This window comes from Carassius gibelio, chromosome B23 (assembly GCF_023724105.1).
Source record: "Carassius gibelio isolate Cgi1373 ecotype wild population from Czech Republic chromosome B23, carGib1.2-hapl.c, whole genome shotgun sequence".
Classification (NCBI taxonomy): domain Eukaryota; kingdom Metazoa; phylum Chordata; class Actinopteri; order Cypriniformes; family Cyprinidae; genus Carassius; species Carassius gibelio.
In genome coordinates, this window is record NC_068418.1 from 23,507,882 (window position 1) to 23,579,970 (window position 72,089).

The 72,089-nt window shown below is 35.8% G+C and overlaps 2 protein-coding genes and 2 long non-coding RNA genes across 5 annotated transcripts in view; 2 read left to right on the forward strand and 2 right to left on the reverse strand.

Annotated features, from left to right (window-relative positions):
- Positions 1 to 11,479: 11,479 nt before the first annotated feature.
- Positions 11,480 to 12,063, forward strand: LOC128011239 (uncharacterized). The gene is made up of 3 exons (XR_008182510.1): positions 11,480 to 11,650; positions 11,744 to 11,837; positions 11,919 to 12,063. It is a non-coding gene; the product is annotated as an uncharacterized LOC128011239 (long non-coding RNA).
- Positions 12,064 to 18,885: 6,822 nt separating this feature from the next.
- LOC128011787 (nuclear factor of activated T-cells, cytoplasmic 2-like) lies at positions 18,886 to 55,859 on the reverse strand. 2 transcript variants are annotated; one of them, XM_052594506.1, is made up of 10 exons: positions 55,383 to 55,859; positions 49,272 to 50,193; positions 47,904 to 48,072; positions 40,049 to 40,251; positions 39,780 to 39,952; positions 37,711 to 37,851; positions 30,233 to 30,288; positions 29,980 to 30,112; positions 28,373 to 29,101; positions 18,886 to 20,892 (listed from the first exon to the last, which is right to left on the reverse strand). In XM_052594506.1, the coding sequence occupies exons 1-10, from the start codon at positions 55,438 to 55,440 to the stop codon at positions 20,837 to 20,839; spliced, it is 2,640 nt and encodes an 879-aa protein (XP_052450466.1). In that variant the 5' UTR covers positions 55,441 to 55,859; the 3' UTR covers positions 18,886 to 20,836. The 2 variants fall into 2 exon arrangements, with proteins under 2 accessions (XP_052450466.1, XP_052450465.1); XM_052594505.1 differs by lacking the exon at positions 55,383 to 55,859 and adding an exon at positions 52,977 to 53,430.
- Positions 55,860 to 60,772: 4,913 nt separating this feature from the next.
- LOC128011481 (uncharacterized) overlaps positions 60,773 to 72,089 on the forward strand; it is an 11,667-nt gene continuing 350 nt past the window's right edge. Inside the window, exons 1-2 of the long non-coding RNA XR_008182569.1 lie at positions 60,773 to 62,077; positions 71,419 to 72,089. The exon at positions 71,419 to 72,089 is cut by the window's right edge and continues 350 nt beyond it. This is a non-coding gene — a long non-coding RNA (uncharacterized LOC128011481). The remainder of the gene's footprint in view (positions 62,078 to 71,418) is intronic.
- LOC128011479 (probable phospholipid-transporting ATPase IIA) overlaps positions 62,589 to 72,089 on the reverse strand; it is a 52,355-nt gene continuing 42,854 nt past the window's right edge. The window contains exons 27-29 of the mRNA XM_052593939.1: positions 68,832 to 69,035; positions 64,362 to 64,554; positions 62,589 to 63,178 (exon numbers count right to left, since the gene is read on the reverse strand). Of these exons, the coding sequence (XP_052449899.1) occupies positions 64,418 to 64,554; positions 68,832 to 69,035 (341 nt within the window). The 3' untranslated portion in view covers positions 62,589 to 63,178; positions 64,362 to 64,417. The remainder of the gene's footprint in view (positions 63,179 to 64,361; positions 64,555 to 68,831; positions 69,036 to 72,089) is intronic.

The following is a 72,089-nucleotide window of genomic DNA, read 5'->3' on the forward strand; positions in this document are numbered from 1 at the left end:
TGACAACTATTATTCATAAGTGGAAAGAAAAACAGATTCAATCCTATAAAACACAACCAGACAATTAAGATAAAACCTATAAAGAAATAGTTAATCTAATCTATTTTTTCTAAAGCTGTATAAAAAGCCATTAGGAATTTTCATTTGTGTTCAAATAGGAACAGCAATTCTGGTTCGGAATCGACATGAGAGTGAGGAAATAATGACATCATTTTCATTTTGATTGAACTATTTGAGTTAATGACAGCAACAGGTGGATCTCAGCAGTAATTTGAGGTTCGTTTACCACATGGAGAGGTGATAGACTGTACTGAAAGAGACACAAACACAACAAATACAGCCGCAGGCTTCAATGACTGCATCTGAACACTCAATCAAACATATGAACACAGCGTTTTTTTCCACCAGGTGGCGAAAGCACCAAACAATCACATTCATCATAATGCACCATTACAGACAGACAATACTGTACTGAAGCCTACTTTTTTAACTCTACTGCACTTCAGTTGTTTATTCTATGTAATATTATGTTCATGCACACAGCACCGTAATACATGCCAATTCATTTCCTAATTATATTGGTATTTTATGCTCCCCAAGGCTCATTTTAATTGTTAAAAAGTAAAATAAAAATAAAAAGTAATGGAATAAAAATATGATTGCATTTGATTAAAAAAAAAAAGATGATCGCTTTTAATTAATTGCTACAACATACTACAATAGAAAACCGTTTATATTGTATTATTAAATGGATTAGGTCCATGTCATTTTGAAAGAAACCTCTTACACTCTCCAAAGCTGCATTTATTTAATCAGATACAAAATAAAAACTAAATAAAAATGGAATATTATTACAATTTAGAATAACTGTTTTCTATATACGTCACTCTCCAGTGTCACATAATCCTTCAGAAATCATTATAATATATTGATTTGCTGCTCAAGAAACATTTCTTATTATCACTAATGTTAAAAACATAACAATATTTTGTATATGTTTTGTATATAATACTTTTAGTCAGGATTCCTTGATGAAAATAAAGTTTAAAAGAAAAGCATTTATTTAAAATAGAAATCTGATTAAATGATTAAGTTAATGCATCCTTGCTGAATAAAAGTATGAATTCCTTTAAAAGAATACCTTACATAGCTTTTGAACACTACTGTGTATATAAACACATACATTCATTTTCTAGGCTTTTTTCAGAATTTCTGTCAGAGCACTAAACTGAGTTTAGGATTAAAAGTGAACTTTTACCTGGATAAAACCCATTAGAAGACAGATTTGAGAAGCATGTTGTTTACTCTCTCTTAGCACCAGTTAAATGCCATTGATGAGTGCTGCTCAGTTTGATTGAGTTATTAAATATTTTAGCTTTTTGATGAGGTAAAAGTGGTGCATTTGAACCCCGGGAAGGTGACTAACGTCTCCCGCTCTATGATGCATTCGTCCCAGCTACTGTACAAATGCAGCATTATTCAGTCAAAACAAGTATTTACTGTTGGTCAGGGGTGTGACATGTTATTTCTATTCGAACAGGCCTTCTTTACACGAGGTCTGCAGCGATTGCTGCCACGCAGGCAGGCTGCAATACAACGGGTGGCCTTTTCCTCGAACCCAAACCCACTGGAAAGCAAGATTACCGTGAAAAATATGCAGCCGATCATTTGTGAACAATGTGGCAATGTCACATTTCTGAGTCTGAGGTCATAGTAATTAGCTGTTAATGTCCATCAATGTTTCATTATACAAGGAACTTATTAAAATCGACCTTCATCGGCTATTATTGCGCTATGATGTCACTCACTACTTCCAAACTACATGCTGTTCTGCAGATCAAACACTCCAGTTAAGTCACTCGCTGGGCGCTTTTCCAGTTTTACACAATCTTACTCAAGGAAAACTGCATTGAAAAGACTCTTCAGTGCCACAATATTGAATGAAATTCCCATCTAGTGAAAACATGCACATTATTTGTTCTCTGGCCCTTGTGCATGAGATCTGATTTGATTATCTAATATGAGATAAAGGGCATATGACTCACTGCATATCTGCAACAGCGAACATAAATGCGGGGAAATGTATCTGCGTTGTGTCGCGCCCCACGTGCGGCTTTATTTATTTATTTTGCTCAAAGCTAGTGATGTCATACCAAGCCACTTCCTGAACACTGGGTTCATTCACGCCATCCGCCCCAGTTAGGGCCCAAACAAGCTGTTGCCTAGCGACCGGGGAACCGCTACAAGATGCTTATTTGTTTGAGAGGCGAAGAGCTGTGGAGTCACAAAGGGCCACATGGGCCGATGCCATCAAAGGCACAAAGTTCTGTGCGTTTCAGCTCAGATTTAATGATTGCAATATCAAGCAGGCATCCGTCGCATCAAAGCGGCAGCATTTGGATTAACTGAGACTATCAATGATTAACTGGTTTGATTCAGCGCAACTGGGAGACATAAAGAGAACAGGTGTTTCATAGAGTCAACAGTGCCATAAACACAGTACACAAAACTGGTGCTAATTGATTTCTGAACACACTGCTTCATTTTTTTTTGGGGGGGGGGGGGGGGGGGGGGGCAAAGTACTATATGTGAAGCTTAATAAAATATATTTTTTGAAATCGAAAATATATTTAGTTTCATCCTCAATATGCTAAAATGTATTTTTAAATGTATTGAAGGGGAAAGAAAATACATTTCCATCATAATGTATTAGAAGTAGCCAATATTCTGAAATAGTTTACAGTAGAGTAACAGGTACAGTAACAGGAATGCATCAATATGTGCTGTACATACAAAAATAGCTGGCTACAAATAAGCAAGAGGTCAACTGTGATATAGGCCTACTAAACATATTTTCTTGGATATATATATATATATATATATATATATATATATATATATATATATATATATAGCATTTCAATTACATTTAAATTAATACCATTTCAATTAAATGTATGCATTTAGCAGACCCTTTTATCCAAAGTGTCTTACATTGCATTCAAGCTATAACAATTTTCTCCTAACATGTGTTCCCTGGGATTCGAACCACTTGTGCTCTACCACTTGTGTTTTTATTTTCATCAATATTTATTACAATATATAACTTACTGATAAATGTAACATTCACTTCAATGGTATGAGATGACTCAATGGTTTTAACTTACCTATTGAACTGTCACCAACTGAATTGCATTGGTGAGAACTATTTAAAATATACATAATTAAGCTATAAACTCGATCAAAATGCACAATGTTTCCAGCTGACATGTATTTTTAAATGCAGCTTGTCAAATTAATGGAGTGTTTTCACTAACGGTAGCAGACTAGTTGACGTTAACTTACCTCACCTGAATATGTTTATAGATTTGTGTTGGATGTCTTCGACGAGGAAAGTGGTTATCTTTGGAAGGCGAAAAACAGATATTTGATTTGTAAACATCATACTTTTCGTGTATATTTAATTAATTTAATAAAACTAGCGAGCTAAGCCAGTAGTAGTACTGAGTATCCAAAGAGGCGCGAGGCTGGACGAACAGACAAACCAAGGAAGACTCAAATTATCAGTGGTGGACGAAGTACACAAATCAAGTACTTGAGTAAAAGTACACATACATATAATAAAATATTACTCCAGTAAAAGTACATTCTTTTTCAATTTTACTCAAGTGAAAGTACAAAATTACTCAATTTTGTATGTACTTAAGTAAAAAAGTACTGAAAGATAGATGTTTGCAATTTTATATAGGCTAATTTAATTTTATGTTATGTATGTGTGTGTGTGTGTGTGTATATATATATATATATATATATATATATATATATATATATATATATATATATATATATATATATATATATATAATATGGTTGAATAAAAATATTTGGACATTATTTATATAAATTACCTCAAGTTAGCACCAGCAAGCTTGTTAGCTAGACATTTAGCATCGGCTACAATATTTACTTATTTTCAGTACGGTTATGAATAAACATCCATGTCTTACGTTACTTGTCTAGTTAATCCAAACAATATAACGTTACTGTTGATAAACAATATAAAAACAGACGTCATAGTAGCATTTTAATAAAACTGTTAATATTACGGCAGCGGGGAATTTGGAGATGCATTAGTTATTTTATTCAATCTGTGTTAGTTTAAGGTTATTTCATTTTATTTTTTAACCTAAAACACAGAGACGCCGATTGCACTCGAGCATTTCAGTGGGCTTAAACAGATCACTCTTTACAGCGGATTTAGTTCACAAACAACTGACAATTTTGACCTAAATATGATTTTCAGTTACAATAATTAATCCTAAATTTCGACATTAATAACTTACTTTTAACAACATCAGACGCAGGCAAGCTCACAAGATCTCCCGGTTCTTACTTCAGTAGACTCGCACTAAAGGGTTCATTTGAATCGGTGAGTGTCGACTCCAGAACAGCTGCAATCGGATCATTCTAATTCGTAAACGAATCGTTTGGTGCGATTCGCGATCCGATTAATGTTTATTTTGAAAAGACTCAGTTCGTTCGTGATGAATCAGACACCGCTTTTGCGTGTCCGAGCACGTGATATATTATAGGTAACGATATGTTTTATGAAATGTTGTGAAGTTAAAAGTACTCAAAATAACTACTCCAGTAAAGTACAGATACTTGAAAAATGTACTTAAGTACAGTAGAAGTAAAGCTACTCCGTTACTGTCCACCACTGGTCTCATAACTTTGAACGCTCCTCTGGTTTCAGTTGTGTTTTTGTTTATTTTGGTGATGTATAAATAAAGTCTTCCCATCTGCCTGCACTTGAGTCTTCGGCTCTTGCGATCCGTGACACTACGTCCTTAATGAAAAGTTTAGAGCCCTACTGATGATTAAGTCTAGAGTGTGTCCAACTTTGTCTGTGGGTCCATGTACACATGCTGAATCGACAGGTAAAAAAGAAATAAAGTCCAAATATTCATCTATCATCAATTAACTGTTTGACAAACACTTCCCGCTTCGAGATCTGAATTAAAAAAAAATCTCAAACATGCTCCGAAGTCCCAATCTGAATCAACCGAGTCGCGAACAGACTCCGTGCCGATCTGAATCAACCGAGTCGCGAACATGCTCCGAAGTGCCGATCTGAATCAACCGAGTCGCGAACATGCTCCGAAGTGCCGATCTGTATCAACCGAGTCGCGAACATGCTCCGAAGTGCCGATCTGAATCAACTGAGTCGCGAACAGGCTCAAGTGCCGATCTGAATCAACCGAGTCGCGAACATGCTCCGAAGTGCCGATCTGAATCAACCGAGTCGCGAACAGGCTCCGAAGTGCCGATCTGAATCAACGGAGTCGCGAACATGCTCCGAAGTCCCGATCTGAATCAACCGAGTCGCGAACAGGCTCCGAAGTCCCGATCTGAATCAACCGAGTCGCGAACAGGCTCCGAAGTCCCGATCTGAATCAACCGAGTCGCGAACAGGCTCCGAAGTCCCGATCTGAATCAACGGAATCAACAGAGTCCCGAACAGGCTCCGAATTGCCGATCTGAAAACTTCGACCAAAGAATGTAAAAAATAACTCTATTTCTCTAATAACTCTAACTCTACAACTCTATGAAAGATTCAGATCACGTATCTAAAAATAAATCGCTATAGTAAAAGAGAAATAATAAGAGGAGTGAAGTTTCCTACCATTCTGCTGTGTTTGGTCTGATGCTCCGCGGCGCGTCTCCGCCCCTCACACGCGCGTTTACAGCGCTAAATTAATCATCTTTGCTAATTATTATACATTAACTTCATTGTCAGCTTCAGGTACTTCATTTATTATTGTTCAATGAACTGTTTGAAACAAAAAAAGGTTGTATTTCAGTAATAATTCTAAATTATCAAAATAAAATATATAAAATAAATAATAAAAAATATGATTTTCAGTTACAATAATTAATCCTAAATTTCGACATTAATAACTTACTTTTAGCAACATCAGACGCAAGCGCTCACAAGATCTCCTGGTTCTTACTTCTGTAGACTCGCACTAAACGGTTCATTTGAATCAGTGAGTGGTCGACTCCAGAACAGCTGCAATTGGATCGTTCTAATTCGTAAACGAATCGTTTGGTGCGATTCGCGATCCGATTTAAAAGTTTATTTTGAAAAGACTCGTTCGTGATGAATCAGACACCGCTTCTGCGTGTCGGAGCACGTGATTATATTATAGGGAGTAACATGTTTTATGAAATGTAGTGAAGTTAAAAGTACGATCTTATGCTTTGGAATGTAGTGAAGTAAAAGTAAAAGTTACTCAAAATAAAACTACTCCAGTAAAGTACAGATACTTGAAAAATCTACTTAAGTACAGTAATGAAGTAAAGCTACTCCGTTACTGTCCACCACTGCAAATCATTTATTTATTTATTTGGACAATAGGCACATTTTACAACCCCCATAGAGTTAAACAGTTGAGTTTTACCATTTTCGAATCCATTCATCGGCCTTCAGTCCTCGGGAGTTTGGAGCGGCTTCGTGGATCATTTGAATCAGTTCGAGAGTTCGGAGCGGGTTAGCGAATCATTTGAGTCAGTTCGGGGATTTCAAATCATTTGAATCAGTTCAGGAGTTCGGAGTGGCTTCGCGGATCATTTGAATCAGTTCGAGAGTTCGGAGCGGGTTCGCGAATCATTTGAGTCAGAGAGCGAGATCGCGAATCATTTGAGTCATTTTGGGAGATAGGAATGGGTTCGCAAATCATTTGAGTCAGTTTGGGGATCGCAAATCATTTAAATCAGTTCGGGAGTTCGTAGAGGGTTCGCGAATCATTTAAGTCTGTTCGCGGCTTCGCAAATTAATTGAGTCAGTTCGGGAGTTCGGAGCGGGATCGCGAATCATTTGAGTCAGTTGGGGAGTTCAAAGCGGATTCGCGAATTATTTCCCTGATAGCACACGTACATCTCAGAGACGTCTATTTGACGTGTGCATTTACATCTGCAATACTATTTTTTAGTGTGTTTGCTCATCTGCAATACGTCGGGAGTTCGGAGCGGGATCGCAAATCACTTCTGATCGGGAGTTTGGAGCGGGATCGCGAATCATTAGAGTCAGTTTGGGGATCGCAAATAATTTGAGTCAGTTGGGGAGTTCGTTGAAATCGCGATGTTGATGCACGGTTGAAATCACTAAGTTGATATTCAATGTTGAAATTACAACGTTGATTCACTGTTGAAATCGCGGCGCTGTTTCACCGTCTTACCTTCATCACGGGTGAATTACGGTCGTTCTGCAGACCTTGGATTAACGCTGAATGAGGTGTTGATTTTGAAAAGTTAATCAACGTAGATAACACGATGTTGTTTCACCGTGGTACCTGGCACCATGTATATACACACTTGTATGTTCAATTAGATCCTAGTTTGCATTTAGATCAACAGTACATGATAAAGGCTAACAATCAAATGACTGGCAGCAATGGCTTTACAATCAAACTTCAATAAACTACCACCTGCTCAAACTTGTATAACAGCAGTTTTATTTTGGAAACATACTACATAAAACAGATGAAAATAATCCCAAACTTTATTCTTGCAGAGTATGCAGGGATGTATTGTTAAAAACATGTAGTAGAACAATCCAAATACTATAATATTTAAAGGTTTTTGAAAAATTATTTGGTATATAAATGCATATTTTTTTGCGCCATTTGCAAGAGAAACCCTTGTACCTTTATGACTGAAACCAGTTGATCTTTTATTTTGGAGGAAAACTAGTTTCTGTAAAAAACATGTTTTAGTAATGTGTCTCATGACAAGAGATATGTACATTTGTGCAGTGAAAATGTGTTGCACAGTTTGAGAAGGGAACATTCAACCAGGACCGCTGTAAGGGGAGGGAAGATTAGGACAATTCCAAGGGCCCAGCATTAGAGAGGGCACCCCGAGTGGGGGGTGGGGTTCTAATGGGAACCCTGTGTCTTCTTTACCATGGGGAATGCAGAATGAGATTTCTACCGCAGGGCACTCTAAAATGTTAGAACCAACAGACTCGTGCATACAGTGTGGTTGTGCTTCGGGTGATCATTGAAAGAGTCCCAGCGCTAGGTCCATTCCGACGCCGTCCCCTCCACTCTCTCCCACTTGTGCACTTTCTGTACCGTCCTGTATAAACATTTACATTTAATCGTTTAACAGACGATTTTATCCAAAGCGACTTACAAATGAGAACAATAGAAGCAGTCAGGTCAACAAGAGAACAACAACAGTACAAGTGCCATGACAAGTCTCAGTTAGTCTAGTACAGAATGCATAGCCAGGAAAAGAAGGAAAAGTGCCAGTATTAGCTGGTTAAGTGCTGGTGAAAAAGATGGGTCTTTAGATGTTTCTTGAAAATGAGTAAAGACTCAGCTGTTCAGATTGAGATTGGGAGGTCATTCCATCAGCTGGGCACAGTCCAGGAAAATATCCTTAAGAGTGATTTTGAACCTCTTTGGGATGGCACCACAAGGCGTTGTTTAGTTGCAGAGCGCAAACTTCTGGAGGGCATATAAAATTTAATCAGTGAGTTTAGGTATGTTCACAATGTTTCACAATAACTTTGATATTGTGAAATATATTTAACTGAAAACTGAATGCAAAATAAATCACACAATATTTTCACTCTACAGTTCAGTAACAGTGAGGTTGGAAACAAAGTGGACAACACTATTACACTGTTTTAATCAGAACACTAGCATTACAGAATAGTAAAATAAGTAAAATCTAATTCAGTAAATTTTTTAGCACAATCAAAACAAATGGTCAAAGCATCTCTACCAGAAGTGACAGTGCTATGTAGCAGATGAAAAATTTCTTACTAATGTTTCAAGAATAAGCTGGATCCTTGATGACTCTACAAGGGGAAAGAAGAAAGAGTTTACTGAAAAGTTCTTAAAAAGCATGATTTCATTTTATACCATTTCTTTAAACCATTGGTTCTCACACTTTTTATACCAAGTACCACTTCAGAAAATATATGTAATTATATATTAATGTCCACCATAATGACCAATATTACATTTCAGCAGCATAGTAGGCCAAACTATTCAGCTACAGCTCTACAGTTAAAAAATGAGGCAGTTTTATTCTAATAAGAATATTTATTGTTGTCAGCCACTTTACCATGGGAATTACAGTTTGAACATTAACACTACACTGTGCTTACATACAGGTAAATTAAAACTTAAAGTTTAAATTAAAATGCATTATAACAAAAGTTACATAACTTTACTGTACATTAACTGTACTTAAATGTACAAAAAAACCTTACTCAAAGATTAAATTAAATTGTATTAACATTAATATTTAATTTAGTTATTCACCTGCGTAACCACTAGAGGGGCCTGACACTGAGAACCACTCCTTTAAACAATCCTAATTCATTTTTAAATTAATTTTCATTAATTCATTAAAATGGTACCGAAATTAGCACTTATATGTTTCAGAAAACACTTTGAAACTATTATTAGAATAAAAACACATATAACACAACTAATGCATGGGATTCATATCAGGAAAAATCTCTTAAAGACAGACATTAACACAACTTACCAGTAACACATTAGGTGAGCATCTAACTTGATCATCTGTGATAAAGCAATGCAAAAATACACACACTGGTATTTATTTATCTTCTGCAGGTTACAGGTCCTTTAAGTTACCCATTTGTAAACTCTGGTTATACTTTACTATTTTCAAAATATAATAAAGATAGCGATTTTCTTACCTCATTTTGCCAGTATGTTTGCAGGACCTCGCAGAACACATCTGACCCTTCTTGTGTTGACAGTTTTTGTTCTCCTTTGACAAGTCACGACTCAAATTCGCTCAAAAAAAATAAAAAAGCAGCAGCTCACAGTTAGCTGCCTCACTCACAGAAAGACGACAATAACGGTCATATTTTTAAATGTAGAAAGGCGCAAACCGATTCATTGCAGTTTCCTGAATGAAAGCAAGATTAACCAATCATGATCAAAGTAATAAAACAAAACTACCAATAGGAGTTGTTTCATTGTGATAAAGCAGCGAAATGTATTTAGTTTTATTGTTGTTAATGAAATTAATATTTAACATATAACAATAGATTTTATAATAGGTATCATGACTAAAATATTTTAAAATGCTATTAAAATAATAATATTCTTAAATAATTTAATATAAATAATTTAAAAGTTTGTTAACCTTTTTCAACCCTTTAGCATTAAACATTTTTAACGTTGTTTCATTAAAACTGACCTTATTCCAACCATATTTCAACATTGAAAGTTGGTCATGTGCTGGCTGGGTTGAGTCAGTTTGGGAGTTCCATACGGGATCACGAATCATTTGAATCAGTTCGAGAGTTTGGAGCGGGTTCACGAATCAGTCAGTTCGGGGATCGCAAATCATTTGAATCAGTTCGGGAGTTTGGACCCAGCAAACACAGAACGTTGTGAGGACGTCGCCAGTTAGTCGTCATTTGGTCAGCGCGACATTACTTTATGGCAACGTTGTGAGGACGTCGTGGTAAAGTTCCATTTTTTTAAATCTTGGCTAACTTCCCAGAAACGTTGTGGGCACGTACTCAAAAGACGTCGCTAGTTAGTCCCATTGGGGACGTTGTAGCAACGTGGTCAGCTGGTCTTCAGATAACTTTTAATATTATTGCACTAGATGTATTATTATTATTAAGATACCATTTGAACAGCATATTCGTTGGGAAATATACAAAAAAATTAATCAAGCATGTTAAAATAATTATATATATATATATATATATATATATATATATATATATATATATATATATATATATATATGCCATCAGTTTAAGAACAATAAAATAAACAATTTAGCAAATGGTGATAATGTTTGTTAATGAAAGAGAGTACGGGACAAATTAACATTTAAACCTTAAACTAGCAGCGCACGTCACTTTCTGAGTGAAGTGCGCGACGTGCGCGTGCCCGTCATTTTATAACGGTCAACATCCAGCAGACGGACACGGAGGAAAGGTAAGTCCTATAAATCTACTTTTATTCATAGATTTTTAACTGATATAACGTTAAATGCCATCAAAGAGTAGTAGTGTTTTGTATTTTTGTAGGTTTTCTCTTTCAATTTAATAAATAAATGCTCTGTTTGGTTAATTAGCTCAAAAGCAGTCTCAGAGGTAACGGTAACTGTTAAAATCGAATATAACCTTACCTGTTTTAAATTATTAGAAATGTATCACTATAAACTATACAGTATTAACTTTCTAATAATTAAATTTTTAACCGTAGTAACGTTAATTAGTTTGTTTGAATACCTGCTGCTCGAGCTTGATGATGCTCATGCTAGCCATGCTGTGAACTTGAATATAATCCGATATAAAGTTAAATATAAAGTTTAACGTTCATTAGACCGAGGCTGCCGAAATCATGTTCAGCGTAACGTTATGTGGGATTAATAATTTCCCCTTTTCTCCCTCAAGTGGCAGGCTTGTAAACTCTGTCATCTGTTCATTATTGGTGTTGATGGTGTTTTTCACATGCATGCTTTTTAATGCTAGTTTAATTCTCAAATTGATCTGATACTTTCGTTTCACAAAAAGTAAACAAATTGTTCACTTTCTTAGGGCCTGACAACCACCAGTTGAGTCCATGATTCAGTGAGTTCCTTATAAGGAAATATATTTGTTACCACCTAGTAATTTAAATGTATTATTTATTGCTTTAAAATGAACACATATATTTATCATCAGGGGAAGAGACAGTCTGGGCAGCAGCAACAAGACAACTATTACAAGTAGAGATGGGTTTCAAGAACTGGTACTAATTTGGTTCCTGACTTGTTCGGTACTGAAAACATTTACATAAGGTACAGGATCAATAGTGCTGCTATCAGTATTCTTGTAACATTGATTCATTACCCTTTAGACACAACCACATATCCTCCAAATCATCTCTGCGTGGATGGCAGTAAGGATCCAGGATCAAGAGATCATTCTTCATGGAGACTGTTCCACAGGAAGCAGTTTCTCCTGGGTGAAAAACTAAACCTGGTTGTTTCAGCATCACTCAGGCAAGCCTAAATACTTTTAAATTGATTTCAGTTGGTTATGTGTTTCAGGTCATCCTGACCATTCTGCTGTCCTGGATGTAAGTCCGTGCTGGAACTACATTTCTCGTTGTTGAAAGATTTGTGGATCGGTATCCAGACATATAACGCCCCATCACACGGGGCGTCAACACCTCTCGTTTACTTTTAAATGAAGTGACGTCAAGGATGGTGAAATTAATTCTAGAAATTCATTCTAAATAGAAGTTGAAGACTTCTCAAGCGCCAATGCAGCCGTCCTCCAGTCAGAACATCTTATGCAAATACCCAAGCGCAGACACAAGCCAATCAAGTGCTTGCAATACCAGAAAACTAATGTGATTGGCTGTCACTATGAGAAGAGACAGTAATTCTGATCCGATATCAGTGTCGTTTTTTGCAAAAAAAAAAATTTAAATCAATGTAGAATTTTCTATACTTCTGTGTAGGGATGTCAATTTTCAATCATTTCCATGATCGATCGTCGTTTAAATTAATGATCAAATAATTGATTAATCGTTAACCTTAATGCTGCAAAGTCTATTGCAGTAACACCCAGTCACTGGTATGACAGGATGTGCAAAAGTGTGTGTGTGTGTGTATATATATAAAACTGTAAAATATATATTTTACAGTAAAGACCAAAAGTTTGGACACACCTTCTCATTCAAAGAGTTTTCTTTATTTTCATGACTATGAAAATTGTAGATTCACACTGAAGGCATCAAGGGCTATTTGACCAAGAAGGAGAGTGATGGGGTGCTGCGCCAGATGACCTGGCCTCCACAGTCACCGGACCTGAACCCAGTCGAGATGGTTTAGTGGTGAGCTGGACCGCAGACAGAAGGCAAAAGGGCAAACAAGTGCTAAGCATCTCTCGGGGAACTCCTTCAAGACTGTTGAAGACCATTTCAGGTGACTACCTCTTGAAGCTCATCAAGAGAATGCCAAGAGTGTGCAAAGCAGTAATCAAAGCAAAAGGTCGCTACTTTGAAGAACCTACAATATGACATATTTTCAGTTGTTTCACACTTTTTTTGTTATGTATATAATTCCATATATAATTCCACATGTGTTAATTCATAGTTTTGATGCCTTCAGTGTGAATCTACAATTTTCATAGTCATGAAAATAAAGAAAACTCTTTGAATGAGAAGGTGTGTCCAAACCTTTGGTCTCAAACTGATATATATATATGTGTGTGTGTATATATGTTTATATATGTATATATGTATATATATATATATATATATATATATATATATATATATATATATTAGACAGTTTCATCGGATGCACGCGCCTGGACCTAAGTTAACTTCCGGTCTGTGTTGTGTATATCGGTCTGGCTGCAGTGCCTTCTACAAACGCAGTTAAAGGCAAGGTGATGAGTAAACTGAAGTTGGGCTCAGGTGGTTGTGCTGCGGGATGTGTTTCCCATACATTTATTTATTTTTGGAGACTCGCCACAATTTTAAAACTGATCGATTTTCAAAAAGGCTTCGTTGAATAAACATGAGTAACATTACGTACTGCACGTTTAATAATTCCTAACATTTATATGTTTAAATATCAAAACGAGGCACAGGTGTTTTTATATCGCTGTATTTCTGAAGAAATACTTGCATGTTATATGCCTGATAAAGCAGCGTGTGAGCGTAGCTCTGCTTTGTTTACAGCTGTTACTGGGTAAACCTCTATTTCTCGCACTTTATGTCTATGCTTTAAAACATCTCCTGCTGGCAAAGGATGAATTTGCATTTTTATTAAGTCCGCCTGATCCACGCAGCAAACATATTTTGTTTGTTATTAAAAAATATCTACTCTAGAGGGACTTGGCTGTTGTTATTGGTTCTATTTGGAAGTCTACCGGTTAGGTTAGGTCCACAAACGCGCGCATGCGCAGTAACGTTTGTTTATGTTGTTGCCGTTGAAACCGTCTATATATATATATATATATATATATATATATGTGTGTGTGTGTGTGTGTATAATGTATGTGTGTGTAAAATACATTTCTTTTAAATTTATAGCACAGTAATGAAGGCAGCAACATGTGGTAGATGGGACAGAACAAGAATCTATCATTGTGCTAATGTATTATAATACGAAAGGGTATGGCTCCTATACAGCGTGCAGCACGTAAACACAACCAGTGCGCAGAATGATGCACTTGAAGCAACACAGAGTCACAGCGTGTAGCATTACTCACAGAAATATTCAAAACACCAAAGGAAGAGATATTGTTGTGTATTATATGTGTGCAATATTTTGAGCCTTTTCTTTTAACAGTTTTAAATATCAGTTATTGTGCGCTCTTGAAGAGAGTTTCATTGTTTTGACTGTAGTAACTAGGGCTGGGATGATACGCTAATCGGCCAATTCAATACTATCCTGATACTTGTGTGCCGATTCAATATATATTTATAATTTTATATATATATATATAATTTAGCATTGTGATTATAGTTATATAACTATTGCGATTCGTGACTTATCCAAATTGTCTGTAAAATGATGTTTGTTTCTGTAGATTTGAGGGAAAGATTAAAAACAAGGAGGTCTGGGAATGACTGAAGGGAACTGACAGCAGTGAGGGAAGGAAGTTATCACCAGAATGTAAGTTCTTTGAGAATGTGTGCATTATTACAAGTTGAGTTTTCATTTAAATGTGGCAATGTACACAACTGGTCAAAAGTTTTAAATATATTTTAAAAGTTTAGTTTATTTCTATAATGCACAGCTATATTTTCAGCATTAATTCCTCCAGTCTTCAGTGTCACATGATCTTCAGAAATCATTCTAATATGATGATTTACTGCTCAATACATTTTTCTGATTATTATCAGTGTTGAAAACAGTTGTGCTGCACAAACATTTTGTCTACACTACAGTTTTGTGATTTACATCATGTATGTCATGAGCAGATGTACACTTTGATCTTAGTGGCAATAATGCGATTGGGTACATGTAAATGCACTGATTGATGATAATCAGCAATGTTTCCCGATCAGCAAATCAGTATATGAAAATGATCATGTGACACTGAAGACTGGAGTAAAGTTACTGAAAAATTCAGCTTTGCCTCATAATTATTTCAATAAATATGTTTAAGTATATTCAAAAAAGAGTATGAAAACTGTTATTTCTTTCTTTCTTTCTTTCTATTTTCTTTTCTTTCTTTTTTTTACAATTACTTTAAAAAAAAATTTTTTATCAAATTAATCTAGCCTTGGTGATTAGAAGAGACTTCTCTTGAAAACCATAAAGAAAAGATTCCAGATTTTTGACTGGTTGTGAACATACATGAGCAACATTAACAAGATGATCCTCCCTTTCAGCTCAGAGGATGTTGACAGTGCAGGCCCAGGATGAAGAAGAGGAGGAAGAACACGTTTAACAATTTTCTCATAAGCTTGCCATGTGTTATAATAAAAACAATGAACATGGCTACAATAATATGCTAAATGTTATTAAAAGATTCCAGTTTGCAAGAAGTCTGAGTGTCTGACTCTACACTAGAGGAACTCTTTTCTGAAGAAGATCAGGTGCTGAGAAGAAGCCTTGTTCTACAGCACAACACTGCATCAAGCCTCCTGTCCTTCCCTCAGAAGAGCCTGTCTTCTGCTGCTGGGGTAAGAAACACACTCTTCCTCTTCTCTATCAGCTGTCCAGCACCTAACTCTGCCTCCTCAGCACTGTCTGAAAGAGTCTTCTCCACAGTCAGTAATCACAGATCACAGATTCTTCTGAGAAAGTCAGTACGCTCATTTTCTTAAAAAACTTTGTTTTTTCGGGTGGGACAAATAACACAGGAGAGATGCTAGAAATCTCTATATTGTTCATTTTTTATATCTTTACGCTTTATGAATGTTTTTCTTCTGAGAAGCTCAAAAATTATGGTTCTTTGGTAATTGTTATATTGTTTAGTTTTATCCTCTGATAGTGAGCACAGAGCCCTGATCATGACATGCAAGAAAAAGAAAGAAATCATGTCCATGATTTACTAATTCGTTCCCTCTATGTACTAAACGTGCACGATTACTTTTACATTTCATTGATTTGCTAAATCGTATGCACAATTTACTAATTCGTTCTCTTGATGTATAAATAGTGTACACGTTTTAGCAAATCGAGGGAATGAAATAGAAAATCGTGCGCATGAATTAGCCTAAATTTTTTCCTGTTTGTCGTGTAATTAAAGCACATCACCATCAGACATTTATACCAGGAGTCTCATATACGACGCTCACAATTTTACTTTGTGCAGTATCTCTGTGCAGTATCTGCTGAATTGTTTCATATCTATTTATCATGTATTTTTTGTTGCACTAAATTATGTTGTATCAATAAGTTTACTGATAATTATTTTTAATTTTCACTAATAACGTCTATAACCATCTCCCCATCTGTAAGACAAAAATTTTATATTGTTTATATTGTGTAATCTATGAATTGATGTGTTTAGTTTTCTGTGCTCATAACTTAGTAACATTTTGCATGTTTAAAGAACAGGTGCGATGTTCAAAATGTTTTGGCTTCGTATTTGTACAAAGTAGTGCTGAATAAATATTGATTTGTGAATGAATGCAGTGTGTTTTTGTCTGTTTTATATTAGAATGTAATGTTTTTGTATTTGTTTGCATTGCATGTATGTAATTAATGTATTAACTATGAATCCCCTATAATTAGATTACAATTAGATTTGATAAGGTTTATTTTTTGCACCAGAGATGGATTGAATTTATTAGTTATTTATGTATTTCAAGGTAATGGTGAGGTGAAAATATGAATTACCAATATGATCCTGTAATGTCACGTCCTCATAACGTGCCAGTTTGGTCGTCAGGACGTACTCATCACATTCCAGCGACGTTCCACTATAACGTCGCCACGACGGATATGGGAATCACAAAGTTACGTCACTGGAACGTTATGTGGTACGTCGCTGAGACCAATATGGTATTTTATAGGAACGTCCTCATAACGTGACAGTTTGGTCGCTGGGACGTACTCATCACGTTCCAGCGACGTTCCACTATAACGTCGCCACGACGGATATGGGAATCACAAAGTTACGTCACTGGAACGTTATGTGGTACGTCGCTGAGACCAATATGGTATTTTATAGGAACGTCCTCATAACGTGACAGTTTGGTCGTTGGGACGTACTCATCACGTTCCAGCGACGTTCCACTATAACGTCGCCACGACGGATATGGGAATCACAAAGTTACGTCACTGGAACGTTATATGGTACGTCGCTGCGACCAATATGGTACTTTATAGTAACGTTCTCATAACGTGCCAGTTTGGTCGCTGGGACGTACTCCTCACGTTCCAGCGACGTTCCACTATAACGTCGCCACGACGGATATGGGAATCACAAAGTTACGTCGCTGGAACGTTATTTGGGACGTCGCTGCAACGAATATGGTCTGGTCCAGTTACGTCGTCACAACGTAACTGTGTTAGCTGGGGAGTGGCTTCGCGGATCATTTGAATCAGTTCGAGAGATCGGAGGGGGTTCGCGAATCATTTGAGTCAGTTCGGGAGTTCGGAGCGGGATCGCGAATCATTTGAGTCATTTTAGGAGTTCGGAGCGGGTTCGCGAATCATTTGAGTCAGTTTGGGGATCGCAAATCATTTGAATCAGTTCGGGAGTTCGTAGCGGGTTCGCGAATCATTTGAGTCTGTTCGGGAGTTCGTAGCGGGTCCGCGAATCATTTGAGTCAGTTCGGGAGTTCGTAGCGGGATCGCGAATCATTTGAGTCAGTTTGGGGATCGCGAATCATTGGAGTAAGTTTGGGAGTCCGGACCGGGATCGCGAATCATTTGAGTCAGTTCGGGAGTTCGTAGCGGGTTCGCGAATCATTTGAATCGCGAATCATCTTTGTGTACTGTTGATTTTGTGATACTGTTGAACACTCAACTTAAGCACTCTCTGTACTGTCAGGTATTTTGTCTTCTTCTGAGGGTGGATTAAAAATAAATAAATAAATTAAAAAAAAAAAAAAACTAGGATGTGACTATCTGACTTGTTGATTAAATGTAAAATGTGTCAATGTAATTTAAAGTTGAGCTGGAGTGAGTGTCTTTCTCTGCTCTTGGTCTAAGTTCAACCTGAATAAACAAACTACGAAATGGATTAAAAAAAAAAAGTTTTATTCCAAGATAGCATTGTATAGATTGTATAATATGCTGTTATAACAGCACATTATATAATCTATTCCATGCTGTTTTAAAATGAATTTATTACTTTTATTTATTAATAATCTTAATTTATGCAATTTAATAATTAATCTTACTGCACAAATAATAATACCACATCTAAATGAAAATACACCATTACAAATGTAACTTCTGTATTCAAAATCTTCAAAGTTTGTAAGCATTAACTTTAACGTTACCAACATTTTTAAAAGTAAAAGCACAAAATATTTCTTAATATTAGCTACTGCATGTGGCATTTTACAGCTAAAATGTTGAAGTTTAGCTGTTTTAACTACTGTAATCATTAAAAATGTAGCAACCTGAATATCACTTCCTAACATCAAAAAAGATAGAAACATCAGTGAATGAGAAATATAACTCGTGAATGAGAATGATTCATTCATTGAAATAAACAGTGTCAACATACTTCGCGATGTTCTGAGAAGTTCTTAATTATTTGATTGTAGCAGCTATGTTTTAGATAGACTTTATTTTAATAACAAAGACTGGGAAAAAAAAAGAGTCGTGAAGATGAAGGAAGTATCTCACACGGAGTGAATCACTTCTTATAAATATTCACACAAGCAAAGAAAATCTCTTTAAAGTTGTCAGGTTTATTGCTCATGTTCTCAGCTAGTAGGCTTTATTTGACAAACAACATTAACACGTCTAAACACATTAGGTTAGACATGCTTAGGCCAAAACATGAATATGATCATGAAAAGCTAATGGAATAAAAAATACAATTGGTCTCTCTTTTGGCATTGGCAGTCTTACATTTATATATATATAAAAAAATTAAATGCAATTTGTCTTTATGCAGCAAAGGCTTTGGCAGTTCATATATTCCCAGAGCCCAGGATATAAGATATTAAATGTTAAGAGAACAACTGATTCAGTTCATATAAAATGTCTCTTCCTATTATGACTATCTGATTCTAAAAAATAAAAATGATAGGAACAGTCTTTACACTTTTGAGGCAGTCTATTTACAGTAAAGATAAAAGGTTTACATTCTGAATATAGTTGTTTTGTTATGCCCACAGTTCACTGAAACAACAGATTCACGGAAACATTAGCATCACTCTTTTTACAATGTGTTCCAAAATAGATTTTAGATAATACATACAAATGAATTATTAATGTATACCTCTCTTAATTATTCAGCCAAAATTGTAAAGACATAGAAAAATATATCCTGCATAATTGCTTATGCATTTTTTTAAGAGGGTAGGATCGCTTCCAAAAATATTTTCTCAATACAAACTGATGCTTCTTGATTAGTTTGCTTCTTTAGTAAATGCACTTTTTGTTAGTTTGTATTCAAATATGAAAATGAATGTGACAGTGTGTCACAGAGACATGCAGACCTTATCTACTTTAAGTATAAATACAGACACTGAATGTTTTACACACAAAATATAAATGCATATTATAAAAGCAAAGCAGTTATGGTTAATAAAATCCTCCAAGAGAAAGATCTGTAATACAGTCAACCTAAAATTTAACATTGGGCACAAGACTTGAATATTTCAAGTTTTTTCTATTTATAGAAGAGATGGAACTGGTAATGTCGCATCATACACAAATAAACAATCATAAAATATGATAACCATTCAGTTTTAGTTCGGCACAAAGACGTTTCAGAACCTAAATGTAGTGCAGGGCATTATGGGCTCTGACTTGACAAGGCACATTTCCATTCATTTTTGGCTTGCTTGTTCTACGTTTTGCTAGAATGGCAGCTCTTTAGGAAAAGGCACAGATGTTAAAACAGTTTCACAAAGAAGAAAATATGACTTCATTGGTTTTTTAGCTGTATTTGCTCAACATCTACATGATTACAAATAAATCTAATTTTGCTGACATACTTTAAATAAAATATAATTAGTTGACAAGAAAGTGCATACACTGTTTCCCTTCACGAACAGTGCATTTGCTTAAAACAATTTAAAATAAGGCTTTTTCATTCAACAATTTGGATTGATGTACTGTACACATGGTTCATCTAATACAAAAACAACCTATTCTTAGACTCGTAGATTAATCATTAGCAGTGGCGTGAAGTATTTATCCACTTTCCAATTAGAAGTATGTGCAAATGTCTTGTTTTGGGGAATATGACATGAGGTTATTGCCCGAAATACACTAGTCTGAGTGAGTTCATTAATGTGAGTCAAATGGCTATGGAATTAAAAAAAAAAAAACATTAAAAGGAAAGAATTTACTTGACTGCACCTGTCCAATCCAAACTGTTTATGAAGGCTCAAGGCTCTGACAACTTTGACGTATGAGATCAACATTGGATGAGTTTCAAAAGTCAAATAATAGCAGGGAAATTCAATAACGTTTGCACATCAACACGCTGCTGTTCCTGGAGTTGACTGAGATGGATGTTGGGTTAAATGTGGTCCATGATCCAGTTTTTGTCAGGGTGACGCTTGACCGGGCCGAGGCCTCGCTGCTGCTGGTAGACCAGTCTCACGTGTGACGCTGAAGGCAGGGCACTCCAGGGGTCCTGCACGACTCCCGATCAGGGGTTTCTCTATGTCTGACCCCTGCCAGGCACCCCTGTCAGGTCCTTCCTTATGATCTCATTCACTACAGCAACGACAGAAAAGAAGAACGGGTTTAAAAATGAAAGGACTGGCACAGTGGGGTTCAAAAGAAAAGAAAACATACATCATAACATCATACCTCAAAAAATATCTTAAAGGGTTAGTTCACCCAAAAATGAAAATTCTGTCACTGATTACTCACCCTCATGTTTATGCAAACCCATAATGACCTTTGTTCATCTTCGAAACCCATATTACGATATGTTTGATGCATCCCATGAGCTCTCTGACTCTCCATAGACAGCAAGGATACTTTCATGTTCAAGGTCCAGAAACATAACAAGGACATCGGTAAAGTAATCAATGTGACATCAGGGGTTCAAGCGTAATTTTACAAAATACGAGAACACTTTTTATGCACAAAAGCAACAAAAATAACTTTATTCAACAATTTCTTTCCTCTTTTTTTATTTTGCGCACAAAAAGTATTCTCGTAGCTTTGTGTCCTTGCTACGTTTCTGAACCCTTGATCACGTAAGGACACTCGCTGTCTATGGGAGAGTCAGAGAGCTCTCGGGTACCATCAATAATATCTTAATTTCCGAAGATGAACGGAGGCCTTTCAGGTTTGGAACTACATGAGGGTGAGTAATGAATATGAATTATATATTCATCATTATTTATGCATTTAGCAGACGCTTTTATCCAAAGTGACTTACATTGCATTCAAGCTAACAATTTTCTCCTAACGTGTTCCCTGGGATTCGAACCCCCAACCTTGCACTTGCTAACGCAATGCTCTACCACTTGAGCTACAAGAACACTTAAATTAAATACATACTATATTGAAATATATGGTTATATTACTTATTAATTATTTTTAGGGCCGTGTAAAGTCCACGCTAGCTGCTATATGTTTTGCGTTTAGGTGATACTTGAGGCTCGATGTGCTGCGGTGATATGCGAACACTAGTTGGTGCTCAAGTATAATCGGTTCGCCGAAACTCATCCAGTGAGAAACGTTCCGTGGTGCAAAAATAAGTTATTAAAAATGCTGTATTTTTTTTTTCTGTAATTAATTAATCTTAGTTAACGCATTATTTTTTGTGTAATTAATTAATCTCAATTAACGCGTTAAAGTCCCGGCCCTAATTATTTTATAATATAGATAAATGTATAACAATATAGCTAGATTTATTTTTTATATGTATTTTTAAATTAGCATATTTATATACTGAATGTTATCATACAGGTATGCTAATTTAAGTTTATTAAATATGTTTCCATGCATTTAAATTAGCATATATATTTAATTATTTGTAAGTTCTTATAATATATTTGTAATTATACATATTTTTTATTTATACATTTAAATATTAACATACTAAATATATATTTCCAGATAAATATTAAACAATGAGACAAAATGGCAAAGTATCCCAATTTACTGGAATTTTACTTAAATGTAAAAACAGCAGATATTATATGTAGTAGTATAATTATATTAAAATGTGATATATATACACAGAGCTGGGTCGATTAATTCAAAATCGCATGAAAAAAATAGTAGTTAGTATTGTAATCCGTTACAATAAACAATTTAGGTAATATAATCAGACTACTTTTTGAATACTTTTAGATTACTTTTGAATAAGTCATTTGTGTGTGTGTGTGTGTGTCTGTATGTGTGTGTATTAATTTGTCACTTGGTAAAAATAGCTATTGTAGATGTATAATAATTTTCACATGTTGCAGTGCCACTGAACAGGCACTAGGTGGAAGGGAACCATCCGACAGAACAGATTCAGTGAAGCCCTTGCAATGGCCTTTACTTCCTGCAGTTACTCTTTTTACAGGGGGGCATAAATGGAAACTTTTACTGCCTCTTCATTCTAAGAATAGCAGCAGTGCGCGTGGGTCTGTTAACTCAATCACTACACCACCACACACCAACTCTAGTCTAGCCACAACTCTGACATGAACAAAGGTCACAGGTAAGATCGAATCAAATTAATGTGGGAAAACACCTCCAATGCTGTTTGAGTTAAGCATGGAGAAAAATGATGACGAATTCACAGGTTGATGGTACAATTACATTGTAGACCAAGAACATATTGATATTATGATTGGCTGGTACTGTTCAAAAGTACAACGCCAATAGTGATGTTTTATTAAAATGCAATATATTCAAGAATCTGTGATTTGCTCATTCTCTTTACCTTTTATTTAATTGAAAAAGTACAAAGTAAAACGTTTTCATTGACCAATGTGTAAATGTATTTTGTAACACATTCCAAAAAAGAGAACGAGTCAATCATTCGTTCGTTATCTGGCTCGGCTCGGTGTTCATCTTCAGTTCTCTCTTCACATCAGTTCAGTCAGTGTACTGTTTGAGTAAATGAATTACTCCGGGATATTGGTATTGTATATTTGAACTCAGAGGGAGTGTCAGCCACATTAAAAAAGTTAACAGCTTAAGTCATTTGTGGATTAATGCGTATTAGAGACGCGAATCGTTTAAAACGATTCAGTTCGATTTGGTGAACTGCTTCAAAAAGATCCGGTTACATCGAGTGATTCGTTTGCGAACCGGATATCACTACACTGCAGTGAATGTGCTCACAACAGACACGGACTCACAACAGACTCTAATTTCTGCATGTGCTACAATAGATAGTGAATTGGTGGGTTTTTGTTAAATGTGAGCCAAACTCATGACAATTAAAAGAACCAAAGACTTAAACTACTTCAGTCTGTGTGCACTGAATTTATTTAATACACAAGTTTCACAATTTGAGTTGAATTACTGAAATAAATGAACTTTTCCACAACATGGATGCACCTGTAGTTTCTCTTGAGCCATATATATTTGTGACTGACTTATTGATGGCCAGTCTAAATATTTAGCCTAAAATGAATAATGAAGCCCAATAAAGCAAGTTGCATTCTATTATTAGCAATGAATAATGCAATATTATATAGTAGCAAACACGCAACCAGCAAGTGCTCTGTATAGTGCAGCGGTAAATATGCACAGGTTTTGCAAAATGTATGCAAAAGAAAAACCTCAGCCAAGAATTAGATGAAACACTGAAAGATTTTGAAAAACAGCGTTTGTTGTGGTCAAAGCTTGCGTTAGAGGAGAGGGAACTTAATGTTCAACTGATTTCCCTATTTGAAGCTTGGCTTGTGTAAGAAGCACAATGACACAGATATAAAAGTCTAAATTGAAAATAAACACTGTAAAAACAGCATGAAAAGTTTAGACCAGCTCAGACTCAATAAAGGCTAATGAATCATCTTGAATCACTAAACAGCCCTATAAAATAAATAAATACAGATTTTTTATAAACAATACTAAAATGCATTATTCAAGAAATGTGTAATTACTGTTATCAGGCTCAAATTAAAACAGTTTTTTTTCTTTAATAGAATCTATAACAGCGCAATCAAGAAAGCCTTGCGGTTTCAATCATATAATCCTAAGTATGGGAGCTTGACGTGGATGACATCTGTTTTTCCTTCCGAGACTAATGAAGAACAGATGATAGAGGAATAAACTGGTAGCAGTGGGATGCTGAGGTGCTTTATCAGCGAGTAAAAAAAAAAACTGAATACGAGGCACTGCAGCCATCCTACTAACTAACAGCTTAAAAAAAACTCTCAACTGTAGAGAAGCTGGATGTTTTAAGCCAATCATGCTGATGTGGCTTTAAGCACGTCGCTACATGGTTGTTAGGTTGGTTTCTAGGTGGTTCGTAATGATATAAAATACCTTTGAAACATAACACCTATCTTCTAAACAAGCCCCACGATGATGTATGCTTGCTGTCCATATGCACTATACAGGACAGAGGGCTTATAGGGAAAGTAATGAAAGGTTGGCACACACTGATGGGTTTAGAGCTGTAAAGGAAGTGTACAGACTGGGCTGTATAATAGGTGAGTGTCTGGCTGGAGAGACGGCGGCCAATCAGAAAGCTTGTTTACAAACCAACGGTGGAGGGCAAGACAGAGCATAGTAGATGACTCAGTCTCTACTATGTGTGTGTGTGTGTACGCATGCATATACTTAGATATACTTTGGGACAAAAAATTTGAAAGGGTTTCTTTTAAGTGTAGGTTTAGACTGTAGTCACTGCTATTAGCTTTACATAAAGTATGTCTTTCATGTGGACTAGAACTTCATGTGTATGTGGATCAGGTTTTGCTAACATTGTGGGGACCAAATGTCTCAAAAAGTATGTAATGCACTATATTATGGGGACCAGTCGCTATGATGAAAACGGTGTAAAGTATCTTAATGAAATTTTAAAACGCAGGGTAAGGTTTAGGTGATGAAAATTATTTGCTCATTATTAAAACAATAGAAGACAATTGAAAGACCCTTGAAGAATAGAAAAAATAATTATCATATGACAACATGAAATGACAGGAGATCGTGTATTGACTTCAGGTATATGTGTAAGGACCTTAGTCACAGTAGATGCCATATAGAGTATCTAGGTGTTATTTGTTTAATGCAACACTGAAAATTTTTCTTTTTGGAGAAAAAAACTGGTGCAAAATATGGCCAACCCTGACTAAAGTCTACACAGCAGAGCAAGAAATGTGATGTATGTGATGTCCGTGTGAACGGACATACAGTGCATGATCTACAAGTGTGTGTGTACTGGCTAGCGCATACTGTAAGTGTAAAGGACAGGAAGAGTCTACACCACAGCTCTGACTGTTTTCCCTCCAAAACAGACCAGTTTAGAAAGAGCAAAACCCAAACTATCAATATCTGCTTTTCTTTTAACTTTGCCTTCAGTGCCATGTTCAACTCTACAAACTACAGTTGCTGCTAATTTGGAACACCGCTTTTACAGAACAAAGCTACATCTTATCAGGTCCCTGCTTTCACAGCCAGAAATTGAATGGCTTGGCACACACGTGGTCCAAAACTGGATGCAAGTGATCTGAAACTAATGTGCACGGCTTACGTGCTCTATCTAAATTATTCCTGCTGCTCTCTCCAGCTGGAAGAACTTCAACTCTGTTGCCTCAGGCTTCATTTCCAGCCTGGGAAGCCTAAGTCGAGCCAGTTGAGCATTGGAAGATTGGCAAGTGTCGTACCCCGAAAACTCTAGGCCAGTTTGGCTGTTTATATAAAGGGTAACACTTGTTAATGGACAATGAAGAGATGAGCAAAAATCAAAGGTTTACAGTCAAGGAAAACTAGAAAAAGAACATTACTACCTTGCCAAAAAAAGACTAGTTTGGACTAGCATGCATTTCTATGAGAGCCAGGCTGGTAACAGTCTAGTTGGGCAAGCTGGTGGACCACCACTGTTAAGATTAACAAGTCTTGCTGGTTAAGCTTGTAATAGAGCCGTTGGTGATGAAAACTCTAGAAATGACACAAAAGATGTACTTAGCTTCCTTTTCTTGCTATTGAGAAATGCAAAACATGTATGTTCATAATGAAATAGATGAAGGTACAGTTTCTATACAGAGTCCCGACCACAGAAACCCTGATACCCCTTCAAAAGCCACCATCGAAATTCTGAGTGAGATAGATGTATCTGCATGAGTCATATTATATCCGGATGTGTGTGAAGGTCTTGGCAGACATCAAACGGTGATATGTTAGTGGGTGGATCGCTATACCTTGACACCTCTGCAAGCAGAAGCAACAGGGACTTTTTGTGGTCGTCGTCCTTCCGGCTCTCAGTGACCTGGACTTTGTCTGTACTACCAGAATCACTTTTTCAAAGTAAAACTAGAGCCACCAGGCTTCTTAACTAGCTTAACCTACTAGTTTAGACTGGTTTATAATTAGGCCAGCCAGGTTTACTATAAAGACCATGCTGAATCCACTAAGCTAAAGTGACTTGTTGCAGGGTCAGTCCCACTGTTGCAACTCAAGATTAACAGCCTTGTTCATGAGTAGAATGACAAAAACAGCTGCCTCGCACCTTGTGAGATTCAGCATTTCCAACTATTTTGGGTTGGAGTGGTAAAGTGGTAATTTCCTAGTTACCAGCCTTGGGCTTTAGTCACTTTACCGCTTCACAAATTCTGTGTGGCCACTGTTATTCCCTGAGGTGTTTACAAATCTCAGCAGTTTCTGTCTTCCTTTAAGGGGCCTTAATGAGGAAATTCACTTACACCTTTATGGGTTTACCAGAGTGGTGTTAAACTCTAATGGGGCTACCAGAAATATTTGTACTTAAAATTTGGTGGGGGGTCTACAAGGATTCATTAGAAAGGTTCTAAAACAGCATCTTGTTATGAAAACATCAAAGGTTTAAAGTCCCGGGAATCTCATAGTAACTCTCTATTGACGTGTCTACAGTTGCAGCGTTGCTGTTTACTCAGGGAAACCCTATTAGAGTATGCAGAAGAAATTCCATCTTTGGCTCCTGGACCCATCCGCTTCAGTTTTTCCATCCAACATGGCCCTTTCCCTTTCCTGCGAATTCCCACCCATCACTATCTTGTTCAGATCAGGCTGCCTTTCTGGATAAGTGCAGCAGCTGCAAATAGGAGTTCTATCCTTCAGATTGGCAAGAGTGCGACCTGTGGAAAAAAAGCTAATCCTCTCGTGGGTTCCCCCCGCAATATTGGGGGCGCGGGGCCAAGGGGAAGCCTTGGCCAAGTATAACAAACAAAAAGGCTTTCCCCAGTTCTCCAAGGCAGCCCATTCCACTGTTTGACAATGGGTTGCCATGGCACTTGTTTTGCAAATCATAACACTGTCAACATGTCCAAGACGTTTTGGAGCTGTGTACTTTTCTTTTCTTTCTTTATTTGTGAGGTTGAAAAAGCAACCATTTCCTTGTCAGGAACCCCCTGCATAAGACATAATGTACCACAAGAACCTCTGAATTCCCAAATTGCCTCAGAAAAGTGACACAGGAATCTTAAGTCTTCCCTTGCCAGTATTCTGCCACATCGTGGTTTGGCCATTTTCAAAGTCATTATATCTTGCCCATGATTTTTTTGACACAATTGAAAAACAAAACAGAGGGTGTGTGTAAGGTAACGTGCAGCCATATCCATCCAATTCATTCTAGCTAATTCATTCCCATTTCATTCTTACTGAGTAATGGAAAGTATATACCCCAAAGCAAGTGGTACAAAATAGATCTTTCATTCATTCCACTTTATATAATACACATTATTGCTAGCGTCTCACTGTCCTTAAAACATATGAGTGAGAAAATGAAAAATGAAATGTTAAGACAACAAGAGATGGACTTGATAAGCACTCTTCATACTATTGTCTAAAAGCAGACAGGGACATTTCTAATGGTGCATTAGCATGCTGTCTGTCAAAGAATGTGACAGAATGGCTCCTGATAATGCATTCCTATGACCACATATTTTTACGGACATTTGAAACTATGTGTCTCTTCATGCACTGATGCTTCTGAGACACTGTGTAGATTGACACACTATGTAAGAATCAGTTTCTAACATTTCCCAACCAGCCTACAAGCATTAGAAGAGCTGCTGATCAACCTGTAGCTACTCACCATCATCAAGGTAGGCCTGGTCCAAGTTCTCCTGCTTGACTGTGACTCGTCCAGGAACGCTGGTTCTTTGTTCTTCCGTCGAGGAACATCTCTGGGGCTCTACTTGGACGGGAGGTGACCTGTCTTTGGCCACCCTCTGGAGGAAGGGCTGTTGTTGGATGACTGTGGGGTAATTCTGAGGATGCTGAGATGCATGGGCTGGTGCTGGTGAACGGTTTTCCCCTGTGGCTTGAGGACTGTGCTGATTGTAGCTCTCACAATAAATGATGTGCTGATGTTCTGGGGGTGGTGGCACGGGAGGATCTCCTCCTCTGAGCAGGTGGTGGTTGGTGGGAGAGAACTGTATGATTGAGGGATGATGGTTGGAAGGATGCTGACCAGCCAGGTGAGTGGACTGGGCTGGGGAACCCGTGTGGACCAGAACTGATCGATGGGAGTCCGGGATCATGGCAGCACTCGTCTGAGAGTAAATAGGACTACTTGACAAGCTCTTTCCAGGACGGGAGTACATTATGGCTGGGCTCTGCTGCTGAAATCGGTGGTCTGGAGGGGAGACACACAGGCGGGCCTGCTGACAGGGGACAAGGCCAGGCACCAGGCTGCTCTCTGGGGTGATGACCCCTCGAGGGTTATAGTACTGCTGGGGAGACACCCCCAGCATCTGCGACATGGAATAACCCATCCGACCAGTTTCATATTCATCCACGGGCTCTGTCTTAATAGACGGAACTGGGAAAGTATAAAGAGAAAATAACTATAGAGTATTCAAAGTGTACTTTGAATCAGTTCTGAACCTGAACTTAAAGGTATAGTTCACCCAAAGTGAAAATTAGGTCATGAATTACCCACCCTCACGTCAATCCAAACCTATAAGGCCTTCGTTCATCATCAGACCAAAAATTAAGATATTTCTGATGAAATCTGAGAGCTTTCAGACCCTGCATAGACAGCAACACAAATTAAACGTTTTATGGCTCAGAAAGGTAGTAAGGACATCACTAAAATAGTCCATGTGACATCAGTGATGTACCTGTAATGTTATGAAGCTACGAGAATACTACGTACACAAAAGAAAACTAAAATAACGACTTATTCAACAATTTCTTCTTTTCCGGGCCAGTCTCCACTGCCATTCACGAAAGTACCACAATGAATGCGTGTGCAATCCTGTTTGTTTTAACAATGTCCTTACTACCTTTCTGGGCCATAAAACATTTCAGTTGTGTTGCTGTCTTAAATTTTTGGTTGAACTATCCTTTTAACATTCATATCATTCATATTATTGATTAATAATAATAATATTGATAGTTCATCGTCTAGCTGACTACGTCTTGTATTATTATTATTATTTTTATTTTTTCTAAAATCCTGTCAAATGTGCACAAACTACTAGCTACTACTAAATATTGTAGAAACATAATTTTCTGTAAAGTTGCTTTGTAACGATTTATTTTGTAAAAAGCGCTATACAAATAAACTTGAATTGAATTGAATTGAATATCATGGTAAAATGTAAATATTATTCAATATACCAAATGCAAACTGAGGTACAATAAATAATACCCCTAACCGCTTTAAAGGTACAAGAGTAAAAAGACTCTGCGCACCTGGTAGAGGCGTGTAGGTAAAATGTTGTGGTTGACTGCGCTTCCGTTTCCCATTTATTACATAAAAGTTGACTTTGGCAGGATTGCAAATGGATGGGTCTCTATATGGAGGAACTTCAATGAACAGCATGCTCTGTGAATAAGAGAATTGTTTTAATTGGCGCATCTACAGTGTAGACAGTATACAAGAAGAGCACTGAATATGGACCTTCAGAAAGTACAGTTATATATGTAATATAGGCGTTGGACTTACTGCCTGACTTTTGTCTTTGTCAACTGTGGCTTCCAATTCCCAGATTTGCTGTCCATCTGGAAATAGAAAGATTGTTGATAGTTCATATCTATCTATCTATCTGAGACAAACAGTTTAGCATCTCACATGCTTTGATTCAAAGTTCTTTAGTTGTTTGGGAAAATCCATGATTACAATACTTTGACCTTTCTCATTAGCAAACATTGCTTCTTCCCCTTAAGTTCTTAATGACTCAACTCAGCTTTGACAGGTAAAGTGGGTGATGAGTTGTGGGTACATCTGTCACATCCATAGATCATAAGTATCTTACATAATTCCTCGCCTACAGACTGTTTCCCATACTATGGAGATTGCATGTGGGGCAAGTCAGTTACATTTCTACCCACAGTTCAACCCCACACCCATTCCTGAGACATTAATGCTGACCTCACTACACACGCTCAGATTGGCAAAGTCTTCAAACTCAGTTCTCAGTACGAACACAAACCTTTCTCATTAACTTTATGTAAGACCAAATGGTCTCCACTGTGCATCCCTAATCCCAAGAGTAAAAGAGTAGGCTAATTACATAATAGCTCACATTGCATTCGGTCTTGAGTGTTTGAATTTATACACAAATTTCTACCCATTTCTTTAGACATCACTACTGACCTAATGACAGCCAAAAAACACTACATGCTCAAATGTACAAAGTTTGCAATCAAAAGTAAAAGATCTCAGAGACTTATACCCTATCGAAAGTCAGAGATCTCAGTATGAACTCAAAGCACTCTCATCAACCTTATATGTGACCAATTGATCTTAGTTTTGAATTCCTTATCCCAAGGATCTTTTTCAAAAGGAATTACATAACAGCACACGTTGCATTCCGTCTTCCATGCTTGAATTTTTACACTAAATCCAAAAACCATAGTAACAGAAAGTAAACAACATTCACAAGAAAAAAAAAAAAAAAAAAAATTAAACCAGAACAGAAAATAGCATTCCTACCGAATTAGTCACTAAACCGGGAACGATTTTGCTCCGTATCACAGCAGCATGTGGGAAACCCCTCGTTGGGCTGCAAATGAGAGACGTGTGGCTCAAATGAGTCAGCACTAGAGAGGGGGATTCCACTAGCAGTGCCAGGACAACGTCTTAAAACTGCTTTATGTTCAAACTGCTCCATTTCACCCTTGACAGGTGATGAGTGCTTTGTCCTTGGCCATTCTGTTTGTTTGCAGTTTGTTCCAAAGCTCCTTGTTCAGGATCCCATGGGTTCGTTTTATTACATTTTCTTATAATTAGCCATAGAAGCTATAGGAGTGGAAGCCCAGCTCGGCGTACAAAGCGAAATCGGCAAGAGCCAACAAAATTCCAGCCAAAGACTGCTGTCTTTCGTTTCAGAGGGATTTCAGAGTCATAATTGTTCAGAATGCTCTGTCAAGATGTGAATCTTTTCCCAACAAAAGCAATACTCACTTCTATTTTTCTTTTTCACTTTTTGAGTAGAAATGCAAATGGAAATCACATACAATGGTGTCAAAAAGTCAAAAAGTATTTGGACTGTTTTTGTTGTTAAAACTCTTAAAATTGAATGTACAAATGTCACTGCATTATATAACAAAACATCAAAGCAGGGGGCATCTGAAAATAAATATTGTATATATTTTTAATGATTAATATTTTTCATTTTAAATATATATATTTTTTGTAATTCAAAACCTAACATTCTTCTTTTAAAGCAATGTTCTGCTAGAAAAGGTGTGCTTGTGCTACCTTTTTGTTTTGACATTTTGTCATCCAATCCAAAGTTTAAGTGTATAATTTCTGCGGCACTGGCATTGTAAAATATTAGCTATATAATTAAAAATAACTGTTTTATTTTTAATAAATAAAAATATATTATAATAAGCCATAATCAGCACCAACCATTATATCAAAGGCAAAAATACAACATTATAGTTAACTACATTATAATAAAAATATATAAAATGTAAAATAATACAATTCATTATAAATATATAAAATTAACTTATAGTATTACAAAGCTACGTAAAATATTTAAGTTAAATATTGAATAGAAACAAAAACAACTAATTTTAAATAAAAATTTAATTTTAATTTAATGAAATAATATATTTTAATATTTAAAAAAATATATATCAACACCAACTGCTAAAAATTATAAAATAAAAATAATAAAAATAATTATTATATAAAATGTAAAATAATACAATATATTATTATACAAATATATTTAATTAATTTCACAATGTTACAAAGCTATGTAAAATCTTTCACTTTAGTTTTTAAAATGAATTAATTATAAAACCTAGAATCTTTTAATGTAAAACTGTCGCTGTGTCATGCTCTTCGGGTATATTAAAATAAACAGAGGATCTTGAATTATCTGACTATTCTTACCCTCCTGTCAATTATACATATGACCTTTAAGTGTTTAAATACTTTGTGAGCAAACTGTTTATTTAGAAAAAAAAATGTATGTGTTAGTTACAGAAAGAGAGAGGGGCTAACCCTTGAAAATCAACATCAAAAAGTTACCTAAAAGAGCACTTGATGAGTCACAGCTCTTTTCTGGCAGACTAAACACATTGGCTTCTACCAGTCGACTACACTTAAAAGATCAATAAACAGAACTTTTCATTCTATCAAAACAAACAAAAAGCAGACGACACATTGCGGACATCAATAAAACAGAATGTAAACAGCAGTAGTGAAGCAAATGTGAACACAATGGGGAAAAGAAAACAAAAACAACGGGAACGGGAACTTTGAAGGTTGAAGGAGCACTTTCTAATCACACAGCTGTGACTGGATTTTATTTGCAAGCAAAACTGTCGGGTGCCACCTGTCTGAGGCTAAAAAAGCAGCTTCAATAAGAGCAAGTAGTCATAGCACACACACACATACACACACACACACACACACAGACACACACAGACACAATCCATCTGCTGTTTAGCATGCATGAAAGAGCACAGTGTGGGGGAGTGCCATAACAATGACACCTGCATGCAAAGGCTCTGCCACCAACACCACAACAACATCTAAACACACGTTTAACACACTAAATGCACTTCTTATGAGACCTTCTAGTCTTTAAGGAAACTAAACTCTTCAAGATCTGATTAAAATCTATACAGAATGGCATTTGCAACACATTTTAATTCCATAATGTGATGCATTTCCCCAATACTGTAGTGGAAATCACTGTACAGACTGGGCAAAGAAAATGTATAGAAGCTAAATGGAAACTAATTAGAGGTAGAGTAAGGTAATATTACAACAATTAAGCCATTTTTTTCTTTGTACTGATAAAATGTTCACAGTAATACCAGGATCTGAAGTTGTTCTGTTATTGATAGATATTAATGGATAAACAAGTTGGGAAATGGTAAATGGTTAACATTAAAATTGTTGGGATGAAGGAAGGAAAGACAATACAGGTGAAAAAAATTTATTCCATTAAATTGATTTATCTTTTTTTCTTTCTTTTTTTTTGCATATGTAAATATCGTGTTTAAACATGCAATTAAATTATCTAATTAAATATGTACTAATTTGCATACACTTCCAGAACTGAAATCTGGACACTACTTCAAAATTCATGTTTCATTTTGTCGACATATTAGAGTGTAAGGTTTTTACATTAAACATTATGTTTTGTAATAAAAATACAGACACAAATAGACAAAGTGCAAGGAAAAAAAAAACTTTAAAAAGTGTATTTTAGATGTATTTGTTCCACTAGTCTGAAGCAACGTGTTATGTACGTAAAGCCAGATCGCCAATAATGCATGAAAGAAATAGATATGCTATTGTTTTTGAATGCATGGTCTAAAGATATGCTACTTGCTTCTAGAAATTCTAGAAAGCAGTTTATTGGACAAAAAAATTATATTAAATCATGTCCTGAGTAGATGATGATGTCATCATTACTTTAAGATGCTTGTACCTGCTAAAAGTTTATTTTGTCAACTTAAGAGTGCACTAGCATATTGAAGGCCTCAAAACTAAAAACAAAAAAACTCCCATTTTAAATGAACTAAATGCAACTTTAACTTTTTTCCAGACTGAAAAAAGACTGGAAAAACAGGTAAACCCATCTGATAACGACAGTGAAACTGGAACCTGGTAAGAATCGACGTAGACCAGCCGCTGCAGTGTTTGTACATAAAGCTGACACTGTATTCAGGTCAGAAATCTAAAACTTCATGCAAATGCGAATGAAACAGATTAGAAAAGGTCACGAATTCAAATGAAAGCCTAATGGTCTTTTGCAGTCCGTTGTCATTCATAAAGTTAAAGTTGTGTGTGTCTGCAAAGATGTTTTAGCAGCTGTTAAGTGCGAGTATTTATTAAAACAATGATCATGAATATAGAAACAGAATGACAAAACAACCATTTCCCATTACACTGTTTGTGCACTATGAATAATGTCTGATCGGCTAAGCCAGACAACACACACGAGCAACTCTACACGTTTGTCACTGAACACAAAGGCGACACACACTTCAACAGAAGCGCCACCCGCACACTGAAACAACAACAAAGAAAGGACAATGACGCTTGCCTCTTATCTGCGAAATAATGTAAATTGTTGATGGGTAAATTGTCAGCGTAGTTTGCTTCTCAGTGTGAGTCACAGAAAACAAACACAAAGCACAAAAACAGGAGCCTTATAAAAGCAATAGTGGAAATGACAAAAATAAATAGAAAAAGAAAAGTAAATGGCGAGACCTGTTATTAAAAACCTACTGAAATCTAAAAATTTTGGTTCGCTTTGAGGTCATCTGTATAAGTGTACTCCTAAACATTGACAAAATCCATTTTTAGCAGATTTTGAGACTATAGTTTTTATGAATATTTAGAGCTAGTTTTCATTAAAAATGTTAGTAATTTCGTTGTTTTTGTGCTTTTTAGTTTTTTTACACATCTATAAAGTTATTATTACAAAACAAAATCAATTTTTAGCAGATTTTGAGATACTACTATAGTTTTTATGAATATTTAGAACTAGTTTTCTTAAAAATGTTATTTCATTGTTTTTGTCCTTTTTTTACACGTCTATAAAGTTATTACAAAACAACACTCACTTAAAGCAGATTTTATGACGCTTCGATAGTTTTTGTGAATATTTAGAATTAGTTTTCATTAAAAATGTTAGTAATTTCGTTGTTTTTGTGCTTTTTATTTTTTTTTACACATCTATAAAGTTCTATAAAGTTTTTATTACAAAACAAAATTCACTTTTAGCAGATTTTGAGATACTACTATAGTTTTTATGAATACTTAGGATTCATTTTTATTAAAATTTCATTGTTTTTGTCCTTTTTAGTTTTAAAGTAACACGTCTGTAAAGCAGTGTTAATTTCGTTGACTAAATATTTTCGTCATTATTTTCGTCACGAATATATTTTTGCGGACGAAAACGAAACTAAAACTAAAAATGAAGGCACTGATGGAGACTAAAACTATGACTAAATTGATTGACATTATCGTCAACGAATAAAGGACGAGACGAAAATAGACTGTGACGAAAATCAAATCTGCAGACGGGAGAGATGCGAGGAATCAACAAAAGAACCGGCAAAACGGAACAGGAGAGACTGCATGAGAGAAGAGAACCAATCCGAGCCTGACTTATTGAGACGTGAAGCGAAGGTTTTCAGTTTTTGACTGAGCTCCCGGGAAGTCGGCATTCGAAGAGGTGATGTCTAAAAGAGCGACAAAATGTCCACAGCTCACTTCACGTTTGACGACGAACAAAACAAAACAAAGTGTTAAGCACGCGGAGCGCTCATTCGTGGCAAGAACACAACCAATTTGAAAAGACATTTACAGACGAGCCACCCGGACATTTTCTCAAATGTAATTTCACAACGATGTTCTTTTGTTTATTGAGCTAAGCAAAATTGGAAGACTGCTGTGCGTAGATGTAGCATTAAATATTACGAACTGAAAAGTACTGTAAAATAGCCCCTTCTTCAAGTTAGATGAGAGCACAATACTAATACGTAATATTATGATACATACATTTGATTAATACTAATGTTTAGTATATTTTATAATGTTCTACTTGTTGACAATATCACAAATATTTCTATATTAGTCATGTGAAACATGAATGTTCACATCCTATCATTATACATACAAATCTAGCAATATTGTAGTATTTAAAACATACAATATTGCTAGACAAATGAATACCTTATGAAATCTTGTAACTTTTTTTATCCACCCAACTTATTAAATATTTACTTTAAATGTATGCACTTATTGTTCAGCTCAGCTGTAAGCTTTAAGGTCCTGGACCTAACTTTATTTTTCTTTTATTGATGGTCAATTGGCAGCTAGTTATTGTTTACATTATCATGACAGTGTTTGTTGCTGCATAAAAGCTTTTGAATCTAAATAAAGACACAGTTGTGTTGAAATAAAGTTGAATTTGTGTTTTATATATTTTGGTTAAGTTTGTTTCCTATACCAGCTGTAAAAAATTGTCTAGTAAATCTGTCATTGATTTTAGTCTTATTTTAGTCGACTAAAATACCAAGCAATTTTAGTCGACTAAAATACCAAGCAATTTTAGTCGACTAAAATAAGACTAAAATTAAAACAAATCAGATGACTAAAACTTGACTAAAACTAAAAAGAATTATAGTCAAAAGACTAAGACTAAAACTAAATTAAATTTTCGTGTCAAAATTAACACTGCTGTAAAGTTTTTATTACTTTTTATTTCAGTTTTAGTTTTTGTTATTTTAGTACATCCAGTTATCAAACTAAAATGAGAAATGCTGCTTAGCTAGCTGAAATAATCTTTTTATACTTCTAATTAATTTCTTTTATGGTTTTAATTTGAATTTTACAATTTAGTTTTAGTTAATTACAATAATCCTGATAAACACTCATTAAAATGTACACAAGAAAGTTTTGGTTCAATAAAATGTCCATCTGTGTTTATTTTCTAACCTTATTTCTTTTCCCAACAACGTATTGGCTGCAATGAAGTTGACAGGAGTTGAATTAAGTGGCTTCAGTGCTTATGTTTACAGTACAAAGCGTCACGTGTTGTTTTCGCTGTGAAGTAAACTAAAGGAAATATGTATCTTGTTTGTTTATTCAATTTAGTGGCTGAAAGTGTAGTATACTCCCAGCTCTCTCAGACACTTTTTTTTTTTACTACAATTAAAATAAAAATCAATTAATAAAAATAACAAAAATAAACAGAAACAGCAGAAATAGTTAAAGTACTCAGGCACCATTAATTAAATTGAGTAAGCCATATGCATGATGATTAGCAAAATCAAGTAACAAACCACACACATCCAGTATGTCCAGCCCCGACTTCCTGTTTCAATGCATATTATGTAAACACAGACGGCACAATTGCAATAAACTATTTCTTGTGGTGATTATATCTCAAAATCTGCTCAGAAAAAGTGGGCCGAAATGTTTTTTTAAGCACTCACCATGAGTCTTCTCCATGAAGATCACCTTTGAATCTGAGCTGAAGTTCTGGCCGATGAGAATCATCTGTTGGCCTCCGAGAACCGAACAGGCGTCCATGTCCTGCTTCTCTACCATGGGCAGCTCGTGGGCAGACCTCTGGGCTGTAGAGCCAAACAGGGAGCAAACAGAGACAGTTCAGATGTTTGGTTTTAATTAAACGTCACAGGTTTGAACCCTAGTAAGAGACTTACTGAGACCTCCAGAGACCTCCACAACTTATCAATTTTGCAAATCAAACATAAAACTAATATATAATGACACTTAATCAAATCAAATAAAATGTATTTTAAAAAATTTGACATTTATGGGTGAAAAATATCAGTAACTTATGCAATATATCAGTAATAATATTACTAATCACTAATAAATGTTACACAAAAAGACACTTAATATCTTGTTTATGATATTTAAATTGATAAAGGAAAAAGTTTAGAAATGTATTGAAATTTATATATATATACACTGTATATGTATATTAGTGCTGTCAAACGATTAATTGTGATTAATCGCATCCAAAATAAACATTTTTGTTTACATAATATATGTATGTGTGCTGTGTATATTTATTATGTATGTATAAATATATACAAATGCATGTTTGTTTTAGAAAAATATGTTGTTTTTATATTAAATATATTTATATTATAAATTATATGAATGTAAATATAGACTTGTAAATACATGTAAATATTAAAAAAATATATAATGTATGTGTGTTTTTATATATACATAATAGATATACACAGACCACACACATATGTGACCCTGGACCTTAAGTCTTAAGTCGCTGGGGTATATTTTTAGAAATAGCCAAAAAAAAAACTTTGTTTGGTTCAAAATTATAATTTTTCTTTTATGCCAAAAATCATTAGAACATATATTTTGAAAAACTGACACTTTTAAGACTGTTTTTGTGGTCCAGGGTCATATATATTTGGCAAACAAAAATGTTTATTTTGGATGCGATTAATCAAGAGTCATTGTTTGACAGCACTAGTGTGTGTAGTTATTGCTTGGGATGGATTGATATTGAATGATACAATTTGATACAATGATACAAAAACGTATGCAGTGCAAAAGGTTGTGAGTTCTATTCCCAGGGAATACACATACTGGTAAAAAAATATATATATAGCCTGAATGCACTGTAAGTCGCTTTGGATAAAAGCGTCTGCTAAATGCATTAATGTAAATGTAATACAAGCATTAACACTAATAATCTTAAACTATGAATTTATGTATGCAAGTAATTCAACAGATCAGAAAGCAATCATAATTTAGCTCAGGAAATTAATGTTTTATTTATTTTGTATTGAAATATGAAAAATGAGATGAAATTAATTTGCTTCAGCCAAATTAACATTATGCCATTGTAACCAAACAGAGAGGATGTATCCGGCTTATTAAACGCCTTCTGTATTTACTTTAGGCTGAAGGAGCATTCAATCCTGTTTTACATGGTGATAAAGTCCTTGTGATATTAAGGGCATACAATGGGGAAACTTATCAGTGATTTAATATCCGCCACAGCTTCTGTGATTAAGACAAACACAAGTGACCTTTGGACAGATGTGCGACGTGCTGTAATCTGAATTAATGAAGCATGTGAAGCTCAACTCGTCAATAATACAGCATGTTATCTGAGAACCGGCCGAGATACGTCTGCGATATCTCTGTGTCTGACACAACAGATTTAACTTCCTATTAGAGAAACAGGGGGTTGGGGAGCTGTAATTTATCAGGCTCGTTTAAAATTCATTCCTCTTTTGCACAGTTTACCTTGGTTCGCATCAAACGAAACCCAACTGAGGAGGAAGCAGAGCAACATGGCTGCAGAATTTCATGCAACTCAAAACCACCTGATATCTGATAAGAGCATGACAAATATTCACACAAGGTGTTCGAATACTTGACCCAAAACAGATATTACAACATCCTGCCGATAAACCTGTCAGGTCCTTCAAAGCTGAAGCCACATCAGCTTTGATTTCATTCTGATTTCACCTCTCTGTTGATTAATTTCACTCACAGCATTCGATGGGATGCGAAGCAACTTGCAGAGACACATGTTGGCCTCCTTGCTGGGGAATATGAACACGGAAAACCAGTCGAACGCGAGTGTTTTTCCGTCCGATGTCGGTCTCTCCTTTTCGCAGCTCGATGTCAGCATTGCGAAGCTTAAGAATCCCAGCGCAATCGATTCTGAGAAGCATTGAGAAGCATCATGTTACTATGCTTATTTAAAACCAGAAACTGCAGTAGGAGGAGAAATAATCAACATCATCAAGGTTTACTCACATTGCTTTCATGTTATTCTTTGGCTCAAGAGGAATCTCCAGGACTTTGGTGCAGCTGATGATCTTCTCGTAGCTGGTGGTGGTGACGGTTTTGCCGGTAATGCGATGGACCTGATAGAAAGCATGAGGCTTCAGGATGCGCTCGTCTGCTGTGCCAATGAAGATCTGCAATCCCAGTGGCTCCTTGCCTCGGTATCCACGTAACTGCACACAGAAAAGCGCAAAAAGAGATATCTATTAGCATGGTACAATGTTAAACTCTAAGACTAAAACTGTTCAAAAGTTGGGGTTGGTAAGATTTAGCAATTTCTTCTCATCAAAGCTGCATTTAATTGATCAAAAATACAACCAAAATCTAAAATATTATTACAATTTAAAACAGCTTATTTTTATTTAGATATATATAAAAATGCAATTTATTCCTGTGATGCAATGCTGAATTTTCAGCATCATTGCTCCAGTCTTCATTCTGATATGCTGCTTTTCTGCTAATAAAACATTTCTGATTATTATCAATGTTGGAAACTCTTGTGCAGCTTCAAATTTCTGTAGAAACCATGACATATTTTTGCCAGGATGCTTTGATGAATAAATAAAAAAATCAGCAATTATTCGAAACAGAAATCTAATCTTTTGTAACATTATAAATGGCTTTAATGTCACAGCTGATCAATTTATTTTCATTAAATACATCCTTAATTTCCTTAATTTAATGCTTCCCTGCATTAATATATATATATATATATATATATATATATATATATATAAAATGTATAAAATACTAAACATATTTTAAAATGTAAAATATAAATATCTAAAAATATATATGTAAAATTTATAATATTTGTCATGCTTGTTGATGTTATGACCTATTGTCAAACTTATCAAAAAAAAAAAAATTTTTTTTTCTGGATCTGGATTTAATATATCTGGATTTAATATTTATTATTCAGTACTTACCAGTGAAATATCTGCACATAAATGCCCCAAAAATGATAAAACAGCATAGAAGAAATGCTATCATAGCAACTGAACATCACCAGTATCTCAGATGCACACACGCAAAATGCTTTTTTAGCAGCTCTTTTATCGAAAGTCTGTTCTCCTGGTTGGGAAGCAGAGACCTGCTGGAAACATTAGCATTTCCAGAAACCTTGAACTCGAGCCAGAAGGGCGTGTGCCATCTGCAAACATCTTAAACTCTGTAGAAAACCCATTAGTCACTCGTGGAAGATAGATTTCAAATTCAAACCAAAATCTGAATGAGTTTGGTGCGGCAGTTGGGAAATCATACAGTAGCTGAGTGCAAAAATTGGGTTTATGCATAGCAGACGAATTTGACACTGCACAAATGCATCCTGGTTTGTTGTCTGAATTCCCTCACTGAAGGTTAATAATTCAGAAGAGCTTTCAAATCCAGACCGACACGGAGGCAAATGGGTCACATTTTCATATGCAAAACATGGCAAGCGCAATGAGAAAAACAACTCCAGCCTTGTCATTTGTTGTAGATGAGCAAGATATGGTGCACAACAAAACAGGCATTATCTAGCTACATTATAACTATACGTATTTCATGGCTGGAGATTTTGGAGGCTCTAATTTAAAGAGGAATTTAAGGGCTTTGTGCAGGAAAAAGACCAGTTTTAATATAATATAAGGCTGAAAAAAAACTGCCTAATCATTTAAAGAGCATGGACAAGGCCATTCAAACTACTTGTAATAAACTAATTGCAGGGAGAATCCCTACAATTAAAGATAAATGCATTGCTCAAGGGCACTTTGATGATTTCTGCAAACACAAACTTAGCATTTACTTGGTATGGAACATACAAGCTCTCTAAATGGTAATGCATGTCCTTAAAAAAAATCCCAACCTTGCTTTTCTTTGACGTATTTATTTCCCTGATAAAATTAATTGAAAAAAATAAAAAATGACCATAAAAATAATGTATATAAAATAAAGAAAACCAAATGCAATGAAATTTAAACTATAATGAAATAAAATAAAAATAACTGTAAAAACAAATTAGCAAAATAAACAAAAATAAATAATGCAAATAAAAACAATTTAAAAGTAATAAAAGAAATGTATTTTTTTTAAAATACTGTAATTTATAAAGTAACAAAAAAAAAATTAAATAAAAACAAATATATTTTTAAAACGGCAATTAAATAAATGTAATTAATAAAATAAAGAGTAATGCAAATAAAAATTAATATGTGAATATTATTCTGTATGTATATATTTTATATTTATTTTATTTAAAAAACCTATTAATAAATAAATAAATTATGTGTGTGTGTGTGTGTGTGTTTGTGTGTGTGTGTGTGTGTGTATGTATATACACACACACACACACATTTACTAAAAAAAAAAAAACTGTTGACATTTCCTATTCAAATAGGCCGTTTTGGTCATGACATATTACAGATCTTGTGTTTTGTTAAATAACTAACAGTCTTCAGTTTGTGTCAAAACCACACATGACAGATTATATGACAAATTAAAATCTAAGACACTTTCAAAATGACAACATTTCAGCTGCTTCCTTCCAAGCAACTGATGCAAAAGCCGACCTTCGTTAGTGTCCTTTTGTGAATATACTGAAAATATTCAAATAAGCATGACATGACTGCACAAGCAGAGCCATATGAATACTGAAAGAAGATGACACGAAATGCAAGTAACAAATTAGACGTGCACTCTTAGAAAAAAGTGTCTAGATCGGAAGGAAGCATGCAGAAACCACAGAGCATGAAGATGCAGCTAAATTTACTCTAGAGTTCAAAAGCACACTGAGAGGGGCATGTGTCAACACTTCAGCTCATATCTGGTGAACAAAACCATTTGGACAACTGCTCCTCCTAAAGTGCAGTGAAATTAAATGGAAAGCATATTGACATGTTTGCTCAAGTCTTCTGCTTCTCAGACGTTTCTCTTAAGAAAAAGCACTCGATAATGTCTCTTCTAGAGCATCTCAAACTGTGCCCAGGTTTGTCAACATACTAAAGTCTGCAGTCAAAAATCAGATGAATGCAAACATTTTGGGGTACATATTTTATATTAGTATATTATTCTAAATATAAAAATAAATGTTAAAAAATAAATAAGAAATATATATATTATTAATATTTTGTAGTGTTTTTGTAATATTTTAAATCTATTTTGACAGCAGAATTCTATAAATACTGTCATTCTGCAGGAAACATCTAAATGTGTCTCTTTAAGGTGCAGGTGAGTGAGTAAACACAGCCGTTTCCATGGGCCATCTGAGAACCTGGTTGCCATGGGTGCGGGCGATCGGTGAGTCAGAGGTGAGGTCGGAAAAGTAAAGTAGAGGAAGGAGCGGTCCCGAGGAACTCCTGCCACGTGATTGGCCAGCGCCGTGCTGCACTGACCACAGCCAGCGCCAGGGAATGGAAAACATGAAACATTTTGGCTATGCCGAGGCAGTCTGCAATCTTTAGCGGAGCACTGACATCGGAAGGATGCTGGCCGCTCCGCTAACAAGACCAATAAAGATGGTTTACACTGAGAGAGCAAAAAGCAACAAGAGGCCTTTCATATAAACTGTTACCCGAGCAACTTCAAACTTTAAGTGGTAAACAAACTGAGCAATATCATGTGTCTTCAGAATACATCTGCCACTACTGCGTCTGTAAAAGCTCGAGGTAAACACAACTTCCTGAACAGAGTTAAGCAACCTAAACGCAAATCAGTAAAGCAGTAAAACCCTCTGTAAAATTTAAAAAAGGAAGAAAAATAATACAATCATTAGAAATATTATAATAAAATACCAAATATGTTTAATAATATATATATATATATATATATAAAATAAAAAAAATAAAAAAAGATGCTCAGGACAGTTGACGGGCCACTGCTGCGCATCGTCACAAAAGCTCATCTTTTTCACGTGTTCTTAAGCCGTACCGCTTGTCGATTTAAACATTAAAGCATCCAAAAACTAGACGCGGAAAAGCTGAACAGAGTAATGTTAGCTGGTTACTCGCGTGCTGTGTTCGGTGCGCAAGGGAGAGATCGAGAGCCGCGTATCACGACAGCGACACTGAACCGAGCTCTCTTCTGCGCAGTTCTCCTCGATGTCCCTCCTGCACCTGAACGAACAAATACAAATCCCAGTTTGAAGAAACAAAAAGATGTGAAAGAGCCCAATTCAGTACTCGTGGTGTTCAGGGCTCATGCAGAGAAAGGCATCTCAAAACACTTGAACATCTTTTGTGCCGACAAATACATACAAAATATGTCAAAATATCCACCTTGGAAATTATGCTCGAAAAAACTGTCAGTTATTTCTTAAGTGAAAGTAAACAGTTGAGGGAAAAAAAGGGATGTGTATTATATTGGATGTGTTCATCGTCTCTTAAAGTGACCGCGCCTAATTTAGCTACTGGCTGCTGTAATGTTAATCCAAGAAAATGAAAATCACTCACTGCTCTTGACTGAATTACTTTGTAGTTTTAACAGTCAAACCAAAAATTATTCAGACACTAGATATATTTTTTTTAAATATATCAAAACTGTAATAATGTGATAAATGTTGAAGGTGTCTGAATAAATGTAGGTTTGATTGTATATTTCATTTTTACATTGAAGACTATCCAGTGCTATTATTTGGTTTCTGTACCTTGACACCTACAAACTTGAAAAAAAAAAACGTAAACATTGTGTAAATAGCACAAATAAATAAAAATAAACTAACATACAAATTAAACAAGTTCAAACAGGTCCCACTGGTACAACCTTCACCGGGTCCCACCTGACCCCAGCTACGGCCCTGCTCACGCCTGTTTCACACATACTCCATCTGCAGTGTGTATGCAGTCCGTGTGTAACGTATGTGGTGCAGCACGGACTCAATGTGCTTTCAAACAGGATCCGTTTGCAGTTCGCTACTCGGTACGTAAACGATCACTGCACTGCTGCAGACGCAACGCTCCTGGAACGCAACTGGAATACGTTAACACGGGTGCGTAAAAAAAAAATATATATATATATATATATATATATATATATATATATATATATATATATATATATACACACATATACATTTAAACAAATAAACACAATAATATAATAAAAGAAAAAGGAATAATAAAAGTATATTTTAAAAAGTATATTTACGTATAAGTATTTTATATATATATATATATATATATATATATATATATATATATATATATATTTATTATATATATATATATATATATATTTTTTTTTTTTTTTGAAATATTTTTGTAAATATAAAAATTATACAAATAAAAAATTATATGTAAAAATACATAAAATGAAATAGTAATTGTTATATTTTACAAATATCATAAAAAAAATATATATATAAAGCATATTTAGTAAAATATATAATAATAACTAATTAAATTATATATTTATATATGAAGAGTTTGGTTCCAAAATGCAATAAATCTATTTTGATTCAAGTAAAAATTTGTTTTCTTTACTAAGAAAGTGGCAAGATGAAAACCCCTATTTTCTGCTTCAAACTTTCACATGGCATCTTTAGGTTAAAATAACACTTAAAATTAAAATCCAGGTTTTGATTTTCAAAGATTCATTTAAAAAAAAATTATAATTTTTTCCCCAAAAAGCAATAAATCCATTGAATCAATATGAAAGTTTTTTTTTTCAGATTGAAACTGATGAAAATACACACCATAGAATGTTGATCCACATATGACAGTCTCTGAACTTGATCAATACTAAATTTTATATACCGCTTGGTGTATTAAATGGATCTGAATGATTTCCATCTGAAAGCAAGTGATGGAGATTTACCGGTACTATTGATCACAGAACTGGCTTTACTGCACATGTCAATTAAATGTGATTTATCGTGCAGCCCTTGTTTGTTGATCACAAAGTAAAAAGTAGATAAGGAAATCTAGGATGCCGGGTGTATTCAAAGTGCAGCCATTACTGTCTAGAGTGTGTGGAATGGTGTGCTGTGATTGGTTGTTACTGTTTACAGTGCGTGGAATGGTGCGCTGTGATTGGTTGTTATTATTACAGTGTGTGGAATGGTGTGCTGTGATTGGTTGTTACCGTTTACAGTGCATGGAATGGTGTGCTGTGATTGGTTGTTACTGTTTACAGTGTGTAGAATGATGTGCTGTGATTAGTTGTTACTTTTTACAGTGCGTAGAATGGTGCACTGTGATTGGTTGTTATTTTTACAGTGTGTGGAATGGTGTGCTGTGATTGGTTGTTACTGTTTACAGTGCATGGAATGGTGCGCTGTGATTGGTTGTTACCGTTTACAGTGCATGGAATGGTGCACTGTGATTGGTTGTTACCATTTAAAGTGCATAGAATGGTGCGCTGTGATTGGTTGTTACGGTTTACAGTGCATGGAAAGGTGTGCTGTGATTGGTTGTTACTATTTACAGTGCGTGGAATGGTGCGCTGTGATTGGTTGTTACTATTTACAGTTCGTGGAATGGTGTGCTGTGATTGGTTGTTACCGTTTACAGTGCATGAAATGGTGCGCTGTGATTGGTTGTTACTATTTACAGTGCGTGGAATGGTGTGCTGTGATTGGTTGTTACTATTTACAGTGCATGGAATGGTGCACTGTGATTGGTTGTTACTATTTACAGTGCATGGAATGGTGCACTGTGATTGGTTGTTACCGTTTACAGTGTGTGGAATGGTGTGCTGTGATTGGTTGTTACTATTTACAGTGCGTGGAATGGTGTGCTGTGATTGGTTGAGCAGATATATTGCGTTCTGGCGTTTGTCGCATTTTGGAAAAAAAGGGAGAAAAGTTGCCCTTATAACTCTGAATATTGCATTTTGCGTAAAATTAAAAATGTACCTTTCAAAAACGACCAGATAAAATACATATTTTGGCGAAACTCAATTAAATTTTTTTTTTAATAAATGCCATTTTAAAAAAGGTTAGTATGTATGTGTACAGTATAACACTTTATTCAAGTAACTAGTAAAGTAATGCATTACTTTTTAATTTACAAGACAATACCTTAGTTAAGTAATGCCAGTTACTTTTTAACCCATTTATTGATTGAAGGATCTCATGTCCCCTTGAAAAAATTGTTAGATTTAGTTTACCTCACAACAGATTATATACAAAGTCAATGCAAAGAGACGATCAAACTATGGATCAGACGTAAGTAACTTTCCCCAACACTGTATATATACTGTATATACATATGCATTTTTTTTTATAATAGCATTTCACAAAAATGTATTTATATATACACACACACACACACACACACACACACACACACACACACACACACACACACACACACACACACACACACACACACACACACACACACATATATATATATATATATATCTATATATATCTATATATATCTATATATATATATATATATATATATATATATATATACATACATACATATATTTATATAATCATTATAACATAAAATACATGAAAATAAAAATAAAATAAAATAAAATAAGCCTTGTTGCTAGGGTGTTCTTGGAGGTTTATAAGGTGTTATAAGACCAGTATTTAAGGTCTTATTTCTGTATCTGAATGAGTTATGAGCTTAAATTTTAATATTTAGGGTTAGGGATTTTAAGGAGAAATTTTTTTAATAACATTCCTGACCATAAACATAAGCAATAACAAGAGTGGTGCTCGTCGTCTTAACACACACTACTAATGAATGAGTGCGATCATTTGTGTGAGGGCTGATAAAAGAAGACATTTTCATAGCCCTGACCTGGGGCGAAATCACCTTGCGCTGCATAATGACTAGGAAATACCTTCACACGCATGTCTAGTGAGGTGAGAGACAGAATGAACACCCACCTGGACCACAGGGTGACCTCCAGTAGGGGCTTTGACTGCCCCGCGGCTGCCCTCTGTCTCATAGTGAGCCCTGTGGTGCGGTTTGGGCTGCACCTCGATGTGGAGCTCGTACTGATCGGTGCGGCTGGGCAGAGGCCACTCCAGCGGCGGCAGGGAAGCCACAGGGATGCTGGGACAGATGAAAGATGATATTCATGCTCATTTGCTTCACATATCCGATTCGTAGCATGAAAAGAGCAGCAGGTGCATGACCCACAGAGGGATTTGCAGAACATGTCATTTTATACAAATAATAAGACTGTGGCACTGATGCCAGGTCACACTGGAAACATCTTTATAGTTTGATTTTTTTTGGTTTTTCAACAGTCCTATACATTAAGTAATGATGCATTAAATTGATAAATAGGGACAGTAAAGACATTTATAATGTTACAATGTTACAAAAGATTTCCATTTTAAATACATTTTGAACTTCCTTTGAACTCTCTTTTCATCAAATAATTACAATTTACACAGAAATATGAAGCATCACAACTGTTAATAATACCATTAATAATAATGAGAAATGTTTCTTGAGTAGCAAATCTGCATATTAGAATGATTTCTGAAGGATCATGAGACACTGGAGACTGGAGGAATGATGCTAAAATTCTGCTTTGATCACAAAAATAAATAATCACATTTTATAATATGTTCAAATAGAAAGCAGTTAGTTTTATATATATATATATATATATATATATATATATATATATATATAATTTACTGTATTCATATAAAATAAATACAGTCTTTTGGGGGCATAAGTGATGCTTTTCAAATTACTATTAACTTTATTTATTTTTTAATTCTTAAATGTACATTTAGTCATTTAGCAGACGCTTTTATGCAAAGCGACTTACAAAGTAGAAGAATTTCTTATATGAAATTAATATTGATATCAAATTTATATCCATAAAATGTTTTGGTTTAATATTTAAATTATTTATTTTATTAAGATTATCGGTATAGGCCAATAACCAAGTCTGCTTAGCCAACTGAAAGGTTTGCCAACAAGTAATATACCAACACTTTCATTTAAAATAAATATTAAATTTTTTAATGAAGAATGTGCTTTTATAACATTTTATTATCAATATAAATATATGCATATGAGTCAAATATCGGTGAGCGATAACCATACTTTCTAGATCGGTACTGGTATCGACATCCATATTAGGGCCCACATATATCATGAAAAGCATGAATAAGTTTAAATAAATAATTTACCAAACTGTAAAGACAACAAACTATCTTCATCTAATTCCAATCACTTTTTCAAAAAAATCATGCATCGAAAGAAATGATGACACTTGAGCAAATATTTACCTGCATATTCCCGGCACCAGCTGTTTAGGCCAGATTTGAGGGATTACGAAGAATGGTTCAGGGCCATGTTTGGTCTTTACATCCTGGTCACATGACACCAGGTAACTCTCAGTGTGGTTCTCTGGGTAAAGCGTGTAGCCCTGCTGATTGGTCTTCACGATTTTGGTAGGAATGGAACTAGCTTGGGCGACGCCGAACCCATTCATGACCCCTGAGATGTTATTGGAGCCATAATGGGAGGCGTGATGCTCTTCGTGGCCACCGTTGGGCGATGGGCTGCGTGAACGGGCCACCGGCACCAGGTTTCTGTACATGTCGTAGGTGCGTTTGCATAGAGGGGAGTTGGAGCGCGAGCCGGGCCGGGGCGATGGAGAGCGTGGCCCCACGGAGCCGTCCTCAGCCAGACTGCTTCGCGGAGAAGTTCCCGGACTGGTTCGAGGGGAACCCGTGTGGATGCCTTGGAGTCGTGGGCAAAGTTCTCCAGCTGCTTGGCTGTTGCTGGGTGAAACGCAGGGGGAAGCCCAAGGCGAGTAGTTCTCCGAATGCCAGGAGGTGGATGAATTGCTGCTGGCGGGACTCAAGCACTGCGGCTCCCTATAGGCCAGAGGGTCTTGACCGGGCACGGTGAGACCGGCACTGGGGCTGATGTTCACCAGATGGTTCTGGAGCGAGTCTCGACCGTGACTATAGTGCTCTCTGGAGGGCGTGATCTCAATCCGGGGGCTCAGCGCTTGGCTGTTGGGTCTGGAGTTCCCCACGAAGCTCTTGGGCTCCAGTTGAGTGTAGCCTGAGAGACCTTCGGCACTGAGTTCGGCGAAGGATGCCACACACGGCTTGATGCCGTACGGCTGAGCTTCCTCCACAGGATAGGAGAGGCTGGGAGGAGAGATGAGGTCTTTGTGCGAGGAGATGCTTTGCTCATCTGTAACAAACAAACAACAAACACAAAATGAGTAAGACTGTCCAAAAACCCAATGTATGCTGCCTTCTATTTAAAATCAAATCACCTGTGTTACCTGTGTTCTAGTGGCTCTAAAAGACAATAGTGTCATTATATCAACCTAATTTAGTTCAGTATCGATTCAATTGAATTCAATTCGATAACTGTGAATGTTGCAAGGTTCCTCAAATTTATGATACAAATACAGTTTCCAAGTTTATTTGATTAAGTTCAATACCAATTTGGAATGTGGTCAAGTTCATTCAATATGCATTAAACTCAGTTTAACTATAATGCAGCTTTACAGATTACAAAAGTGTTGTGATTCAGCTCAATTACGTTCAAAAATACTGTGAATATGGCAAAATTCATTCATTGTGAAGCAAACTCAGCACAACTCTAAAGCAGCTATAAAAAGACAATAGTGTCATCTGTGCTGGGTATTATCTGATTTCATGTCATCTGGTTTACGTAATCAGATTCCAAAAATGTAGTACTTGTAATAGATAATATAACGTTTTAAAATGTTCATAATCAGATTATGGTTACTTTTTTATGGACTACATGATTACAGATTATTCACACAATGACAGTAAATTATTAATTGATTCTCCAAAATTTTAAATGCTCCTTTCTAAAAAATTCTACTTGTCATATTGTTTGGCTTTGAACATGTAAATGTCATGTAAATTAATTTGCGATCCATTCTTCTGAGTTTAGGGACAAGAGCACCTCTAAATCAATTATACACTGTATAAGACAAAAAATTACTAATTACTAACACTGCCGACAATGACAACAACAAAAAAATGACCCCAGTTTGGAAAACTCTGGAGTAATGTAATTTTTAATACCTCTCATCACATATTGATAACAAAAGAATGGAATATAGTTTATTTCTTTTATTTACAAAATTATAAACAAGTTAGGTCAAAAGTACTCTAAATGTAATCCAAAAGTAGTCTGAATATACATTACCTAAAATGTGTAATGTAAATTACATTAGCAACTACAATTCTCATCCCTGATTTGTAATCAGTAACAGACTACACTTTGTAAGTAATCTGTCCAGCACTGAGTGTCATTTATCACTATTTAGTTCAGGGTTGCTTTATTTTAGCTCAATGAGTGTGAATGTTGCAAAGTTGATTAGTGAACTAAATTCAACTATAAAGTAGCTCTAGGGAAGATAATATTGTCATTATTCAGTTCAAGTCAAACCAGCTGTGTTCAATAATTGAGGAAAGTTCAAACAAGTTAAATTCAAGTGTTTATTTTCGATTCAATTCTGTTTCAACAATTTATTCGGGAAATGGGAAACGGTGCATGTGCTTTACCAGCGGCCTTGCTTTCGAAAGTAATTTTCCCATAGGGATTTTTTTAAATGCCATGAATCAATGTGGTGAAGCGTATCTGAAAATAGGACAACATGTCAAAGGTACAAGACTGTGTTCTCGAAGGCTTTCACAACTAATGCCATGAAACTCTGTGAATGACATAATCATGATTACAAGATGTTCATTACAACATCCATTGCACACAAATCCATCATTGGCTGTACTTCCTATGTACCGTAGTTTATGTAGCTATATATTTGTTCATTACACTGTTAAACATGATTATTATAAAAAATAAGTTCGCATGTGTGACTTCAACAGAAGCATGTAACATCGATTAACAACCCTGTAGCTCTCAGTAGGTGGCTCCCTTTAAGGAATGATTCACAATTAATTCCCCTATAGAGAAAATTAATGGGATTTTAAGATCCGTATCACGACTGTGGAAATAAACACAATTGTTTTGCATTTATAATCAAATACTGTGCATTAATTGACACAAACTTTTTTTATTTTATTTATTTTTTATGTTCGGCAGTCCAATCAACTAACTCTTGGTTAGTTCTGGTTCATCACATTGGAAATAAAAGGTCGCATTGCATTATGGGATACAGTATTCTGCATAATGGGTTCTGTATTCTACACATTTTTGTGTAAATTTGCATTCTGTCAAATGTGCCGTTTTTGTGTAATGTGTGATGTTGTGTTAGGAACTACTACTGCTTCTTTGAGATTATAATGTACATTCATCATTGTTACAAAAATGTATTACATTTCTGATGTCCAGAGTGTCATGTCTTGGATTAGACGCGCCCCCCTGTCATTTTAATGATGGTAATGACATCAGAGATCAATCTCTGCTCACAATACTGATGTCATTACCACGATCATACCATACTCATAATTTGAGAATTGTCATATTTTTGAATAACAATCAATCATAATCAAAGACATAAATCCCTAATTAATTGTAAAAATCATATACGTTTTTTTACTATAACAAACTAATTAAAATATCACTGATTTTAACATTTTTATAGCCTATATTTATGTGGACGAGGAACAGGATCCAACGAATGAAAAATAGTAAATAAACATAAATAATTGCTTACTTAACAACAACTAGAATTCTCAATAATAAAACATTATAAAAAAAATGATATAGGCTATTATATTAACATCACATTCTACTATTAATAGGTCTATATCATTAATAAGTTGTAACATCCTCCCAAGGGACCGTTTCTGTACCCCATATATTTTTTACTGAGGCAGCCTATTATATTTAATATGCATTATCATACATATGGATACATACTGTATTTAACGTTTATGAGTTCTTTGCAATAGTTTAAACAGCTGAACATTATTATGCTGCTTTTTATAGTCTTCAGCACACATCTTATACAGAAGTTTAGTAAAACAAACCTTGAAGTCCCGTTGTGCTTCCATACTCAAAAAGATAGTCAAACTCCAGCTCATCCTGACAGTCCACCTGACCAAGCTCCTCAGCCAGTCCTAACGCAGGCTTTTCGTCGTAAAAAGAGCTCATCTGTCTTAATCTGATTTATTAACACCAGAGCAACTTCTCAAACGCGTCGAGACAACGCCGGCTGTTTGACACGCAGGGGTCCGAGCGCCAAACGCATGAATGAGAATCTGAGACCGACGCGCTCAAGTCAAGTTCAACTTCCGCTTTAAACTTCACTCACACCCCCGTTTACACTAGAGGCGACAAAATCACAACACGACCGATTCTATCAAAGAACGTGATCAGGAGTGGATCCAACGGACGCGACAGAACGGACAGGACGCGTTTTCTGCGTCGCGTCAGTGACAGAGTGATGGTTTGAACAGGTTTGTCTGAGTGTTTGTCGTACTACAGGTGGCGTAAAACTATCTGTCAATCAAACAGAAGCGATAGAATGGATGACACGCGCCTCCTGTTGACAGATACTAGTTATAACTGCAACAACAAAACCAACTCTAGTCCTTGATCTCACTTTATAAGAGAATCCTGACCTCCTCCAGTAAGAACTGCTGCCCCCGAGTGTTCATCACAACACAATCCTATCTATCTATCTATCTATCTATCTATCTATCTATCTATCTATCTATCTATCTATCTATCTATCTATCTATCTATCTGTCTATCTGTCTATATGTCTGTCTGTCTGTCTGCTATCTATCTATCTATCTATCTATCTATCTATCTATCTATCTATCTATCTATCTATCTATCTATCTATATGTCTGTCTGTCTGTCTGTCTGTCTGTCTGTCTGCTATCTATCTATCTATCTATCTATCTATCTATCTATCTATCTATCTATCTATCTATCTATCTATCTATCTATCTATCTATCTGTCTGTCTGTCTGTCTGTCTGTCTGCTATCTATCTATCTATCTATCTATCTATCTATCTATCTATCTATCTATCTATCTATATGTATGTCTGCTATTTATCTATCTATCTATCTATCTATCTGTCTATCTGTCTGTCTGTCTGTCTGTCTGCTATCTATCTATCTATCTATCTATCTATCTATCTATCTATCTATCTATCTGTCTGTCTGTCTGTCTGTCTGCTATCTATCTATCTATCTATCTATCTATCTATCTATCTATCTATCTATCTATCTATCTATCTATCTATCTATCTATCTATCTGTCTATCTGTCTGTCTGTCTGTCTGTCTGCTATCTATCTATATATCTATCTATCTATCTATCTATCTATCTATCTATCTATCTATCTATCTATCTATCTATCTATCTATCTATCTATCTATCTATCTATCTATCTTTATATCTGTCTATCTGTCTGTCTGTCTGTCTGCTATCTATCTATCTATCTATCTCTCTGTCTGTCTGTCTATCTATCTTTAATTTTATTTAGTAATTTTATCTTTTGGCCACAGTTATCAAACTCAGTCACTTATTTTAGATTCCTTAAACTATCAAAGCACTTTCCACCTCGCAATCTTACTCTGACCTGAGAGTTTTTTGGAGCAAAGGTGGAAAATAACCTGCAATTTTAGAGCCACGGTTCTTCCAGACAAATCCAGACTCTTATAGACCGAAATGACACGATGTGATTATTTACGTGGTGGCAGTATCTAGGGTTATTCAACATTACCTGAACTTTCCATTGCAGCATGATCTATGAATAGCCAAGGAGTCTGAATTTTACATAACTAATGATATTCAATATTCCTGGTGAGTCATGATGAACTATAAGAAACCCTTACTATTTCTGCCACATCTGTATAGCATGCCAATCCAAATTCAGCTGGCCATTTATTAGTAGTAGTAAATAATTTCATGTTTTGTGCATCACCAACATGCTATTTAAACCCAATTGCACCTGGACTCTTGCATCTACTCTCTCGGAATAAACTCCACCACACATGTACGAATAAAAATCAAAGAGACATAACTTTCCATGTGTTTGACAAACTAAAACAACTTCATATTAAAAAAAGTTTTGAAAACTAAACAGTCTGTTAAATGCATGACAGTAGTCTGAATAAATCATAATTCTAAATCCAGTAATAAGTGTAAAAGTTCATTCATAAAAAAGGATTATGTTAAGAAGCATAAACGATTACATTTTCATGTCTCAGTATTGCATGCATCTGTCATTGAGAGTTCCCTCATGACGTAACTGCCCTTTACTGGACATACTGTAATATACTGTACATCTTTCATTGCTTAATACAACACTAATTACGTTCAATCCATTTAGCATTAACAGTTCAGCTATAAGAAAACGTTAAAAATCAAATTATTGATTACCAGTAATTCACAACACTTCAGCACGCGCCATCCATACCTTGATCCATCGACCTCATGCTGTGGAAGTGCACCAGTCTCCAAGACTCTCTAAACATTTGGAAAATATACAAAAAAATAAAAATAAAAAATGAATTCAACAGTCCAGAAACAGCCTTTCTGTACAGTTCATAGCAGAAAAAAATCTGGATGGAGAAAGCTGAGAAAGAAAAAGCAAATACTCCGTTATAAGTGCAAACAAGAGCGCTGCGCAACAACAGCAGTAGTTCAGTGTGGTATGAACTCCTCTGCCTGCTCCGAGGATTGACTTGTGAATCAAGAGCGGCTTCCTTCCCCGGCTCTGGGTGTTTATAATGGGCCAATGCTGTAAAATAACGGGATTCCCTCAGTGTTTCCTCCTGTTTGTGCGCTCTGCCATGGAAACCTGGAGCGGCTCCATCTCAGAGACTCAGGGCTTTCCTGCAGAGCGCGCGCTCAGGAATCCATGACGTCTCCAGGCTCTGCACCAAGGCATCTCTGCGGCTTCTCTCAGACAGTTGAGCACAAGAACTTCATTGTGGCCTTGAAAAAAAAATTAGCTCTGAGGGGAAGAGGAGGGGGAGAAAATGAAAACAGGAGCGATGTTTAAGCATATGCATGAACACACAGCGTGGTTGTGAGGGGACAGGGCTCATTAACCTACAGACTTCAGAGTCTTATGGGGCTCAAATACAGTCAAACGGCCACAGAGAGTGTTTGAGACATTAACCAAAGATAGTAAAACTCACTTTTCACTGGAAAAAACATCAAAAGAAGTCAGATTTGAATTTAGAAAATTATTAATTCATTTTTAGAATACATAGTACATTTTTTCTTAAATTATAAAATTAATTACTCACAAAATATTACCTTTGGGAGAAGCTATAAATAAATCAATATTTTATTTTATTATTTTAAATAAGAATTTAAGTAGGTATTTATTTTATATATTTAAACAGACTATTTTTTTCATATTAATATATATATATATATATATATATATATATATATATATATATATATATATATATATATATATATCCAGTGAAATTATATATAAATGGATCAGAAAAAGATATTAAAAAAACATACACACTTAAACACACACACACACGCACACACAAAACAGAACGGACATGGACTAAGGTTATGGTTAAATAAGACTCAGAAAATGCACCATGGAAAATATAACATAGTTTATTTATTTCCCGTCTAATCCCAAATATCGGGCTACTTTTGAAATCCATCCAAAGATTTCAAAGTTTATTTGACATGCCTAACTTGGACAGCAGTGAAAAGTTTCAATGTTTTTCAATGTTTTCATTTTAATAGAAGGACATAAACGAAGGTTTATTTATCAATGTGCGCTTATATCAGGGTTTATGATCAGATAATGCGAGATCTCCTTCCCTCAACCGTATCAGTGTGTTTAGAAACCATCAACTCCGTTTCACTCCTAAACCACAAGTATTCAGACTTAATGAAAGTCGAAATGCTCAAAAGTACCAGCTTACGTCAAATAAGCGTGACTCGGTAAACCTAAGCAGGAAATGTTTCAAGAAAATCTAATGTAGCACATTAACCGCTTCTCCCAGTGCCCAGATGAAAAAGCTGAAGCATTCTGGGAAGGCGAAGGATGCCAAAATAAACTGCACGGGGCTGTCGAGTGAGCCTGCTTGGCTAAACCCTGTTGTAAAGTTTATCCTGGAAAATTCTGTGATATGATACACTGACTTGTTTAAACATTCGAATGAATGAAGTGCTGCTCTCACCGACTGGAAAACATCTCGACACAGGCCTTCATTAGCCACTCTGTGCATCACTTCTTAATTGAATTCAATCCTTTTTATATCTCACATAAACTCGCATTAAAATACTCCACTAGAGCTTTTCCCCTACAGGGTTCGCCGGTTGCATCAGTGATGTGATGTGCATAGGAAACTGTGAGCATCCGATGCTTTAGATTGACTCTTGGAGGTGTAAAGGAAGACGAATGCAGCCTGGAAGGAGTTTTTGCCAGAGAGCGACGTCTAGCAGATGCACATTCCTCCACTGTTACAGCACTCTTATGCAACCCAAAATGTGAATGAGTAAATTAATACGGAAAAACGCGTGCTTCCAGAAGACAGGATCTGCAGTTCCATCTTTTGCTGAAGAGACACACTTTTTCCAGGTTTCCATCAGCGTGAAGCGGCGCTGTGCCGTCTGGGTTACAGCAGCACATCTGACTTTTCCAACAGCAACAGTTGTATTGAAGCCAGAGCTTTCATCTGGAAATGGCACTTTATATCACATCCCATGGAGAACTGTCGGCATGTTTCGGAAAAGGGAAAATCTTCAGGCCATGTGCTCGATCGCTTCCAAAACTCTCTCTGTTAGCCTGTCATTTTCCCCATTGTGCTCTGTTACCTCATACAGGGTCACTGAGAACTGCATACTATCCCTACTATTTCTGTCATTTCCATGCTATTAGCATGCTTTTCCAAATTCAGATTTATTTAATGGAATAAAGTGCACTGATTAATTGTTCATTATTTCTGCAAATATTTGTATTTCATTTTCAAATGGCCATGCTTGCTTTTATGAGAAGAATGATAAAAAACTCTTTGCATGCTTGTAATCATCTGTTTAGGATGAATTGTGTGTATTTGCGTATGTATCATAAATTATTTACAATTAATCCTATGTAGCCTTTTAAAAAAAAATAAACATTCAAAATTTCTGGGTTAACGTTCTTATTTGCATATTTTATGTGTCAGTGTCATTATATGTACTATATATATATATATATATATATATATATATATATATACGTGAGTGTGTTTGTATAACAAAATTAATAATATTATTTAATGGATTATTTATCTATTTAAATATAACAAAAGATTTACATAATAATTCAATAAATATAAAATATATATTTTTTGTTTTTACAATAACCAGTGCCAACCAAGGCTGCATTTATTTACAAAAATGCAGTAAAAACATTAATATTTTGAAATATTATTCCAATTTAAAAGGACTGTTTTCTATTTGAATATATTGTAAAATGTAATTTATTCCTGTGATTGAATTTTCAACATCATTACTCAGTGTCACATGATCCTTCAGAAATCAGTCTAATACAATGATTTGCTGCTCAAGAAACATTTCTGATTAGTATTCTTACTATTTTCCAGAATTCTTTGATAAATAGAAAGATCACAAGAACAGTATTGATTTAATATATATATATATATATATATATATATATATATATATATATTTCATAACAATGTACAAGTGTGGTCATACCATGTTATATAATAACTGTTGTGAAATGTTTGGCAAGTAGCTATAAGTGTGATCATGTACACAATGCACTGAGCACATTGAGTGTTTATTATTGTTGTTGCTAGAGCTGTGGTTATGATCACAGTCAGAAGTGAAAACTGAAGTCAGTCTCTCAGCAGAGATGAAGCTTTTAAAAGCCTGTAGTGTGTATAAATAGCTCTGCTGGGTGTGAGAGCCGCTCATGCCTCTCTTAAAGTCATTTATCATCATCGAAATCCTCTGTTGATCTACACAATGGAATACAGCAGAGCAAGTCTGGATCTGTGTCTCATGGGCCAAAGGTTTACATGATATAGTCCTGACTGCTGACTACATGTTCAGTGGTGCTACTGTAAAATACTCTCCTCGCACAACTACTATTAACAAACATTTTCATTATTAGTAATAATAATAATAATAATAATAATAAGTTCAAGACTATGGCTGATGCAAAAAAAATAAAAATAAATAAATAAATGTAATAAAAATAAATAAAAAATAATAACATTTAAAAAGTTCAAGACTATGGCGCTAAAAATATATATAAATAAATAATAAATGTAAAAAAAAAATTAGTTCAATACAAATGGCAAATAAATAAATAAATATATATATATATATAATAACATTTTGTCCAGACGGAAAAAAAAATGGTTAATGCTAATAATTGCAAAGTTCACATAAATAAAACAATTATTTAAATATAATACAGATATAATAATAACAACAACCATTTTGTCCAGACATAATTTTTTTTTGTTACAAATTAATATCACAATGCAAAAAAAAGCAAAAAAAAAAAAAAAAAAAAAAAAAAAACACTAATTAATTAATTAATTAGTTTTTAAATATCATACTAAAGGTTTAATAATAGTAATACATTTTTGGATAAAATATAAACTTTATTCACATATTTGCCGTCCTATTACATTACAGGATTATATAAAATAAAATATTAATTCACTTAAATTCACTCATTTATTTTGGGATGAAATACTTTGCCATTTCTTTGCGTGTTTATTTCACCGACATGATTTCACTCTCATACTCACGGTCCCATTATCCGGATGTGTCCTTGCTGACATGCTGGTCTTCTTCCTCTGGGTCTGATCTGCCAGGGACACTCTGGCTGAGCTGTGTGTCACGTGTGCACTGTAACGTCCGGCACGCCGCAGAACGTGCCACATGAGAGACGAGTAATGATAGCTTCACCCAGAGAGTGAGGTCATCAGGGAGCAACATCAAAAACACTCAAATTACCATTCAACTCTGAGCCAAAAGAACAGAGAAGGGGCCTCGGCTTCTGCTTTTCAGTGAAAAAGCTTGATGAAAAAAAACAAAAAACTGTTTGATTTATTACTGTAATGCATTTATTTATTAAATAGCGGTGCGGTGATGAGTGTAATTTTTGAGACGCCCCCTTCTGGTGAAACGTGATAATTTGTATAAAACACAAAGGCTGTGTTCAGAATAGCATACTACTATTATATTAGCATATGAATAATGGTTGAAACATGTTATAATGTCGTGCTGTTTTACATGCTATTAATAACAGTAAATATTCTGGTATTGCAATCTGGATAGCTGCCATAAAATAAAGAAAATAAATAAACTTTACAAATACACATTACTGTTGAAACTTTGAGGTTAATATTTAACAGTTAATATTTTAAGTTGTCAAGGACACATAAAAATAATTAAAATGACAGTAAAACATCTATAATGTTATAAATATTTCTATTTCCAATAAATGTTCTTTGAACTTTCTATTTATCAATGGATCCTGAAACAAAAAAATAATAATTTCCACAAAAATACGAAGCCGCACATTGATGAACAGAAATATGTGACACTGAAGACTGGATGAATGAAGCTGAAAATTCAGCTTTGCGTCACAGGAATAAATTACATTTTAACACATATTCAAATAGAAATTAGTTATATTAAATTGTAATAATATTTTACAATTTTACTGTTTTTATTGTATTTTTAATCAAATAAAAGCAGCCTTGGTGAGCAAAAGAGGTTTCTTTCAAAAACATAAAAAAATCTTATTGACCCACACATTTCTGAATTATAGCATATATATATATATATATATATATATATATATATATATATTGTCACGGGAGGAGCACAAGACAGACACAGTGGGCGTGGCGTCAGGCCTCGGAGAGGCTTTTATTAACAGAAATCATAAAATAACACAGGGCATAAAAGTGGCCAAAGGGGGAAAGTGTCCAAAATAACAGGGAATCTGGTGCCCTCGTCGTGCTGCGGGATTTGTGTAGGTCGGGCAGTGTTCATCAAGGAAGGGTCCAGGCAAGGGGCGGAGTCCGGCGGCCGCACGCGCTCCCCTCCTTGGTCCGGGGCGCGAGGGGCGGCGGCTTCTCCTAGCGGCCGCGTCTCTCTCGTTGGCCGCGGCGCTGGTAGGGGATGGACGGCCCGGCATCCTGGCCCGTCGGCCGTGTATACGGGTGCGGTTCCCTTCCGGATCGCGGGTCCGGCAGCTCACGTCTTGGTGGCGCGGGAGTCCCTCAACGCACCCTTCCTGGACCCACGAGGACACCAGTGTGCATGCACGGGGAAGAGACCGGTCTCCTGAGGAGAGGCGCGTTGGGCTTTTAACCAGCGGCGGTAATGAGGCTCCACTTCCTTCAGGTGTGCCCCATCACACGCCGCCAGCCCTGACTCGTCCAGCGCCCCTCCTCTCACACCCACTCCAGTCGGGAGCCTGGTGAAGGGCGGCGATTTAGGACGGGGTGCCGGTGACAATCAGGGAGGAGGCAGCTGACTCGTCACATTCCCCCTCCCAAGCGACATCCCCGTCATCAGGGCGCCGCCCACACGGGAGTGCTACCATCCTCAACCAGGCTCCAAACGGTCGGAGTGGGCGGGGATTCCTCTCCGGGCGGTCCTCCCTCTCGCAGCGCACCGGAACAGGGACAGAGAAACCGGGTTTTAGTGACAGCCTCAACCAACCACAGGGTAAAATGACAATAACAGAAGTCACTTACCCTTTTTGTGGCTGGGAGGCTGTCCCCAGTTTTCCTCCGTCCCAGTCCGGGTTCTCATGAACGTTTGCAAGCGAGAGGGAGTGACGTCACCAGATGTTTCCCAACTGCGCTGTCTAGGCTCCGCCTTGCCCGCATTCTCCACCAGTGTCACGGGAGGAGCACAAGACAGACACAGTGGGCGTGGCGTCAGGCCTCGGAGAGGCTTTTATTAACAGAAATCATAAAATAACACAGGGCATAAAAGTGGCCAAAGGGGGAAAGTGTCCAAAATAACAGGGAATCTGGTGCCCTCGTCGTGCTGCGGGATTTGTGTAGGTCGGGCAGTGTTCATCAAGGAAGGGTCCAGGCAAGGGGCGGAGTCCGGCGGCCGCACGCGCTCCCCTCCTTGGTCCGGGGCGCGAGGGGCGGCGGCTTCTCCTAGCGGCCGCGTCTCTCTCGTTGGCCGCGGCGCTGGTAGGGGATGGACGGCCCGGCATCCTGGCCCGTCGGCCGTGTATACGGGTGCGGTTCCCTTCCGGATCGCGGGTCCGGCAGCTCACGTCTTGGTGGCGCGGGAGTCCCTCAACGCACCCTTCCTGGACCCACGAGGACACCAGTGTGCATGCACGGGGAAGAGACCGGTCTCCTGAGGAGAGGCGCGTTGGGCTTTTAACCAGCGGCGGTAATGAGGCTCCACTTCCTTCAGGTGTGCCCCATCACACGCCGCCAGCCCTGACTCGTCCAGCGCCCCTCCTCTCACACCCACTCCAGTCGGGAGCCTGGTGAAGGGCGGCGATTTAGGACGGGGTGCCGGTGACAATCAGGGAGGAGGCAGCTGACTCGTCACATTATATATATATATATATATATTTATTTATTTATTTATTTATTTATACAGTATTAAGAAACAGGCAAAGAAGTGGTTAAGAAAAGATTTTTATTTTAAACACCTCATCCTGAGACACACTCGTCCCTTTTTTGTTCTGCAAGTATTAGAGTGCAAATTCCAACACAAATAAAACAAATTAATAAATAAGACCCTTTTTTTTGTTATTTACAATTCAGCAGATTACATTACCAACCGAAAAAAAACTAAAAACTTTCATATAAACAAAACACAAGAAGGTAGTCAGGTGAAGATCACGGCATTCGCTCTAAGTCTAAGTCCACATCACAATCCGCACAAACTCTGATCCATGCAATAGAAGTGTCAGTTCCACAGAATAAAGTGTGTGAAGGTGAGAGAGAGTATGGCACAGTCACAGAAAACACAGACACAATGTTAAGAGCACGTCACAGTCGGCATCATTTACAGAGACTTTTCAGGACACCTCGAGGACAAGATTAGAAGGTTTGGTGCAGACTCATGGGGTTTGGCTCTGTAAACCGGTGATTGAGAGCAGTCTGAAGAAGCGTCAGAGGTCACCGCATGAGTGGACACACACAGACGCGCGATGTGGAAATAACTCTGGGTCTTTATGGCACTGTAGCGTCCCTTTATTCAAAAACCCTGCAGTGAGCAGCGGAGGAGGGTTAGCATTGCTGTGTCCAATCAATCACACACTCAAACTAGCACAGGAACAATCTGAACACCCTTTCCAACAATCACACATATATTAATAATAATAATTCGGTAACACTTTACAATAAGCTTCCATTTGTTAACATTAGTTAAGCTCTTCAGTTAACACGAACTAACGATTACAAATATTTCTTCTGCATTTGTTAATCTTAATGCTAATTTCCACATTTACTAATACTTATTACATTTAATTGTTATATTATTAAAATCAAATGATCTACCAAATATAATTGGACCTGAGCTGACATGAACAAACAATGAACAGTTCTATAAAAAAAAAAAAATTAATATAATTTAATCAATGATCATATTTTATATATATATATATATATATATATATATATATATATATATATATATATATATATATGTATGTATTGTTTTCAATAATATTAAAAGTATTAATAAATGTATAAATTAACACAAAGTATAAATCAATTAATCCATCTTTGTTAATGTTATATATATATATATATATATATATATATTATAATAAATTAAAATCATGCTACAAAATTTCAGTGAAGTATTGTTTAATAGTAATGACTGTTAGTTATTGTGTGTTAATGCATTAACTATCATTAACTAACGGGGCCTTATTATAAAGTGTCACCAGTATTAGTGTTCGTTTTTTAATCATTTTTGGTTGTACAACAGATGCATTCTGTTCTGTTTTTAACCTGATCAAGTCACACGTATCAGCATATTCAGTAGTTTTGAAAATAAATAAAAAGGTCCCGAAAACACCATAAAATAAGTTAAACTCCAATTTCCCTTTTCCCCCTTTGTGCAATTTTTTTCTTTTCACATTACAATACAAACGCACCACAAAACTGAAGTCGAAAATCGAGTAATAGCATTAGATTATGAAATCTCATGGAAAATCTTCCCTGTCGTCTGATGGACGATTCCCAAAGCTAAGCAGCGTGTTTAGTCTTCCTCAGGGGACAGTGATTCACCGAAAGCTAAACGCTGGAGAAATTAAGTGATTCAGAGCGTCTGGACTTCACATCACACAAGCGTCCGTTCTAACCAGACGGACAAAACTAGCCAACTGACCAAAACAGATGCAGCGTCAGACGTGTTATTTTAGCATGGGGCTGAATCAAACCTGACGGTCCCGCAGTGTTGGGCTCGTCTGAGCGGCTGGAGGAGGCGGTGAAGGGCTCAGGAGGTCAGTTTGGAGTAGCTGGGAGGCGAGAAGCGCCGGCGCAGGTATTTGAGGATGTAGAGCGGCAGACAGCTGACCAGAGTGATGGCCGTCACCTTCCACACAAACGACAGCGTGGTGATGAAATACACATCTGTCAGGGACACAGATCAAAATGCTGTTAGTGCTGGACTCAATCACACACACTCTCCACTGGCAAGAGTTTCTCGATCTGGCACGCTCTAATCTGATTGGCTGGGCTTTACGCAGGTTCTGGGAATAAGAGAGGAGATTCTGATTAGTCATGTGATGAAGATTTGGATCAGTTTGGAGTATTTGGAGAAGTCTGAATAAGTCTGGTAGATTAGTGGGATCAAATCTTTTAAAAGATATTATTTCAAAAAGCTAAGTGACATGAATCTCTCACAACGGTGACGATTTCTTAACCTTGTCTCAATATCTTGACACAAAATTGACACATTTTCACTAATTTGTTATTTATTTATTTGGGGTGAGAGGAAAAAATCAAGAAAAAAAAGAAAAAAAGTTTGTGGTATCAAGTATTTCAGACCAGGGCTATTTAACTTCACTAAACTAAAATGTTACTTGACTTATTTCAGCTAGTTCCCAAAGCGAAGTTGATAAAACGACTATAACTGAAATGAATACAATTAATACAATATAATAACAAGTAATAAAAACTATAAAGACATAGAAAAATATTAATAATAATAATTACTAAAACTCAAAATATATAATATTTTCTTTTCTACATGTGAGGGACTTTCAACTATCAGGGTAAAGTTGTGCAAATGGCAACATCATTTATACATTTAATTATAAATTGTTAGTTTATAATTATTTTCAGTTAAACTCTTAAGCAAAAAAGAAAAAATAAATAAATTGAAATGTCGTTTGACATGCACACGCACATTTCTGGGTGGGTAAGATGTTTTAATGTTTTTTGGAAAGTCTGTTATGTTCATCAAACTGCAATTATTTGATTAAAAATCAATAAAACAGTGAAATATTATTGCAATTTAAAACTGTAAAACAATTTCAAACAAAGCTGAATTTCCAGCATGATTCCTCCAGTCTTCAGCGTCACATGATCCTTCACAAATCATTCTGATATGCTGCTTCGCTGCTCAAAAAACCCTCATTATTATAATCGATGTTGATTTATCCAGTGGCATTTGTGATATTTATAAAGTCTGGTCTGTTTCATGTCTAAGTTGTGCACTCATGTAATAGTTTCCCATCAAGGCTTTTGTTGAATTCTTGTTCACGAAATGCAAAACCTTGCTCAATAAGCTCTTTTTTCATCCTTTATTCCCAGAAATGCAGGGAAGGACACCAAGCCAGCGCTTGTGAAATGCTCTGAGAAGACCAGAGTCAGGTCAGACTGGGATCAAACGTGTTGTGGGATTGTTTAGTGTGGTCAGGTGCCACACACCGCTGGACGCCTCATCAACACGACTCAAAGAAGTCTTGTTCTCGCGCGTGAACGTGAGCCTGAGACGGACACAAGTCATCTCCACCATCATGGATCCATCATCTTCTCTGCACCAGATCCAAGAGCCGGCTCTCCAAGTGACGTTGGTGGGCAGAAGGAAACCAGCTGTGTTGAACGTGTTTGATGAATTAACAACGAAATGTAAGGTTTTCTTTGATAAAGGCATCTACTAAAGGTCTACTACACACCTTTCTACCAATTCACTTCCATGATGCTTCTATTATTATTATTATTATTTGGATAAGGATTAGGTTGGATAAGGATTTTTTTTCTAAGGATCTCATGTAAATTTAGGAATACATATTTTAAAATTCTAAAATTAATACAAAAATATTTATCAAATTTTACTTTAATTTAAAAATGTAAAATTAATTATTTTATATTATATTATATAAGTGCTGCCATAAAAAAAAAATATTAAAAAAATATTTAAAATACCCATTATTTTATTATTAACATTTTACTATTAACATTTTCTAAAATATTCTATTTGCTATATTTTAATTTATATAAAAAATAAAAAATTTATATGCAGTATTTTACATAAAAAAATTATTTGCTAAAATATTAAAATGAAAAATTTTATAATAAATATTTTTTCGGATAACTATTAGGCTGGATAACGTTTTTTTTTTTTTTAAGTATAGTAAAACATTTTTTACAAATCTACAATGAATATAAAAATATATTTGTAATAAAATTTTAAATTCATTAAAAAAAATTTAATGTAATTCATTATTTTATATAAAGTGCTGCCACAAAAAAGAAAACTATTTCTAAAAATAATTACAATTTTACAAACAAATACTACCAATAAAACTAGAAAACTGTTAAAATATTTACATAACCATTATTATATTATTGTTTCACATAGTTAAAATGTATTTATATTTTATTGGCTATATATTAATTTATATTTAAAAATGTAAATTTTTACATGCATTATTTTGTTTAAAAAAGTGTTAAAGCAATTGATAAAATATTAAAATTAAGATTTTATTTTATAATAAATATTTTTCTAATAGTTTACATTTTTTCCAATGTAATATTTATTATTTTATATATATATGCACACTCAAACTTCTGGTAAAAAATATTTCTAAGCTGAGTGTAACAAAAACAAACCAACAAAACCCCAAACAAAATGTTATTGCTAAAACAATTAAGCAGATCAATTTATATTATATAATACAAATATAAATATAAAACTAAATAAAATAAATAACCAATTATACTATTATTTTGCATACTGCTCTATTTTATTTTAAAAGAAGGAATACTAAAAAGTATTTCAAAATATTTTTCAATAATTTATTTTAAAGTAAAAAAATATATATAATAATAATATTCACCATTTTATAAAAAGTGCTAAAAATAACAGTAGATCATGTTATGCTAATTACTACAAATTAAACTATATAAAACTAAAACAATTAAATAACCAATTATAATATTATTCTGAATATCACTATTAAAACTCAAAGTTGTCTCTGCAGGGACGCGTGAATTATTATTATTTTTTTAACCAGTTCATTCAAAGGAATCATCGAAATGAACTAATTCAATTTACGGATTCATTTATTAACACATTGCATGTGAGTATGACCTCAGATTGTTGTTAGTAGAGAAGCTGCTCTTTTATGAAATCTGCTGGAATAAAACTACAATAATGTAAATATGTGAATCCTCGATTGGTTTTTCTTTAAGAAAGAGTGCACTGTTGAAATGGAGGAGCGCTCTGATAAACACAGTGGCCTTGGCAGAGTAGCATCAGCGCAGCAGGAAATGAGAGCAGGCTCGTGGTATTTCCCTCTCGCTGCAAACACAGCAGACGGGACAGGAGCGGCCACAGCAGCGCTGGAACGCTGACTCAGTGAGTCCCGCACCTTTAAGAGATTCACACCAAACTCTCTCTGAGGAACACAGGAATGGTTGTGTGGAATGTGGCCACATTCTTTACCTGCACGCCCCAAATACTGACGTCAAGATCGTTCAATAACAACAGGATTTAATGACGATAATAGGATATAAAGCAGGAGCAAAAACATGAGCAGAGAGCATAGATGAAATATATAGTGCCACTAAAATGACAAGAAGAGGACACCAACAAAATTAAAAAAAAATTATCACACCACAAGACCATGTCAGTAATGTGTTAGGAGTAAAAAAAACTATACTTCCCTAGTTGACTGATTACATTAAAAACTGCAAATATTTTTACTACGAGTTATCTGAATACATTACTGGAAGAGAAATCTGAACAAAACCAGGCTGAAAATTCTGAAAATTCTTGTCTTATTTTGTTTTTAGGCAAATGATATATGAAAAAAAAAACCTCCTTTAAAAAAAAAAAATTAAAAAAAAAAACGACGATAAGAAAATTTTCTGGGATAAAATTATTGTGCATTATATTATTATTATTATTATTATTACATTTCTTACATTTTACAAACAATTACAACTAATAAAACTAGTAAACTGCTATATTATTTAAATAATATTCATTATAATATTATTTAGCATATTGCTATATTTGATTTCCAATTTATGTAAAAATGCATATTTTTATATGCATTATTAAATAAAATGTGCTAAAACTATTGATTAAATAGAATTAAGATTTAATATATTTTATTTCAAGACAAATCTTTTCCTAATCGTTTACATTTAGCAGATTTTTTTTTTTTACATAAAATGTATTATTATTTACAAATGCATTCACAAAAAGGAACATCTGTGACTGAATATTTTTGAGCTGTAATAAAAAAATAAAATAAGAAAAACTACCAACCAAACAAAATTGTATTGTTGTATATTTAACAATTAAGATAAATTAAATCTAAAACAAATTAATTTCAATACAAAACAAAAAAATCTCTGAATCTGTGAGGCGTGTGTGTATAATGCAGACTGACCAATGAACTCGTGTAAGAAGACGAGGGATGCGATGTAGCAGGCCAGACTGAGGAGTTCAGCTACGATCATCAGCCAGTGCCACGTCTGCACGGTCAGCGCCACCATCAGCAGCTCCGTCAGGATCAGAGACGTGAACGAGATCGCCACGATGTGCACAAACTCCGACTCGAACAGCAGCAGAGCCCCGTACATGATGATGCTACCTGAAGAGACGTCACAACACACAGATATTTAAGATGATGAAGAGACCTGTGGCAGTGTGCTGTCATGCCATTAAACCTTTATCATTACCAGTGCTGGCAAACGATTCATCGCGATTAATCGCATACAAAATAATAATAATATATGTGTGTGTTCTGTGTATATTTAATATGTATATAATATAAATACACACACAGGATATATTTTGGAATTATGTCTATATTTCTAGTCACATAATTAATATTATAAATAAATATATTGAATATACAAAAATAAAAGATTTTCTGAAATATATACATGCATGTGTGTGTATTTATATCTACAGTACATAATAAATATACACAGCGCACATACATAATGTAAACAAAAATGTTTATTTTGGATGCGATTAATCGTTTGACAGCACTAATCATTACGTTACACAATTATATTTTATAATCATAATTTCCCCCTTCCCATTTTTTTATGTACTACTTTATATTTTGATTTGAATTCGGTGATTTTCTTAGGATTAGTGTGCATTTATTCATAGCCACATTTTTCCAAAACTTCACATTCGAATCAAAATAGCCGGTTTCCTGTTGGTCGTAGCTAATGACTGTAAATTAGAAAGTTGTCCGGCTTGATGAGAACAATATATGTTCCGATTTTAGTGACTGTAGAAAAAACTAACCCCCTCAGTTTTGTCAAAAGGTGGCGCTATAGAGCGCTTCCTCCACACCCATTACTGAGCTTTTGTCAGTGTCTAACTATGATTAATACTGATGTGTGTCGAGTTTCATAAAATTCTAAGCATGTTATCTGCCTCAAAAACACAGGAAACAAATGTTAGATGCATTGCGATGGTAACAGTATTTACAGTATGCTTTCCCAGTTTTGCATCTGCCGTGCTTTGACATTATTCTGATGAAATTTGAAGCAAATCAAGTAAAAATAAGATGATCAATTCAAAACATTTTGAAAATGACACACTTCCTGCAGCCAGTTGGTGGTGCTATAACTTTCATTCATAATAGTGAACTCATACAGTGAACAAGCCACTGTAGTTCCATCAAAATCAGACAGTTATAAGACACTCCCTGTTTCTCATTTCTCGCCATAATTTTGTTGCCTTGCCATGGCCAAACCGTTCGAGATATCAAATTTAGCATCCCCAATGTCTCGAGGTCATGCTGACCAAGTTTGGTGGCCATCGGTTGGAAATCCTAGGAGGAGTATATCAAATTCAAGAGCATGTACTTTTTAGACAATACTGAATAGCCAACTTCCTGTTGGGCGGAGCCTATGCCTCTGCGGTGACCTTTTATGACTGCAGATTCCAACGTGTGTGCCAATTTTCAAGTGTTTAAGCATGTTAAGGCCTCTAAAAAGCCCCGGATAGTAAAAAATAAATAAATAAATAAATAAAATTCATAGGGGATTATTAGGGCCCTGCGCCTTAGTGGGTTAGGCCCTAATTATACATGATAAATTATATTACTAAAAAGTTAAATATACATGTATCTATATCCATATGCACTGCTTAGACATATTTTAAATACATAGACTAAATCCCTGGTCAACAAAAACTAAATATACATTTTTACACTATTATACAATATTGTACAATATTAGTGCTTTCAAACGATTAAATCGCATTCAAAATAAAAGTTTTCATTTACGTAATATATATTCGTACTGTGTTACTTACTAAGTATATATCAATACACACATGCACGAATACTGTAAATTCAAGAGAAATTTGTCTCGTTTATATATATATATTTACTGTATATATATATATATATATATATATATATATATATATATATATATATATATATATATATATATATATATATATAATATAAATTACATGAATATAAATACATACATGTAAATACTGTCAAAATATACTGTATTTTTGTATATATATATATATATATATATATATATATATACACACACACACACACACACACACACACATAATAAATAAACTGTACACACACATATATTATGTAAACAAAAATGTTAACTTTGGATGCGATAAATAATGATGAAGCATTTGAAATGCACTAATAAATATGCATAGTAAACACTCTAATGCAATTTCTGAAATAATATGTACAATGGATATGTACTATAAATATTATATATATATATTGTCACGGGAGGAGCACAAGACAGACACAGTGGGCGTGGCGTCAGGCCTCGGAGAGGCTTTTATTAACAGAAATCATAAAACAAAGGGAATAAAAGTGGCCAAAGGGGGAAAGTGTCCAAAATAACAGGGAATCTGGTGTCCTCGTTGTGCTGCGGGGTTTGTGTGGGTCGGGCAGTGTTCACCGAGGAAGGGTCCAGGCAAGGGGCGGAGTCCGGCGGCCGCACGCGATCCCCTCCCAGGTCCGGGGCGCGAGGGGCGGCGGCTTCTCCTAGCGGCCGCGTCTCTCTCATTGGCCGCGGCGCTGGTAGGGGATGGACGGCCCGGCATCCTGGCCCGTCGGCCGTGTAAACGGGTGCGGTTCTCCTCCGGATCGCGGGTCCGGCAGCTCACGTCTTGGTGGCGCGGGAGTCCCTCAACGCTCCCTTCCTGGACCCACGAGGACACCAGCGTGCATGCACGGGGAAGAGACCGGTCTCCTGAGGAGAGGCGCGTTGGGCTTTTAAACAGCGGCGGTAATGAGGCTCCACTTCCTTCAGGTGTGCCCCATCACACGCCGCCAGCCCTGACTCGTCCAGCGCCCCTCCTCTCACACACCCACTCCAGTCGGGAGCCTGGTGAAGGGCGGCGATTTAGGACGGGGTGCCGGTGACAATCAGGGAGGAGGCAGCTGACTCGTCACATTCCCCCTCCCAAGCGACATCCCCGTCCCCAGGGCGCCACCCACACGGGAGTGCTACCATCCTCAACCAGGCTCCAAACGGTCGGAGTGGGCGGGGCTTCCTCTCCGGGCGGTCCTCCCTCTCGCAGCGCACCAGAACAGGGACAGAGAAACCGGGTTTTAGTGACAGCCTCAACCAACCACAGGGTAAAATGACAATGGAAAAGTCACTTACCCCTTGTGTGGCTGGGA

Excerpts from the sequence above, each read along its gene's own strand:
- LOC128011787 (XM_052594505.1), bottom strand. The coding sequence starts at position 53,100 with ATGAGCTCTTTTTACGACGAAAAGCCTGCGTTAGGACTGGCTGAGGAG. Across the intron at positions 50,194-52,976 it reads AAGCACAACGGGACTTCAAG|ATGAGCAAAGCATCTCCTCG; the intron begins GTTTGTTTTACT and ends TGTTTGTTACAG. Across the intron at positions 48,073-49,271 it reads CTGGTGCCGGGAATATGCAG|CATCCCTGTGGCTTCCCTGC; the intron begins GTAAATATTTGC and ends CATCTGTCCCAG.